Below are 72089 nucleotides of genomic sequence, written 5' to 3'. Positions count from 1 at the left end.
CACATTGTTCCTAGATGGGGAATGGAGATATAGGAGTGGATCACAATTAAAACATTCACCTGTACAATATTTTGTCAAAGTAATGTTAAAACTAACGCAGACTCACCATCAGTTGAGCCACTTCCCTTGTCAATTTCTTACCTTGGCATGCAGGGATATCTGAACAACCCAAGCGTTCTTGTGTTCGGTCCTACTGCCTCTATTGTCTGTTAGTAGTGTACAGTACCCTGCTTAAACAACCCAGGTGCAAGCTGTCACCTTAATCCACGCAGCACTGACTCTAATTAGAAATCCACCATAACTACCCATACTTTCATTAACATTAATTAAATCGTTTTATGACTGAATTATTTATTTATCTTCGACTGTTTCATGAATAACGTCAGTACTGCAGTAATGCATATCCGAACGACAATTTGTCGAGTGTAATTTAAATGTGTACATTTATTGCTCATGTCAATAACAAATGTCACCGAACGTGTGTGTGTATTTCGATTTGTTTCGTGAGTTCGTAAGTGATTTCGCGAGTAAGCGATATTACAGCAATACAAAGGCTCGGGACACCAGGAATGGGCTTCACACATTGTACGCCTGTGGAGAATTGAACCTGGGTCTTCAACGTCACGAGCGGACGCTTTAACCATCAGACTACCCCTCCGCCCGTTCGGAAAGAAAAACATCAGCGCTGGCATCCAATCGTCTATGGGGATATAGGGGTAGTATATGTTCCAGCCACTATCTTATCTTTCCTGACTGATCACCCCGAGGGCATAAAAGTTTACCGACGATTTCGACATCAACCTCTATTGACGCTCCCTTAGTGTCATGGGACCATGTACGGTCCCCTGAAACTGTCTCTTTAAAGCCGAGTGCGCAAAGCCAAATTAAAGATTATGATCTTAAACATCGTTTAATATTATATGCACTGCTACGAATGGCAAAATATGGTGAGATTAGTGAGGCAGTTACCATGCTTCTCGAACCTTTTCTGTCATGACTGAACTTTAAGCGAATGGTGGCGATTTACTATTGTCATTGGTAGAATGCACGAAATACACCAACCACCTGCCTGTTCTGACTGACAAGGTCTAAGATTTAAACGCTGTGGGTTAAAATCACTACAGTAAGTGTTCGATCAATGAAACTTAGTATAGTGAGAGCTTTAAACTTTTACATCGGCAATATTCATTGCAGCCATGAGAACAAGTTATTATTTCATGTCTACAAAGGACCGTAAGGTAGATATCACAGTTGTAGGTATGAAATCAACTACATCAATACTAAAAGTTTCAAGATATGTATAGATTAAACTAGGCTATAGACCACTAGCAGCCAAAGCTGGGCCACCATACTGGGGATCATGGGGACTAAGGGTTTTTCTGTTTCCTGCAAGATTCCTAACAGGATTTCACTTTGTTTGCCAGTGGCTGTGTGCAATGCCAGTCAATATCAAAATATTTTTTAGGAAAAAAATACTAGTTGCCGTTATAAACATAAATTAAGTTGGCCCCATTTGCCACTGTCACGAGGTAATACGGTCTGATGTACCCCTTTTCGTAGCAGTGTCATCCCTCGCTTACCGGCCCTTGTGACACTGCTACAAAGAGGCTTACATCAGACCGTATTGCCCTCGAGAGAAGCATACAACTTATAAATACTGTTAATTTCAGGAAGGTTGTATATATCTGTGAAATTTGAACTCGTATCGAACTCGCAGAACTCCTGTCTGCAGTGGAGTTGTAACAAAAAAGAAGAAGATCAATTAAGGAAATTATAAAAAGAATGAAACTGATGGAACTTATTAAAATATTATATATAATAGGTGAGGGACACATTGGCACATCCTTTCAAGGTCACGACTTCTTCCTTTACTAAGTTCTTTCATCTTAGTGTATCTCAACATAAGATGCGGGCGGTGGGGTAGCCTAGTGGTTAAAGCGTCCTCTCGTCACACACACACACACACACACACACACACGACACTGAGTGCGGAATAATCTATGTATATCTTACCATAAATCCTAATCCCCCCCCAAACTCACATGACGTGACATAAATCCGTCCTGAGAAAATTAAGCTAACAGTTCTCTGTTCACAAAATGCCGATTCATTCATTGCTGACCTGGGATCTGAACACTTTGTGTTTTTATCGAGGTTGAAAAAAAGACAAATAGACAAATTACAGTCATGCAACTCCCCTTTATTGTGAACTCAATTACAACAGCTTAAACATACAAAACGGAAAGTTGTGTCATTGGTAAACAGAGGGTTGTTAATCCCTGTAAATTTTGGATGTTTACACACCTACCAAAGGTTTATGTAATCGCACTCCAATCACGTAAACATAGCTCATTGCTATCATTGTACATGTATCAAACAGCCTACTTGCATTGCCTTAGATTAAATAATTCACAGTTGGAGCTGAATTTGACAAGTTGCTGAAGACTACAGGACTATTATGTCATTCTCATTCGCACACGAATTCGAATCTTCATCTTGCTCCTCTAGTGAAAGGACAGTGGATTTGGCAAATGCTTTCTTGGTGAAGTGGGAGACAACGCCAACTGCCAGACAATCTCCAGCCACGTTCACCGAAGTCCGGATGCGATCCCTATAACAAAATGGTTCACGGTATTCCTGTGTTTGTGTCACCTTGCTGTTAAAAGCGAGGCCAGTGCCGTTGCTTCACCATGGCGTTATTCTGACAGACCAAGGATCGTGGATCCGGGTTAGAATATGTCTTCAGCAACCCATGTTTGCCTCAAAAGGCGACTATGCTTGTCGTAAGAGGCGACTAAAGGGATCGGGTGGTCAGGCTCGCCTACTTGGTTGACACATGTCACCGGTTCCCAATTGCGCAGATCGATGCTCATGCTGTTGATCACTGGATTGTCTGGTCCAGACTCGATTTGTTCAGACCGCCGCCATATAGCTGGAATATTGCTGAGTGCAGCGTAAAACTAAACTCACTCATCCAAGGATCGTGATCGGGTCTATCGTTCTGATTAAATAGCAGAGACGTATGCTGCCCAAAATCGCTGAACTACGTTGAACACTCATTATACACGAAACAGGTTACAACTGTTGTAGAAATAAATCAGAATATTATAATTCATGTAGTTTTTAAAAAAAATATACACATCGAGAAGATGTGGTCCTCCCTGACTCGTTGTCTGTGTTTAAAGATCGATGTATGTAATTGTTATACTAAACTGTAAGCCCTGTAGATTTTTATGATACATGACATGCAATTCTGAGATCATGTTAAATTCATAAATTGCTCTCTCGTAATATTGCTAAAAAATGCCAATATGACGCTAAATTAGACTAGATTTGTCGAAAATAGAATGGACATACGTTAACCAGTCAATGGTGACCAAGTACGAGATCCCCGTGTCTGGAAGTCCCACAGCGTTCAGAACAAGCAGCAGAGCGGTGATGCCTGTCCCTGGAACCCCAGCTGCTCCGATACTGCCCAGGATAGCTATCAGACTGAGAGCATACAATCTCTATATAAGCTCTCATTGCTATACGTCCCACCTTTATAAATCAGTATAGATTTACACATCCTTATTGAAACATGCTTTCAGGATATGATTTCATAAGAATAAATCACAAACATCTGAATTATGAACATGACTGCAGGAAGAGGTGTGTCCGCATTTTGTCCAAAAGGTACACATCCACAAAATGACACATCACGACTTCCCCCCTACGCGTTTCACCTTTATCTAATGACGTCACAATGTAACGTTCACAAACACTGACGCGTCATACAGCAACACCTCCAGCTACTGTTATAAGGGCCTGGTAAGCAAGAACGACAGAACGTTCAAACTTTGAATTCTGTTAAAATGAAAACGAATTATGGCAATGTTACAATGACAAGATGTAAACACGTGTCAAATTCGACTCACGTGTTATGTCTAAAGAATTCAGGGTATCAAACTGTAAACGGGGAAATTGTTGAACTTGTAGACATGTATCAAATCTTTGAAATGCATTTAGAAGTGGAAAGCATAAGAAAAGCAAGATATATGGATGCCAACTTCTTTATTGTGAATAAAAAAATGTTTCGGTGTGTATGTTTGCTCCTTCATCTGGTGATGAACGAGCAAGCCAACACACCGAAACGTCGTTATGAAGGAGCAACCATGCACACCGAAAAGTCGTGATGAAGGAGCAAGCATACACACCGAAAACGTCGTGATGAAGGAGCAAGCATACACACCGAAAAGTCGTGATGAAGGAGTAAGCATACACACCGAAACGTCGTGATGAAGGAGCAAGCATACACACCGAAACGTCGTGATGAAGGAGCAAGCATACACACCAAAACGTCGTGATGAAGGAACAAGCATACACACCGAAACATCGTGATGAAGGAGCAAGCATACACACCGAAACGTCGCAATGAAGGAGCAAGCATAAAATCAAAAAATCAAAAAGGAAATAACTATTCCATTTAGACTGCATTCTAAGCTGGACCACTCCGCAAAATATCATTTATGCTATATTAAGGGTGTCATGAGAAATACACTGGACAAAAACAGAGCATTTAAAGGCAAGACAGCCTGTCGATAAACACCAGATAAAGGATCCCAGAACAAGGCGCATCTGTTACAGTGTTCACATCGATATACGCACACCAGAAATAGAAATATAATTTCAAATATTGTTCCTGTTTTCAAAAAGAACACATCTGATGCAATGCAGCGTAAAGTTGAAGAAGACTTTTTTATTATTATTTTTGTCCATCTTTGAATAGGTAAACATATAATTGAACTTTGTATTTACTATTGTAAAAATTACTATTGCCAGTTGCGAACATTACATAGTGACGTCGTTATAGAGTGACACAATATAACCTCTTAACGTGTAATCTCTCCCCCAAGATACAGGTTAAATTCGGGTCTTGTCATTATTTTGTGGATTTCTTTATATATGTACTCCTGTGCCCTGCTGCACTTCGCCTCTTTACATGTTTATCATGTTCCACGGTATTTAAATATAGATTGCTTCTTCATATCTTTCAACTTTACAAAATACATCAAATCATAAAACGCCTGTCATCAATTGACAATGTGTGGAGATACGATATGCCCTTGGGCTATATAATTGCTATGCAGCGTCTCTCATATGGTCTCATTATGGTTCTAAATGTCAGCCACCCGTGAAGGTCCGGGTTAGAATGTACCTTCAATAACCCATGCTTGTCGTAAGAGGCGACTAACGGGATCGGGTGGTCAGGCTCGCTGGCTTGGTTGACACATGTCATCGGTTCAAAATTGCTCAGATCGATGTTCATGCTGTTGATCACTGGATTGTCTGGTCCAGACTGATTATTTACAGACCGCCGCCATATAGATGGAATATTGCTGAGTGCGGCGTAACACTAAACTCACTCTAAATGCCGATGGTATGGTGATATGGCTATGGTATAACTGTGAAAAGATTAGGTGGTGGCTAATATAGGGATATTGTTGTGATGTGGCCATAATGTGGTGCTGATATGGCTGAGATTTGGCAATGATGTGGTTAAGACATGCCTATGGCTATAACATGGCTGTGAAAGGGTATTGATATGGCAACGATTCCTGTGTGACCAGGCTGTGACAAGGGTATGTAATGGCTTCGTTATGGCTATGATATTGTTTTGATTAATGCATAATATGGCTGTGATATGGTTATGGTATTGCGCTGATTTGGCCTTGATATGCCTATATTACTGAAAGCAAAATAGAGAACATTATCTATTATCATCATGAAATGGTACAAATGTTTTTGGATGAGAGTTTTGGATGGCATTTTAAGTGAGATGCAATGCAATGCAATAAGTGCACTACGGTAACATAGGAATTATATACATCAAGTCTGATAAAAAAGATTGGACATATTACCTTATTATGATTATATTCGTCACCGAAAGGCTGACTCCACTGTACTGAGCGATAAACACAGGCGCACAAACATAATATATTGCCCCAGCATCCATGTTGACTGTAGCCCCTATAGGAAGGACAAACTTGCTGATGCTGTGGGACACTTTCAACTTCTTCTCCATACACCGTATTGTCACTGGCAGGGCGGCGGAGCTTGAAAACAAAATGAGTTTTTTTATATTTGACATTTTCCTGCTTTTTCAAAACCAATTATTTCAATGCCATCTTTTCCTATATATTTACCATTTATTGAGTAATATCATGACCTATATTTGGACGTCAAGCATACTTTATAGGCACCATACAAACGCCACACAAACATCCTACTTAACACACAGACACCATCAACATACTGCATACACACACTTAACAGACACCATACCAACATACTGCGTACACACACTTAACAGGCACCTTACCAACATACAGCATTCAAACACGTAACAGACAACATACCAACATACAGCATTCAAACACTATACAGACACCATACCAACATACGGCGTACAAACACTTAACAGACATATTAACATACAGCATACAAACGCCATACACAAATCATAGACACCATAAAACACCACACAAACATACACACGCTACAATATACCAAAACTATACCCACACTATGCATACATAGCCAGGCTATACAGGCATCACACAGACATCACACGGACTTCACACGGACTTCACACAGACATCACACACATACATCACACGGACATCACACGGACTTCACAAAGACATCACAAGGACATGACATGGACTTCACACAGACATCATACACAGACATCACAAGGATACATCACACGGACATCACAAGGACATCACACGGACATCACACAGACATCACACGGACTTCACACGGACATCGCACAGACATCATACACATACATAACGCGGACATCACACGGACATCACACATACATCACACGGACATCACACGGACATCACACGGACATCACACAGACATCACACGGACATCATACAGACATCACAAGGACATCACACAGACATCACACATACATCACACAGACACCACACGGACATCATACAGACATCACACGGACATCACACAGACATCACACGGACATCACACAGACATCACACGGACATCACACGGACATCACACAGACATCACACGGACATCACACAGACACCCTACCTGCATTATAATATAGCCATGACACACAGTATGTAGACAGAAAACTAAATACACACCATACAAACACCATACAGACCACATACATTCATGCTGCAAACACAATACAGATATCACACTATCACTATATCAAAACCACATAAAAACTATACACACACTAAACACAAGTGAACATATCACAGACACAACGATGGCGCCCAATGCCATGATTTACTGACAGTTGAAAATAAACATTGAATTTAAGGCACCCATCTATACATTTCATTTATATACCTATGTTACATTTGATAAGCCCAATCAAAAGTGGAACGTGCGCGATCCTGCATTTACTGCTGAATGTGGTGATATTCTAATTAATTATACTACCTCGACGATGTTGCAAAGGCTGTTATGAGAGCTTGTCCAGCCGCCCCGAGAACACGAAACGGATTAGTCCTGGTTAGAACCAAATACAGTAAAGGCGTAGCAAGTAAGGAATGGACGACCAGCCCTGTTATTTCAGTGACGATGTAGAGGACCAACACTTCACCTGTCTCACTCAGGCTGACTGAAGACAGCAACTCACCTGTAATCATGGACATTATGCCGAGCGGGGAGAACCTGTGAAACACAACGAAGACCGAGAGAATAGCACATGGTGTTGACAGCAGAAGGTATAACATAGCATGATTTTATATATTGTGCAAATATAATGTAAGAAAGATAGCTTCACTTCATTTGTTCGTTCTTGGTGTTATAAAACATGTGAACCTTCATTTCACTCTACAGAGTCTCAAAAACGTTATTCCTTGTGGCAATAGTTCGGATTCTTGGTTAGAGTTCATGGTAAAGGTATGTTTTGACACTCAAACTACTTTGAGTCATTGTCCTCATGAAATAGAAAGTTTGTGCTCGTGTTATTTGTCTATTCACATGGTTAAACTGAAATTTAGACCACGGTCAAACCTACTTCATCCAGACGTGTAAGTTATTGATCATTTAACTCACCACATAGCTAGTTGAATCATATTCAGAGTGATGGTGTTGATGGCATTGAAGAACCGTAGTACCACGGATCCATGTCTTCCCATTCTGCTGAGAAATACCCCAAAGACCACAGAGTATGTCAGTATACCTGTAACATGAATACAACCACATGAAAGCTCTATAGCACCCTATCTCATCACAAATATAGAGACAAAACCGTTCTTTAATGATACGGCATCTTTGGTCAGACAAGTAATTATGAATCCCAAGCAAACAGAACACAGGTGTTTCGCGAGTCACCTTATCAAAAGCAAGTGAATATACGATTCAAGCCAATTGGTGAACTGCATCAGAAGTTCTATTGTCTCTGATGCGAAATCTGGATATGTCCTCGAGGTGTCAAGCATGGGCCTATATGTTTTAAGAGGCGGTGGGGTAGCCTAGTTGTTAAGGCGTTCGCTCATCACGTCATGGACACAATGTGTGAAGCCCATTTCTGATGTCCAAAGCCATGATATTGCTGGAATATACCTAAAAGCGGCGTACAGCTAAAATCACTCACTTTACGTTTTAACATGTTAGAAGCAGTCACTATGAACAAAACCATTTAGAGCAAAATTTTGTGTGACACTCACGAAGTATTTGACTCTTGTGATTGTTTCAATACGATTTTAAAGAGGCACAGTGGTGTGCTAAAAATGACCGAGGCCGCACATGAAATAATAATATTAAGTGCACTTATAATGCGCCAAGCCCCAATCGTCAGGTGAATGCTCATAGCGCTAAACAGTCCATTGGTATTTACAAAGTTTGCAATTGGGGGGCAAGATTAGGATGTGTTGTAAAATTGGTTAAACAGGTACGTCTTTAAAGACCTCTTGAAAGTGCAGACATTTTCAATTTTGTTTTCAAGTCAACAGGCAGTTCATTCCACAATAATTGCTGTATTGAAGGAAAAGGATCTTTTCCCCAACCGTCTAAACTCAGGTTTTGGCACATAGAGGACACACAGATCTGTAGATCGACGTTGCCATTATGGTTCATAGTGTTTTGTGAGTTCTGACAGATAGGCAGGTGAAGAATGGTGATAGCATTAATAAGCTAAGGACAGTATCTTGTACTCAATTCTGGCAGGAACAGGAAGCCAGTGAAGCTGAGTTATGTTGAATGATCTCTTGCACCTCATCACAATCCTGAATGCTGTGTTTTAACACGTTGCAACCTCTGGAGTTGCCCGTTGGATATGCTGGCCAAGAGACTGTTGCAGTCTTCCAGTCATGATAACACCAAAGAGCACATAAGAGTATGGGCCGTAGCTGGTAGTGACCTCAAGTCTATATTTGTGTAAATTCAAACTGCACTGTTCATCACGTTAAGGTGCCTACCGACAGTGATTGAGAAAGAACTTACCAACAATATTGATGCCTCCCATAACAACTGTCTTCTTCAGCACCAGCGGGCCTCTTCTTGTCATGTTTAATGCAGCATTTTCTCCATTTACACTTGCATTGGTCAATTCTAATCTTGTATCAAAATCGGTTGTTATGGTTCTGGTGTGCTGAATGGCGGCACCAATAATGTTGTCAGGGAAGACGTTTCTGTAATGGTAATAATGATGTCATTTGGCAATTTTAAGTGTTCCTGATCGTAAAACAGTGTTGTAACTGTAATAAATTGTTGTTGATAAGATTCAGTAGAAGTTGTGTTTTAACAATATTTAGTTGTCAGGTATGTAGTGCTACCTTGCGGAAGTACTGCATTTTAAACTATTTTGAAGTCAAGAGTAATCAGGAACATTCTGGACTGCATAGACTAACTAATTCAGAATTGCATTGCTTGTATCCAACATTCTGAAAAGTCATTAAGACAGCATAATGGGTCATCTTCCCTAACAATAAGAACAACATTAAGCGTGAAGGTGATTAGTGTCAACCCTGGCCTACTTTGGAGCCCTGGCCACTGTTGCTTCTTGGTGCACGTTATCATGAATTGTATTTTGTACCAATGAATTTTGTTCAGTCATTATACTTGCTTTGCAGTAGTTTGTAGATATGCAAACAATTTATACTACAAAAACTATTTTCGTCGTTCACTGGTTTCACACTAAATTCTACATTATTGCGTTTCAGTTTGGAAACGAATAGGTAACAATATCTAGGTTCCTTTGTTAAGCATGTACATGTTTGTATGTAGCAATCTGGAATTCTAGCAATAAATAATTGTAAAAACCATTCAGCCTGATTTGACCAACTTCTCCAACAAAAATATAACCAAAAGAAAATAATATATTCTTGGTGTTGGAAGGTCATGTTGTAATTCGGATTAACTCCGTATTGTATTTGTTTTGAGAGTTTTGCACATCTAGTGAAAGTATCGACATGAATACCAATGCAATCACATTACAATAACAAGAAATCTATCTTAAGCAGACGGGGCATCTTAATTAAAGTCATTTCACTGAATATCGTTAGGCCACATGTGGTTTTTACCTTAATAAATTAACGAAATCTTAAACCACTAAACTTCTTTATCGACAATAATATTATCAGTTAAGGGGCCAATATGATATGTTCAAATCTTGTTTACTACTGGATTAACAGATAGTAATGTCGTTGCATGTTTAAAACATCGATTTGCAGCTTATTCTTTTCAGTTTAAACAGCCGAATCATAGGTCATTTTAACAGCTCGTGAATAAATAAATAAACAATTTATTAGCAAATACGATATCGTCTTTTCTTGGTTGCAATTATTGGTATCTCAAGGAGAGGGCACATTGATTCTAATCAGGAAGCAAAGGCCGCAAGTATGGAGATCTTTCAGTTAATGACAATCTTTTGCACATGTTTATGGTGTTGTTAATTAATGATTTATGTTTTGAAATAATTTCAACTTGTTTGAAACTATAATTGTGATAATAGAGATATGAATCTGCTAGATATTTAATTACATTTACCCAATTTCTCGTCCCGATACTCTAACGTTTATCTCACTTTCTCACCCTAAACAAATCAATAATCAAACCATTTAAAAAGTCTTTATGAATGTCGTTATGAATGGAGTGAAATTTCACATCATACCTGATGGCATCCAAAACCATGTCCGTGCCAGATGTCCTTACTTCTTGTGCTTGAGTAATGTCTCTGGTTTTGGTTGGAGAGTTACTGCCTGGTTTGATGGCGTGTACCAACGCCAGTGATATCAGCAGCGCAATAACAGTAGTAGCTATATAGTACAACATAGCCAGCAAACCAATCCTTCCAGCAACAGCTCCCTTCATGCTCCCCAGGCCTAAGAGATGAACATACAATTATGAGAGAAAGTTAGACATAATGTTGGACTTTTGAAGTCTTTGTCTTTCAAAGAATAGCGCCACAAAGAAGGGATTTTGAGCTTTTGACCTTTCCATCTTTCGCATAAAGATGGGAATGATTTATTGACAACCGAGTCAACTTATCCTTGTCCCGCAGTTTTATGCAGACGGAGTGAGCGGGTTTTATTACAATTTATTAAAATTCTCAACTGAGACGTGAATGGATTCATACAGAAGTACAAATCTCCTCTGGAATGGACAACATTTACACTCAGCTTTACCCAGAGACAGATGGGTTGCTAACACATACTGAGGGAAACAAGTATTTATGGCATTGTGCAAGCGTTATTTACTGAAAAAAAAGTGTTTTTATGGTCAGCTAATAGGTAAACAATCAATCTGTTTTGTTCGCATTGAGACCCATATGTGTGACTATCATTGACCCAATACACACAATTACCCATATTGTGCTTCTTGCATGAACATGTCCGTGCAAATTGTGAATCACGACATTGAAGTCAGTATGTTTAAAAGAAGCATTATTTAATGTAATACTTGTATTTCAATTGAACTTTGAATGAAGTATAGTGGAATCCTCTTTTCCTTTATCACATGAAGCGGTTTGATAAATGAATACACTCTGGAAGCAGTTGGAGATCTCAAAACAAGCAGTATAGGTTGTGGCTAAAAATCTAATACAATTTTGCTTGTCCGTGTATATTACCTGTAATCATACTGGCCACTACCAGAGGTAACATCAGCAGCCTCAGCATCCGCAGGAACAACTCCCCTGGAAATTTCACAAGACGGATGGTTTCTTCCGTCGGGGTGAACTGTCGACATATTACCCCAACTACCACACCCACGACTACGGCGAGGACTGTGACGATCAGGAGAATGTTACTTCGCAGGAGCGTTAAGACCTTCATCTACATGAAAAACAAACGGAAAAACATATTTTCCCTCAATTGGTAACATTAACCTCTTTCTCGTTTGGAAAATATGTGTTGTGTTGTTTCTCTCCATTATCACATATCAGCCATTAAGAAGTACATGCAAGGTTATATATATAGTTTTCATTTAGATATTAAATGTTTTAGCATTAAGTACTTTTAGATTTGAAAACAGGATTATGATCAAACAAGGATACCTATTGTCACATTTGTGCTTACATGAACTTAAACTGGAGCTGAAGATGAATAAGACCGACCAACACCATTAGTCTCTCGATCATATTATCCCGCAAGCTTTATTTGGATGAAATGACTCTTCATTGGGTAAAGAATGTATATAAATCGCAATAATGGATGCCAATACAGTAAATATGTACATTAAATATATATGCATCTTCACCACATGGGTATGGAAGGATTGAGAGACTGTTGGCTTGGTAATCATTTAGAAACACCTCTAATATATATCGTGATAATTGATATTAAACATACGGATTATTTCATGCATACAAGATAACTTGTTCCTGACGATATGTTTAAGCTGATAAGATACAGTAGTGGCAGCAATAATGACGTGGTATATAAAATGTACAAGATACATTGATACCGACAGAATATTTTGTATGTGTTATTTAATGTTGTAAAAATACACTGGTGCCAAAGAAGAAGTAATTAATACGGTTATTTCAATGCTGACAAGACACCCTGTTACCGAAGTAGCATTTCGTATGCATTACAGAACGCTGATACTTGAACGTTAAATCATGTACGACAGTCTCTAGCCCGAGTTATGAATATGTAGACAGTAGTAAATAGTCAGTTAAGTCTATACTTTAAGAATGTATGCCCAATGTTACCCTTTGTTTGTTCCATGTAGTTGTTTATTGTTAAGCAGAAGTTGTTACGAGATAATTTCTACATCACCCTGTTATCAAATCAAAAAGCCATCCCTTGTGGATTCTTTGTTGGACTGTAGCCTACGAATGGTTTCCGGGTCAACTTAAGGGACAGGTCAACCTTAGTTTATTGCTATAACGTCGATTTACGCCGATAGCGTGGAGCGTGGCTATAATATCACTGGTTTGTCTAGTCCTACTTCGATTATTTACAAGCCGCAATAATGTAGCTCGAATATTGCCGAGCCTGGCGTTAAGCCACAAAAATAAATGTATAACAAGTGTAGATATTTTTCACTTGAATAGAATTTCAAAAGAAATTGTAGTTTGCACACTAAGACAGAAGCACCATCTAAACACAACGTCCACGCAATTACAAAGAAACTCTCTTCGGTTTTAATGTCACGATTGCTGTTTAGTGTACAGTACACTGTTTCAACAAGCCAGGAGCGCCCCGAGGATTCGGCAAACAAGCTGTTACTTCCAGCTTATTCAAGACAGAAACCATTTACAACTATGAAAGCGCCATATCTATCCCTAATTTAATTAATATTCATCACATCCTTTCATAACTGGTTTCTTCTCCATTTTCGTGATTGACGTCATGCAGCAATTTGTCCTGTATATATTAACAAGAGTCATCAGAAGATGACATATCCCCCGGACCCACATATTTGAAAGAACAAATCATCTGACAGTTACTTAAAGTCCAGCTTGACTTTTTTTAACACTAAGTCCAAATCGTTTTCATGGAAATCATGAGAAATACAAATGCCAAAAATCAGTAAATATAAAAAGGCACCATTTCAATATTTGCCTAATATATCTGCCAAGTTCTTCTTGAAAGATACTGAACGCTTTTCTAGTTGTGCACCGGAAATGAAGCCCACCCCTCCCTTTTGGGACTAACCGAATCGTTTCCATGGAAACTGGGAAAAATAAAAATGCGAAAAATCTGTAAATAGCAAAAGGTACCACTTAAGGATCTGTTTGATATATCTACCAAGTTCTGTTGAAAAATATTGAATGCTTTTTGAGTTATGCTCCGGAAATGAAGCCCACCCCTCCCTTTTGGGACTAACCGAATCGTTTCCATGAAAAGCGAAAAAAAATAAAAGTGCCAAAAATCTGTAAATAGCAAAAGGCACCACCTTAGGTTCTGTATGATATATCTACTAATTTGTGTTGAAAAATATTGAACGGTTTTTGAGTTATGCTCTGGAAACAAAATGATTACGGACAGACGAGGCGTCGAGTACATGCCGGGGCAAAAAAACTGTTCATTTCGGCACCTAACCTGAGGGTGTATTTCGTTTTATATTGAAAATACTATATACGTGTCAGTACATTATGGAACAGGAGATTGCAAAAATGCAGGAATCAGGAAAAATGGTTGAAAGAGCTTTCAATAAACATCCTACTCAAAATAACTTGCAACAGTTGAGTACATCAAGAGCAAAGGTTCGTAGAACAATAGACCAAAATAGACGTAGCAGCTGGAGGCGTTTTGTTTACAACCACTCGCCACACTCCACTTACCAAGGTGTGGAATGTGATAAGGAGAATTAAAGGTAAAGGGTTCACTGACAGTGTCCAAAACTTTAAATCTGACCCAGACACGTTAACATCCAAAAGGCCTATAAGTTGTCAAAACAATTATGATCCTAAATTTCAAATGTATCAAAATAAACAGGGAAAAAAGATTCAAATCGGAAGATTACAATGAATCAAAGATAATTTTACGTACAAGTTTAATGCATGTCACTATTTCTCTCCTCCAGGCGATAGGGCTACTCGTGGATCAGTACTAATACAAACACCAAAGGTAAACTACTGGGGGATTTCATCTCAAATAATGAACTATGCATTTACATTGACGGTTCAAAGACATATTCACATTCTGGCACAAGGACATATTCAGCTCTTGAGTTGTCTATCACTGACTCCAACCTATTAAGTGAATTGGAATGTTCAGTCTTATGTGGAAGTGACCATTTCCCAACAATACTAAAATCCGTGAGCCCATCTGATGTTCCTCCATCGTCAAGAAAAAAGGTCAACTGATATACTGAGTCTAACAAAACCTTGTAGAAGGTCGCGTCAGCTAACCTTTTGGACTGACCAATCAGAACACAGCTTACCAAATCGCGAAAGTTAACATTTGCACATACCGTTTGAACCTTTACCTAAAAACCTCGAACGATTCCGAATGCTATTTTCCGCACGCTCGCTTCCGAGTGATACACGCAATGAGTAAACAGTCGCATTAGCGTTTTTGTCAATATTCAAGGATGTCATCTTGCGAAAATATAAGCAAATAGTAACCATGTCATTAGAAATCCATAAGCGTATATAGTGCAGGTCAAATATATGTTTTCGTTTGTTGATAGATCAGTGTCAGCGACCAGGGAAGAGAAAATTCAAAAACCGTTTTGTAAGTCCCGCCGAACCCTAGCAAGTAGTCGTTGTCTGATTGGTTAAATCCGTTCGGCAGTTTCGCGTTTGATTGGACGGTCATAGGTCGCTCAAAGGTTAGCTGACGCGACCTTCTACAAGGTTTTGTTAGACTCAGTATAGCAGTGTAACGAACAATACTGAGCCTGAGTTTACTTAGATTGCAGAAACTTGTAAGTGGAAAGTTCACTAATAATGACTCACTTATGACCACCTACTGTAGCTTGTGTTCCTTCTGTCAAGGTCAAGTTTAAAATTCAATGCTTTGACTGGCATAATCTGAATAGCTTCATTGTAAGAACATTTAGCTTTAAACATGTGTAGCATACATAGGCTATATGAGCAAATAATTATCCATTTATGTGTGTGTGTGTGTGTGTGTGTGTGTGTGTGTGTGTGTATGTGCGTGCAAGACAAATATGTGCTTGCACAAGTTTACGGCGGGCAAAGCCTAAATACTTCAAACTAACAAACGCTCTGTGTGAGAGTGTGGTGAAGTATAGTAGGTAGGTAGGTAGGTGGGTGGGTGTGTGGGTAGGGAGGTAGGTAGGTAGGTAAAGGCCTTTGTCACTCTTACATTAATGTGGAATTCATGTGGGGCATTATACAGCCAGACACCAGGTTATTTTTATGTGGTCTGATCTATTGATACAGTACATGACAGGCATATGCCCAAGGAGATGGAATTGTATGATTTCTTGTGAACAAGGAAATAAACACAACTGCTAGAAAACTACTCCGGCATTATCTAAGCGTGTGTTTCTGAATCAATAGCAATAGTGATGATACTGGTGCTAAAAGAGAGCGTATCCTGTCCCATCAGTGTCACATATCAAAAACACATGCAAGGGCTAGTCATTTTTAACTTGCCAAAACATAGGGACGTATAGAACAAGTCTATAAAAGGACTTCATTGGACACAATCCTTTTTCGTCACAATCCAAATTTTTAAATGTCCTCGGCATGGCCACCATAACACTTTTTGACGCTCTTTTCGTGTTAAAAGTAACTTGCTCAAATGTACGTACATCTGGAAACACCAAATGCTTGACCTGCAGGAATATTTCTATACATAATAAAAGGGAAGGTTGACGACTGGAAAGATGATGTCATCCCTATTGCCACACAGTCTCGTGGAGAGGTTTTTGTCGTTCTGAATCTTCATACATAGATCTAATTTCTAACGTTAATGATGTTGCGGTCAAATGCTTTAGCTATATTTAGATTGAAATCATGTGATCTAGGGTAAGTCACATGACTGTAAAAAAGGGGAGATAACTTGATAACAATGTTGTACAGTTTCAGTGTGGAGTTCAGTGTTGCAATACGGTTTTTCAACCTGCAACAGCAGAAGTAGCAGAAAACAGTATACACAGATAACACAGAATAAAAGTTTGCTGTATTGGAACCGTGGGAGTTGTTAATCGATACAGACATTTGCAGCCGTGAGAAATGAACATGTTTTGTTGTTTGTAAATGAATCATCCAACCAAGGCCCTGAATCTCTCAATCATACCGAATTTAAGTATTCCTTGATCGTAAAATACTTTATATTCATATAAAGTTTATATTTGCATTGCGTCTAAATCCAAAATTTGCTCAAAGGCGCAGGTCATAGGCTCGTCTGAACAAGAGGGTGTTCAGCTCACTTTGAAATACTTTGTGTATCTCACAATTATTAGACCGCCTCCATGGTGTACTGGTTAGAGCGTCCGCCCGGAGTGCGGAAGGTCGCGGGTTCGATCCCCGACCGCGTCATACCAAAAGACGTTAAAATATGGTACTTGTTGGTCCCTGCCTGGCGCTCGGCATTAATGGGTACAACAAGGACTGGTCCGCACGGAGTCAGTATAATGTGTCTGAGTGGGGTATCCACGCTTCACTGCGGCATGGTATCTCAGTGGGCTAGCACTATAAAACCAGCTTAAGTCTGGGCTAGTACAAGCAGCCGCACATACACATACACACGCATGCACGTCGTCATATGAGCGAAATATTCTTAAGCACGACGATAAACCCAATTCCACCACCACCACCACAATTATTGATTTGCCAGATGTTTGGTGGGAGTTCATTTCTGTCATGTTTGTAACGTAGACAAGACCCTTTGATGAATAATAATTGGTATGTAGGGTTATTTAACGTAGTCATGATGCATTGATGCAAAGAGTTTTACGCTGACAACATACATTGATACTGTGATGGTAATTAGTATATCATTTCATGTTGACAGGACAAATTGATTCCGGTTCCATGATTTCGTATGCACCACAGAACGTAATAAATGAACACCGTATCATTACGTTAGCCACTAGAGCGCATAAAAAAACGTGTTTTATTTCATAAAGTCATGTTATCCCGACACAAAGTGAGTTATAAGTAAGTGTAATTTAGCAGTCTGTTCAGCAGAATAATGAGCAGTCGATATATAGTTCTGGCTATATGGTTAGTTTGTTCCATGTAGTTAAGATGTAGATGCTATGGGTTGATCTCTAAATTACCTGGTTATCATTTTAAAAAGTGATTACTTGTGGATTCTTCGTTGGAAAGTGTTCTCAGTAGTTTACGACTGGTCTACGAGGCGACCTTGAGAACAGGCAACCACGACTTAGTTGATTGCGAATACGACGACTGGCGTCTTTTACTTTTCTTCATTCAAGGCTACAGTGTAGCATGATGAGGTTTACAAGGGATATGAACAACCGTATAAATGGTTAAACACATAGATATCGATATCATATACATGAATAATACAATGAAAGAGAATTTGGATAGCACATTGCGGCAAAATATTGAGTGAGTGAGTGAGTGAGTGAGTTATGATTTAACGTCACGTCGGCAATATTTCAGCCATATCGTGACGAGAACACTTGACATTGAAATAGAATATAGAGAGAGATTATGAAATCTGCCGACAAAGGACAGTAAAGCAACTAGAATATCACAAATATATATGTAAAACTAGTAATTGAATCTAAAACATTTTAACTATGGGGACAACACAATATAAAAATGGGCTATAGATCGCCAACAACTGAAGGAAGATCACCATACTAGGAGCCATGGGGACTTACATTACTTTTGCTATCTGCATGGACCCTAGTTGGATTTACACCATCCCTTCAGCCGTTGCCGATTATAAGAAATGTTAGCCAAAATTAAAATAACAAGAATACTACGTTTAAAAATCCTGGTAAGTTAAATTGACTTTCAAAGTTTTGGGACTTACGTACCCTCTCAGGGGACAATAATTTTACGATACTTCAACCCCCCTTGAGGGTACAGCCACTAACAATCTAAGTTACTAATAAAACTACCAATCATTAAAACACATCTATCTACAGAACATATTTATCAAAATTCATTACTTAAATCAATTTCTTTTAAAAAGCAAGAATTAAATGAAGATGAACAGTATTAAAAAGATCCTTAACGGTTTTAACATTGAAATATTTATCCCTTATGATGGAGAATTCAACACAGTCAAGCAGGAGATGCTTGACTGTGACTCTCTCATCACAAGGGATACAAAACGGAGGATCTTCACCTTTTAACAAGTATTTGTGAGTGTACCTTGCATGGCCAATGCGACATCGTCGCATGATGACCTCTTCAAATCTGGACTGACAACCCAAGTAAGTATAACCGATAGTTGGTTTTATTTCATGTAATTTATTTATACCTACCTGGGTGTCCCACTTCTTCTGCATCAGATCGCGGATGTAAGTTCTAATGCTAGCTTTGTAATCAGAGTATGGAATAAGAAGTGGTGTCACAGATTTGTTGAATGCTGCCTTAGCAGCAAGATCTGCCAGTGTATTCCCAGAAATGCCAACGTGGCTGGGTAACCAACAAAAGAGGATGTCGCATTGGCCAGTAGCAAGCTCATTATACAATTCAATAATTTCTAATAAAAGTGGATGTTTACAAGAAATATTTTTAGTAGCCTGAAGGCAAGAAAGAGAGTCAGAAAAGATGATATATTGGTTATGTTTAGGGTGTCTTTGAATATATTTAAGAGCTGTTAATATGGCGTTTGCATCGGCTGTAAAAACAGAGCTGTTATCCGGTATTCTAGAAGATATTGTTCTGGATCCAATGACAGTGGCACAAGCAACTGCGCCACCATCCTTGGACCCATCTGTAAATAAGGATTTGTATGTATTATATTTACTTTTTAATTGATTATATTCTTGTTTATATTGTAATTCATTAGTTTCTCCGTTTTTAAATGCTGTTAATGTTAGGTCAACTTCAGGCCTAACCAACTGCCAAGGAGGAGAAGAAAGAAGACGGGAAGGAGCTATATTTACCAGCTCAATGCCAGCAGCAGAAATGAATGGTTTAATTCTTAAACCAAGAGGTGGAACAAGAGAAAGCTTTTTGTTGTACAAATCCTCATAAAGAGTAGTAAAGACACAGTTAAATGCAGGGTTAGACTCGTTAGAATAAAGTTTTGTTATATACTGCAAGGACAAGTTTATACGGCGTTGTGTAAGAGATGGTTCATCTGCCTCAACATAGAGACTATCAACTGGAGAAGTTCTAAATGATCCAAGACAAAGTCTTAGACCTTGGTGGAGAACAGAATCAAGTAGTTTAAGGTTGCTTTTGCAGGCTCCGCCATATACGATCGAGCCATAATCAAGTTTAGATCGTACCAATGATCGGTATAAGTGAAGGAGGGTAGTTTGATCCCTTCCCCACTTTGAATTGGAGACAACCTTTAACAAATCGAGTGCCTTCAGGCATTTAGCTTTTAAGGGATTTAATATGTGGCAGGAATGTTAAATGGGAATCGAAAATTATGCCCAAGAATTTGGCCTCCTTTACAACTTTGATGGGAGTGCCATTTAAAGATAGTTCTGGGTCCTTATGAGGCTTATATTTACGGCAGAAATGTATACAATTAGTTTTTAATTTAGAAAATTTAAAGCCGTTTTCAAGACACCATTTATTTATTTTATTTAAACACAACTGCAGTTGCCGTTCAATATTATGCATATTTTTACCGCGACAAGAAATATTAAAATCATCCACAAAAGGGATCCATCAATTGAATCGTTCAAAACCTTTGATAAACTGTTAATCTTATTGCTAAATAATGTGACAGACAAAATACTTCCTTGTGGAACACCCTGATCCTGATTATAACGGTCAGACAGGGTAGAACCCACTCGGACTTGAAATTGCCTGTCTTTTAAAAATTGTCATATAAAAAGAGGCAAACGGCCTCTCAAACCAAAATCATGTAAATCCTTCAAAATGCCATGCTTCCAGGTCGTATCATAAGCTTTCTCAAGATCAAAGAAAATTGATACAGCATGTTGTTTATTTACTATAGCATTTTTAACAAAGGATTCTAAACGTACCAAATGATCAATGGTACTACGATTTTTCCTGAAACCACATTGAATATTTGTTATAAGGTTATTGGTTTCAAGATACCAAGTTAATCTATTATTCACCATACGTTCCATGGTTTTACAAACACAGCTAGTTAGAGATCGGCCTGTAATTCGACGGATCTGTATGATCCTTGCCAGGTTTTGGTATTGGGACTACAATGGCATTACGCCATGAAGGAGGAAATTCTCCAGACGTCCATATTTGGTCAAATGTATCTAAAAGTGTCATCAGACATGGTTCAGGTAAGTGTTTCAGTAGCTGGTAATGTATATTGTCATCACCCGCTGCAGTGTCATGAGCTTGCTCAAGAGCAGTATGTAGCTCATGTAATGAAAACATGCCTGACTATAGATTACCAAAACAATATTATTTTATGCTATTATCTTTAGACAGGGTAGGACGAATTCATGGGCAACTAGAATTAAAAATATTCTTTTTCAATTTGGTTTTGGATTTGTTTGGATAAGTCAGGAAATTGGTGATCACAAAATATTTATGGAATCATTTAAACAGAGACTACATGATAATTTATTTCAATCTTGGCATTCATCTTTGGACAGTAACTGTAAATGTCTTTACTATAAGCAATTCAAATCTTTGTTAAATGTTGAGTGCTACTTGATAAATAATGATATCCCTCAATATTTGGAAACTATATATGCCCGATTTCTGTTCTGTAATTTTAAACTAGCAGTTGAAACGGGCAGATACACTGATGTTGCATATAATGAAAGGCATTGCCTGTTCTGTAAATTAAATGGTATTTTCGTTGTTGAAGATGAATGGCATGTGTTTTATATCTGCGATGCATATTCTCATATCAGAAATAAGTACATATCAAAATATTTTAGTAAATGTCCATCAATTATTAATTTTATATCAATATTACAGAGTAAAAATGTTAATATTATCAAGGATGTATGTCTATTTTTATACTTTGTTGACAAGAAACACAAATCTAAATGAAATATATATGTGCTCTACATATCATCAATTTATGTACATGTATTTTGGGCCGGAGGCCTGTTACTGAAATAAAATTCTGTTCTGTTCTGTTCTGTTCTGTAATGAAAACACTTCATTATAATCTTCACCGTTGCATTGTCTTTTCCTGTTGCTTCTGATATCTCTGAAACTCAGGGACATAATTTGCCGATGATGAATTTTTGGCAAGAGTTTCGCCAATTTTATCTGCAATTTTAGATTTGTCAGTTATTAAATTATCGCCATCTTTAAGATGGTGAACAGCAGATTTTGAACCTTTGCCTTTAATTCTTTGAACCATGTTCCATACTCTGGACATTGGCGTACGTGAATTAATTTTGGAGACATAATTTCTCTCAGATTGTCGTTTGTTTTGTTTAAAGGTACGACGCGCCTTTGCATTGAGTATTTTAAATTTATTTAAGTTATGGACAGTTGGATGATGGCGGAAATAACGCTCTGCCTTTTTCCTCGCTTTTCTGGCTTGTCTACAATCTGTATTAAACCATGGTTTTCGTACATGTGGAGACGTAGAGGACTTTGGTATACACTCATCAGCTATTTCATTTAAAACGTCAGCAAAAGTTTGAATGGGATCAGTTATATCACTGAAACATTCAGGTCGCAGTTTCGATTTACATATAGTTTGATATAAAGACCAGTTAGCCTTCGAAAAGTTCCATCTTGTATACGATGGAGAATCAGATGGACTTCATTCTGAAAGGATAGTTGGGAAGTGGTCACTTCTACAAAGGTCATTATGAACAGACCAATCAAATTCATTCAGGAGGTTAGAATCTGCAAGAGACAAATCTAGAGAAGAATAAGTGCCAGTTGCAGGATGCAGATAGGTGCTTGAATCATCATTAAATATGCACAGGTCATTATTGGAAATGAAATCTTCAATTATTTTGCCTTTAGTATTAGTGTTAGCACTGCCCCAGAGTGGGTTGTGACCGTTTAGGTCACCCATAATAACACATGGCTTTGGGAGTTGATCATAGAGTGATTGAAGATCAGTCAGCTGAAGGTTTGATGAAGGCGGAATATACAGAGAGCATAACGTAAATGCTACACCCAGAGTAAGTCGCACTGCAACAGCTTGGAGATTAGTGTTAAGAGTAACAGGGCTGTCAATAACATTCTGTCGTATAAGGATAGTAGAACCTCCAGTGGCTCTATCACCTGGAGGGGAAAAATAAGTATAGGCTTCAAACTGACGTAAGTTAACATTATCTGTCTGTTTCAGATACGTCTCTTGCAGACAGAACGCTGATGGTGTTAAATCCAGGATTAATAGCTGTATTTCATTAAAATTTGTCCGGAGTCCTCTACAGTTCCACTGCACGATATTGGTAGATAGACCTATCTTTTAGGCGGATTAATTGGGGATCTACCCCGCACCGTTTTCGAGGGCGACAAGCTATGTGCCCTAGAATGGACGTTTCGGACACGTCCATGTCCTCAAGTGATCCGTATTTGTTAAATAACTTGATTTTATCATCTGACCCCTTGGGGGCTCTGCCACTTTGTTTCTTTGAATCTGGCTTTGGTTTGCCTTTGTGTTTAATGATTGGTTGAACGTTTTGCGTTGATTGAGATCTTTGAGTTGACTGAGAAGTGTCACGGCCATAAGATGGTTCTGATTGGATTTGGGGCGTACCAGGAAGTGGTTCTGCAGTTTGTGTAGATAATGCAGGTGAGAATATCAGAGGAGATTCAGATTTAACCCAGGTCAAGGTTGTCTGACAGCATGCAGATGATTTTGTTATTCTAGTTGTCGCTTCTGACGGTGTTCTGGTGATAGAAGCATAGTTCTCTTTATGCTCTGAGCTTTGAACTAGTTTTTTTGCATCTGCAAAACTAATGTTTTGGGTGAATTTGATTTTATTTATCTCCATTTGACGTTTCCAAACAGGACAGCTTTTAGAGTAAGAGGAATGATCCCCTGAACAGTTTGTACATTTTTTGACAGTACTGTCACAATCTTCTGTTGTATGTGTCTTCTCACCACAGTGAGCACATACAACAGACAATGTGCAAGTATTTACGCCATGACCGAACTTTTGACATTTGAAGCACCTTAGAGGGTTCGGAATGTACGTGTCAACATTGATGTTACAATATCCTGCCTTTAGAGATTTTGGAGCATTTGAAGAAAATGAAAAACAGGTAGGTATTTCTTTTTATAACAGTATCGTTTTTCCTGGTTGTGAAACGTTTGACATAGAGTACGCCTTGATCTTTCATCTCAGAGACGATGTCAAGTTCCGACATATCTGCAAACAATCGATCACGGTCTCTGATGATTCCCTTGCTCGTCTTTAATGTTTTATGAGCTGTGACGGTGACCGGAACGCTGACAAACGATTCTGTACTCATAAGGTTGATTGACTGTTGCTTTTTTCCGCACTCAACTAGCAGCGCACCCGAACGTAAGCGTTTAATGTTCTTGACATCCCCAGCAATACCTTGAATACCCTTAGATTTCAACTTTAACGGCGTCTTGTCAAGAGTCTCAATCACAAGGAAACGTGGCCAATATTCAATCGATAGGGACGGTCTGTGGTCAGTATCAACAGGATCAGTGTCGAGTGGACGTTTTGTTTTTTAATGGGGGTTTCGTAGATTTAAATTTCATCATCCGCCCCCACCACCATTGGCCCATGGACAATGCTAAACACAAGTGGGTCTCCAACTTGTAGCCATCGCCTTCTTTTGCCACCAGATTGGCCCATGAGCCATCGCCTTCTGGCACCAGCATCTAGGCAAATTTCTACTTTTCAAACGTTTCAAAAAGCAGTGTAGAAATAATAAACTTACAAGAACAATAAGTTTAACAATGTGTATACAAAACCAAGCCAAAAAGTGTTAGAGCAATGAAAATAGAGTGCTCAGGGCTCGGCATGACCAGCCGATTGGTTCAACTGGGCCCATTCAACCACCCGTCTAGGTGAAGTCAGGGCTGAAGTGGTGTGTTGGGCAAAGGAACACTGTTCCTGGAACCAGTGCCCTCAACCACCAGAATCCCTTCCTCCACCGACACAGGGGCGCAACCCACGGCAAACGGGTTGGTGGACCAAATATCCCCCCGGGTCCACAACGAGGGGTCGAAGAGCGCTTAGCGTTACCCAGCACCCACCACGAGGAGGTGGCTCTTCACGGGTGCCGGCAAAATATTGACAATGTTATTGAAGTGGATACATTTTTTGTCGACAGCAGGGAGCGTGGCTCATTGGATTGTCTGGTCCAAACTCGATTATTCATTAGCAGCAATCATATAGCTGGAGTAAGTTAAAATTGAAAGTCATTTCGGCCATAACGTGGCTGTGAAAGTTGTATGTTGATAAAACAAATGAAATACCTGTCGACATTTAGACTTAAAAATAGCATGCTGCCATAAAACGATAATTTTGTACTCATCAATACAATATAAACGTGGAATATAGATCACCAAGTGAAGGTAGATTACCATACTATACAACGTTGGAACTTACAGTTCTTTTGCTACCTGCATGGACCCTAACTGGATTTACACTATCGCTTCAGATGTTAGCGAGTCTGACAAATTTAGACATGAATTAAAGGAACACGTATTATACAGTTAAATCCATGGTACGAATAGATATACTTTGAATGACGTGGTCTGACGTACGCTCTCAGGGTAACTATCAATTTACATTAATTCAATTCCTTTTGAGGATATAGCCACAAACAATCTCAGTTATCAAATGTATTCGACCAATCATAAAAAATATATATCATATACAAAACATATTGATCACGATTTATTAATCATCTCAATTCCTTGAAACTTTGAAATAAACAAGTGCTCAAAAGAAACTATACACCGCAAAACATTACATAAATATTACAAATATATAAATGAAGTGATAAAATCATACTGAGCCATGTCGCACACTTACAGTCTCATCCTTTCCGGGAACAAACGACGAATTACCTAAACGTCGCAAACAATCCTAAACGACTCTTTCCGATGTAACACGAAATTCACGAGCATTTCAGAAGGTATAAAGCATCCTACGCGGCACGTGAGCAAACACAGTAGGGAAAAAAGAACACAAAAATATGCCACGTTTGAGGAAAATCGAAAGAGAGAGAGAGAACTGCCAGATGGCCCAACAAGGACCTAACCACACCGTCATTTCCATAACCTTCGACTGCACCCGAGCAACAGTCATCAACGACTGATGCAACGACTTAGACAAACAAGCAATAGGTCAGACAGGCTTAGGAGTGGACGACCACTTGTGACAGACAGACAGACAGATTTTTATTCAAGTCTCACCTTGATACATATCAATATTGAATATATACATTAATAAAATATGCAGGTAAAATATATCGAGCCACCCACCATGGGGTTATGAGAGACTACAGTGCCGATAAAAAAACATAGGCAAAAAGACGTATATAAATAAGTTTAAAAGTTATGGTTAAATGATTAAAACATTAAACCACATTTTTACAATATGTGAAAAATCCTCAGGTGTATAAGAGTGTTGAACGCTTATATAAAATAGCATGGCAGGTTTTGGCAGCAGTGTAAAACGACCGGATGTGAGAGTATAAGACCTACTTTATCAGTATCACAGAGATGGGTAAAATCTACAAACTTGGCATTGCAGAGGTCTAAAAGCTCCTTTCTCTCATGATGGCATTGGGGACACTTAATGTAAGCATGGATCTCATCATCTATTTGATCATCGCAGAATGGGCAAGTTCTCTCGTCCAAAGGATAGCTGATTGATAGATGAGATTAGATCGTTGACGTGCAAATTAAATAGAAGGGGAGATAGAAGACATCCCTGTTTAAGTCCACCTTTAACATCGAACCACGGTGCCATTCTCCCATTCAACCTCACAGAACACTGAACATCCCTGTAGAGTGATACGAGGGCATTGCACATCCTCCCTTTAATTCCCACATCCATCAGTTTAGTCCACATCTTCTGCCGGTCTATGCAGTCATAGGCTTTACGGAAGTATATAAAAACTGTGTAAGTTGATATCCTCTGTGATTTGCGCGTTTCTATTATGGAAGTTAGTGATGCTATATGGTCTGTTGTGGAGCGACCTTTTCTGAAACCATTCTGGCTGTCCTCAAGAATACTGTTCTCTTCCACGTGCTTTGTTAGTCTGTTTTTTAACACATAACAGTACAGTTTATATGCAGCTCTGGTAATAAGTGAGTCCCGTATATGCCAATGGATCCCTGAGATCATCAGTAGAGTTTGTAGGTATGGGGTTGATTACACCTCTTGTCCAACATTGGGGGATGCAACCAGCTCGAAAACAGACTGAAAATAGTCAGTGACAACGCCCGGTGATGATCGCAACATCCGGACAATTCATCTGAGAAATCGTTTTGTAACGGCGACGGCGACCACGTCGACGTCAGCGACGGCACTTGGACACCGTATCAGTCGACATACAGTATACCGGCGACTAAGAGAACATGGTATTCGAACACGTCGACCTACCGCGAAGTGCATCTGACTCTTCAAAACCGACGTCGTCGATTGACATGGGCCAGGCGAGCTCGACGTTGGCAGATGCGTGATTGGCAACGTGTGATGTTAACAAAGGAGAGTAGGTTTTGCCTGTACAGTTATGACGGCCGGACTCGTGATCACAGACGAGTAGGTGAACGATTAGCGCCGAATTGCCTTCAGCAAGTCCGTCCGTTTGGAGCCGGTAGCGTGATAGCCAGTTGAATGCTCGAATATACAGGGATGAGGTTTGCTACCAGTTGTGTTTCCATTTATCCAGCAACAACCACGTGGCATTGTCTACCAACACAATAACGCAATGTCTCATACAGCAAGACTGACAAACGACTTAGCGCATAACGCAAACATCTTTGTTTTGCCGTGGCAAGCATGTTGTCCTGACATGAATCTGATAAAATACTTCAATCAATCAATCTTTATTTCAGTACTTAAAAAAGGCCACAAGCCTGTAGTACATTTAGAGTTTACATGAATAGATAGAATACTTATGGGACTAACTGGATCGACAAATCAGAAGAATACCAGCGCCACCTGTCACCGCTCAACAACTTGAACAGTGCCTCCTACAGGAATGACAACGTATCACGCCTAACGTCATCCGTCGTCACACGTCATCAATGCGGCGACGTGTTGCAAGACAATGGTGGTCAGACTCACTTTTGATGCAACATTTGATGACATTTTACAGAAAAAAAACGCATTGTTGATTTGTGTACGAAAGGCTATCAAAAGGTTTTGAGCCTAAAACATTTCGAGGCAGAACATCGATGAAATCGCCATTTATCTCGCATCGACTTGGTCGATGACTTGGTCCATCTTGTCTGCCAGGCATTCATGCCTTGTCTATAGAAGTCCTTTTCTTGGTCCTGTAGACACATCTCCACAGCTGTAGTGATTTCATGAATTTCCTACCACGGAGGTGCTTCTTCAGAATAGGAAACGGGTTAGTCACTTGGTGCCAGGTCTGGAGAATAGGGTGAGTGAGGTAGGATTTCAAATCCACATTTTTCGAGAGCGGCCAGTGCAACGCGACTGGCATGGACTGGAGTGTTGTCCTTATGAAGCAGAACACCACGCCTGAGTTTGCTTTGCCACGGTGCTATTCTTTGATGGACTGTCTCACTTTCTTCAGTGGGGTACCATAATATTCCCCATTCCTCATGTAAGGTAATCTATGTGGATGAAAAAATGGTGGCTTTAACCTTAATGCTCGATATGGACGACTTGAACTTCTAAGTGGGAGGAGACTGGCCGTGCTTCGACTCCATGTATTCCTGTTTGCTCTCAGGGTCATACTGATGAATCTACGTTTCAACACAAGTAACTAACTTAAAATGAAATTAAATCATCTGGGTTTTGTTTATATCTTGTTTTCATGACATTACTTATGGTGGCCCATTACTTATGTTTCGCTGGTGAGCATTCTTGGGACCTATGACATGTGGAGCTGTTCATGCAGGATACTCTTACAACTGATCCATATGAGATAACACTTGTCTGCTCTAACTCATGGATGGAGATTCGACGGTTGCTCATTACAAGGGTGTGCACCTGGTCAATGTTTTACGGGCTGGTGCTGGTTGTGGGCCGACCAGGACTGGGGTCATCTTTAAGAACCTCTCTACCTCACCCATCGCTTGATGGTGGTAGGCAATGGGCAATACTGCTGTCAATCGCTCTTTAATGTGCTTCGCCGGGTGGTCATCGAAGACCAAATAGTTCCGTGTTGCTTATCATAAAACATTCAAGAGAAGTCTTGAAAGTCTATGAAGAAAATCCAGTGCACTATTCTTTAGATATCTTGCAAACAATCTTAACATACTGAAATCTTTATGACTGCTCTGTACTCAAGCTTATCCATTTCTGCCGCTTCAATAGGGGTACGTGTAATTAGATGTCATCTGACCGGAAACTAGAGACATGTGCTTGTCAATATTACGTTTATGTGAATGATTCAATATGATACAGTTATGTTTATCATGTACATGTCAGAAACATTTTAGGCTCAAAACCTTTTGACAGCCCCTCATAAAAGTTCAGACTATGATACCACGTGCCTTTAATTTCAGTGTCACCCAAGCGTTACTTTCGACTTTTTATGAAATGACACTGTGTACATTTGCTGTATAATTGAATAATCTGTAGAAATTAACAGATGTTTATTTATATACGTTTTTGTTTTCAAGTTTGGTCAAACACACTGCGTACTTTCTTTTGAGCACTAGTTTAGTTATGTCTTGTGATGGAAAAATCCTACAACTTGAGTACTGCCGAGCGCGGCAACATGTTAAGCAACAAATACAAATGTACATGTTCAACATACAGTTCAAATACAATTAACTAATGATGGAGACAGAGAGAGTGAGTTTAGTTTAACGTCGCTTTTAGCAATATTGCAGCAATATCACGGCGGGGGGACACCAGAAGTGGGCTTAACACATTGTTCCTAGGTGGGGAATGGAGATACAGGTGTGAATCACAATGCAAACTATTCACCTGTACAATATTTTGTCAAAGTAATGTGAAAACTAACGCAGACTCACCATCAGTTGAACCACTTCCCTTGTCAATTTGTATCTGATCTGTCCAAGCGTGCTTGTTTTCGGCCCTACTGCCTCTATTGTCTGTTAGTAGGGTGCAGTACGCTGCTTAAATAACCAGGACACTGACGCAGCACTTATTCCACGCAACACTGACTCAGAACTATAAATCCACCATAATTACCCATACCTTCATTAAGATTATTTACATCGTTTTATGACTGAATTATTTATTTATCTTTGACTGTTTCATGAATAATGTCAGTACTGCAGTAATGCATATCCGAACGACAATTTGTCGAGTGTAATTTAAATGTGTGCATTTATTGCGTGTGTGTGTGTATTTCGATTTGTTTCGTGAGTTCGTAAGTGATTTCGCGAGTAAGCGATATTACAGCAATACCAAGGCTCGGGACACCAGAAATGGGCTTCACACATTGTACGCCTGTGGAGAAGTGAACTTGGGTCTTCAACGTCACGAGCGGACGCTTTAACCATCAGACTACCCCTCCGCCCGTTCGGAAAGAAAAACACCAGCGCTGGCATCCAATGTTCCATGGGGATATAGGGGTAGTATATGTTCCAGCCACTATCTTTTCTTGACTGACTGATCACCCCGAGGGCATAAAAGTTTAACGACGATTTCGACATAAACCTCTACTCACACTCCCTTAGTGTCATGGGACCATGTACGGTCCCCTGAAAATGTCTCTTTAAAGCAGAGTGCGCAAAGTCAAATTAAAGATTATGATCTTAAACATCGTTTAATATTATATGCACTGCTACGAATGGCAAAATATGGTGAGATTAGTGAGGCAGTTACCATGCTTCTCGAACCTTTTCTGTCATAACTGAACTTTAAGCGAATGGTGGCGATTTACTATTCTCATTGGTAGAATGCACGAAATACACCGATATATACCACAAATACAACGATTCACTCCCAGCCACCTGCCTGTTCTGACTGACAAGGTCTAAGATTTAAACGCTGTGGGTTAAAATCACTACAGTAAGTGTTCGATCAATGAAACTTGGTATAGTGAGAGCTTTAAACTTTTACATCGGCAATATTCATTGCAGCCATGAGAACAAGTTATTATTTCATGCCTACAAAGGACCGTAAGGTACATATCACGGTTGTAGGTATGAAATCAACTACATCAATATTAAAAGTTTCAAGATATGTATAGATTAAACTAGGCTATAGACCACTAGCAGCCAAAGCTGGGCCACCATACTGGGGATCATGGGGACTAAGGGTTCTTCTGTTTCCTGCAAGATTCCTAACAGGATTTCACTTTGTTTGCCAGTGGCTGTGTGCAATGCCAGCCAATATCAAAATATTATTTAGGAAATAAATACTAGTTTCTGTTATATACATAAATTAAGTTGGCCCCTTTCTCCACTGTCAGGGGTAATACGGTCTGATGTACGCCTTTTCGTAGCAGTGTCATCCCTCGCTTACCGGCCCTTGTGACACTGCTACAAAGAGGCTTACATCAGACCGTATTACCCTCGAGAGAAGCATACAACTTATAAATACTGTTAATTTCAGGAAGGTTGTTTATATCTGTGAAATTTGAACTCGTATCGAACTCGCAAAACTCCTGTCTGCAGTGGAGTTGTAACAAAATAGAGAGATCAATTAAGGAAATTATAAAAAGAATGAAACTAATGGAACTTATTAAAATATTATATATAATAGGTGAGGGACACATTGGCACATCCTTTCAAGGTCACGACTTCTTCCTTTCCTAAGTTCTTTCATCTTAGTGTATCTCTATATAAGATGCGGGCGGTGGTGTAGCCTAGTGGTTAAAGCGTCCGCTCGTCACACACACACACACACACACGACACTGAGTGCGGAATAATCTATGTATATCTTACCATAAATCCCAATGCCCCCCCAAACACACATGACGTGACATAAATCCGTCCTGAGAAAATTAAGCTAACAGTACTCTGTTCACAAAATGCCGATTCATTCATTGCTGACCTGGGATCTGAACACTTTGTGTTTTCATCGAGGTTGAAAAAAAGACAAATAGACAAATTACAGTCATGCAACTCCCCTTTATTGTGAACTCAATTACAACAGCTTAAACATACAAAACGGAAAGTTGTGTCATTGGTAAACAGAGGGTTGTTAATCACTGACAATCTCCACATGTAAGATATATATATATATATATATATATGGAAAACTATATAATATTTGATATATTTTGATATCACCTTCGTAGAAGATAAATATAGCAGATTCTCTTAGTACAATCAACCAAGTCACTGAACCTTTCAGTTGCCTATTACGGTCAACATAGATGGCTGGGGATCTTGTCGAAACGTGAATTCCCAGAGGACCAAGTTTTACAAAATTTTTTACTAATTTGGCACTAATTGTCCATTATGTAAGTAAGGTGAAAACAACAGTTAATATGTGACTAACATGAAACACTTGTGTACGAAAGAACTTCATTTCTCACTTCGGAAAGGCCTAAAGTACCCAATGTTTGTGCTGGCTACTAAATTTTTTTGATGTTTACACACCTACCAAAGGTTTATGTCATCGCACTCCAATCACGTAAACATAGCTCATTGCTATCATTGTACATGTATGAAACAGCCTACTTGCATTGCCTTAGATTAAATAATTCACAGTTGGAGCTGAATTTGACAAGTTGCTGAAGACTACAGGACTATTACGTCATTCTCATTCGCACACGAATTCGAATCTTCATCTTGCTCCTCTAGTGAAAGAACATTGGATTTGGCAAATGCTTCCTTGGTGAAGTGGGAGACAACGCCAACTGCCAGACAATCTCCAGCCACGTTCACCGAAGTCCGGATGCGATCCCTATAACAAAATGGTTCACGTTATTACTGTGTTTGTGTCACCTTGCTGTTAAAAGAGAGACCAATGCCGTTGCTTCACCATGGCGTTATTCTGACAGACCGAGGATCGTGGACCCGTGAAGATCCGGGGTAGAATATGTCTTCAGCAATCCATGTTTGCCTCAAAAGGCGACTATGCTTGTCGTGAGAGGCGACTAATGGGATCGGGTGGTCAGGCTCGCTTTCTTGGTTGACACATGTCATCGGTTCCCAATTGCGCAGATCGATGCTCCAGCTGTTGATCACTGGATTGTCTGGTCCAGACTCGATTATTTACAGACCGCCGCCATATAGCTGGAATATTGCTGAGTGTAGCGTAAAACTATACTCACTCATCCAAGGATCGTGATCGGCTCTATCGTTGTGATTAAATAGCAGAGACGTATGCTGCCCAAGATCGCTGAACTACGCTGAACACTCATTATACGAAACAGGTTACAACTGTTGTAGAAATAAATCAGAATATTATAATTCATGTAGTTTTTTATAAAAAATATACACATCGAGAAGATGTGGTCCTCCCTGACTCGTTGTCTGTGTTTAAAGATCGATGTATGTAATTGTTATAGTAAACTGTAAGCCCTGTAGATTTTTATGATACATGACATGTAATTCTGAGATCATGTTAAATTCATAAATTGCTCTCTCGTAATATTGCTGAAAAATATGACGCTAAATTAGACTAAATTTGTCGACAATAGAATGGACATACGTTAACCAGTCAATGGTGAGCAAGTACGAGATCCCCGTGTCTGGAAGTCCCACAGCGTTCAGAACAAGCAGCAGAGCGGTGATGCCTGTACCGGGAACCCCAGCTGCTCCGATACTGCCCAGGATAGCTGTCAAACTGAGAGCATACAATCTCTATATGTGCCCAACATGCTTTGTGACTAGTCCTACCTTCATAATTCAGTTTAGATTTACACACCCTTATTGAAACATACTGGATATGAATTCATAAGAATAAATCACAAACATCTGAATTATGAACGTGACTGCAGGAAGAGGCGTGCGCTCCTTTTGTCTTAAAGGTACATATCCACAAAATAACAACACATCACGAATCCCACCACCACCATCCCCAACCCCCCACGCGTTCCAACTGTATCTAATGACGTCACATTGTAACGTTCACAAACACTGTCGCGTCATACAGCAACAGCTCCAGCTACTGTTAAAAGTTCCGGATAAGGAAGAAATCGATAAAATGTTCCAACTTTAAATTCTGTTAAAATAAATCGAATTATGGCAATATTACAAAGATAAGAATAAATTGAGGTAAACACGTGTCAAATTTGACTCATGAATTATGTCTACAGAATTCAGGGCATCACATTGTCACGTTGTAAACCGGGAAATTGTAAATATATACTTCTTTGACTGGCATTCTAGAAGTTGAGGCAATGAAGAGTGAGGACATTTTCATCGGATATAGAAGAGTTACTTCTTTATTCTGTATAGCCGACGTTTCGACATAAATTCTAATGTCGTTGTTAAGCGAGTGGTGACGTGACATCTTGCTTGACAACGACATTAGAAATAGAATCTGTCGAAATGTCGCCTATACAGAATAAAGAGTTGTATATCCATAAAAAAAATTTGTCTTCATTCTTCTGTAAATACATAGTTGAAAATTCCTGTAAAAAATAGGTGATAATTATTTTATGTACACTCTAACCTGGACTGCTCCACAATTTTTTTATAATAAGCCAAGGGTGTCATGAGAAATACATTGGACAAAAACAGAGTGCTTAAAGGCCGGAATGAATGTCCATAAACAACAAATAAAGGACCTCAGAACAAGGTGCCTTCATTTAAGCGCTCACATCGATACACGTAAATGCGCATCGAGAATTGAAACAAAATTTTAGATATTTTTACCGTTTTCAAAAAGGATACATCTGATACAATGTCGCATAAAAAGGAAGACAATTTTTCAGACTGTTTCATTGATGTTTTTCCATCTTTGAATAGGTAAACATATAATTGAACTTTGTATTTACCATTATGAATATCACTATTGCCATTTGTGAACATTATACTGTGACATCATTATAGAGTGTCAAAATCTACTAGTAATCTCTTACATGTAAACTCTCCCTTAAGATACAGGTGAGATAAGCGTTGTGTTATTATTTTGTGGAGTTCATTTTATATATACTGCTGTGCACTACTGAACTTCGCCTGTTTATTTTCTATCATATTCCACGGTATTTCATCTTAAAAATTGATTGCTTCTTCATATCTTTCAAGTTTACAAAATACATCAAATCATAAAACGCCTGTCTGCAGTAATAGGTCATCAAATGACAATGTGTGGAGATATGATGTGACTTATAGCTATGAAATTTTATGCAGAGTCTCTGATATGGTCTGGTTATGGTTCTAACTGAACTGTGACATGACTGTAATATGGCCGTGGTATAACTCGAGGGGTTAGTGCCAGAACACCTTAAGTAAATAATTCTGTCAAATTTAGGTAAGGGTATTAATGCACTCACATACTGATGTGTTACTCATAAAAAAAAGCCCATAGCAATCAGGGGCTTAATTAGGTGGTTATGCATTAGAGTTCAAACAACTTATCAATTATCTCTCCTTTTGGTATAGACCAGGTTATGCTATGTTAATATACACCGTTCAGTCCTGCTCAACTGCTGTAGCCACGCTTGATATTCTCATGCCATAAACCCTTAACTGGCAGCAGTCGCCTCTGGCAGACTGTGTGGTGTCCATCAAGAATTTCCCTTACCGGTTAAAACAACTGATATGCTGAAGGAATGTTCTGGCTCTTTAGACTTACAGCTGATAAGGACCTCTCTCCGGGATCAGATGGTCTTAATTACTGTTATTCTGTTGTGGCCATATATAAGCGTGCCTCTCCCAGCTGTTTACAGGGTTTGTTTCACACTAGCCAAGGTTAGTTTATTTTGAACCTTGGGAGAGGAGCTATTTACTAAAGTGTGCGTTTATATTAGGAACATTTACAGTACGGATATCCCACTAAGACATTACAGGTAAGTCATATCTGTAAATAGAAAATAAGTACTTGTTAAATATAACACACATGAGTGTGGTAATATACTTGTATTTCACTTACGAGATTTGCTGTCTGTATAAAAGTTATTTCCCAGCACTAATTAAAATTGAAACTAAATTGCTTTGATTATTGAGTGTTAGTGTTATCAAATTCAGTGTGTGATATTAGCCAGTCCCTTAGTTTAGTACTCTGGTTTTAGGTCTATGTAAGATGTCTGAATTATGGTCCGACGCAGATGAAGATGAATTATTACAATCTGACTTTGCCATAGCAAAAAGTTGGTCACTTGCCACTAATATGTCAGTCAATTCTGACTATATTCAACATGAACCAAACCCATGTGGGGTGTGACTGGATACCCCATCACAATCTGATAAACTATCGGATATGCCAATACAGTATGACGCAAATGATGAAGAGGATGAGTCAGTGGATATACCAGCACCAGATCATACCACTGAGGATAATCAAACCCAGTTTGTATCAATACAGCTGATGGATACTACGCCCAGATGTTTACCACAGCAGTGTGCAATACCAGTACAGAGTGATGCGCCTGCAGACATACCAGTACAGAGTGATGCGCCTGCAGACATACCAGTACAGAGTGATGCGCCTGCAGACATACCAGTACAGAGTGATGCGCCTGCAGACATACCAGTACAGAGTGATGCGCCTGCAAACATACTTGCACAGAGTAATGATACTACAGACACAATAGTAAAGAGTGATGCACATATAGACATACAAGTGCAGTCTGATGCGCCTATAGACAAACAAGTGCAGTCTGATGGGCCTATAGACATACCAGAACAGAATGATGCACCTATAGACATACAAGTACAGGGTGATGCACCTATAGACATACCAGCACAGAATGATGCACCTATAGACATACAAGTACAGTCTGATTCGCCTATAGACGTACCAGAACAGACTGATGCGCTTATAGACATACAAGTACAGGGTGATGCACCTATAGACATACAAGTGCAGTCTGAGGCGCCTATAGACATACCAGAACAGACTGATGCGCCTATAGACATACAAGTACAGTCTGATGCGCGTATAGACGTACCAGAACAGAGTGATGCGCATATAGACATACAAGTACATGGTGATGCACCTATAGATATACCAGAACAGAGTGATGCGCCTATATATATATATATATATATATATATATATATATACCAGAACAGAGTGATGCGCCTACAGACGGTGGTCGTGTGAACTGGTTGTCAATGTGCTGGATGCGCTACATTAAAGGCAACCCAGAAAACATCTTCTTCAAGTCTGAGCACAGCAATGAGCCATTCGGAGAACTAAAAGTGTCTACAGGCAGCCACCGGGGAAGTCCTCAGAGTATCTGTGGACCTCTGACCCGAAGGTACTCGGGAAAACGAGCAATTTCCTCAGCCAAGAAAAAAGATCTCATGTCACTCTGTCGGTCGGGTATTATACCCAGAGAGTATCACAACTATTACAAAGAACTCCTGGCAGATGCTGACAAAGTAGAATGCCTCCCCCTTCCTGACGCCTTGGAGCAGGATACAGACACCGATACACACTAAAGCTACGACACTGAAACAACAGTCGTTGCTTTGTGCTATTACATGGTGTATGTTATAATATGATTGTGGACATGGGTGAGGATAGTGTAATAATCATAGTGTCATAGTCTGGTTTTATATATTTCTTAGTCACTTTCATTCAAATGGCATGCCATGTTTCCAAGAACATGTTATGTTGTATTATTTCCTGACTCCTCATTTACTGTAAAGTGTTCTGCTATATATTTCCTCATTTTGCAAATTTAACTTGCACACATATTTCACACAAATCACTTTTTTCCACCAGACCACAAAGTTATGTAAACCTTTTCCTATAAGTTATTTAACAGTATAAAGAGTATGAAATAGTGTTAAGAGGTGGATATCAATATTAATTCTCAATTCAAAAAATGACATTTACATTTTGAGACGTCATCAAATCATTAACGAAAGGAAATACTACTCATTATTATATCTAACATGTCACATATCTAACATGACATATCTATGTCATCAAATACCTAATGTGATTATTCAGTGTTCTATCTAATCTGTGTGATGTAATCTTGATTCACTTATAACAGACTTAATTTTTAGTATCAAAAGTCTTTAGCCTTCATCTATGTCATAGTCTAGTGTCATAGTTCTATTAAGTTTTATCATCCAAAACTGTGTTCCACAGGAGACATTGCTTGTGTGAGATCAGACGATATCTCCTAGGACATATCGTTTTGAGTGTAAATTTTGCACAATGCCCTGACAATGATATGACGTCATGAACTTGATGACGTCACATGAAGTACATTTTTCATTGAAAGCTAAGGAAGAGTGATTTTTGATGATAAATAGAATCTCACCCTCGTGTCTTCTGATATCAAATATATCAACACTCGTTTATCAAAGTAAAATATCGGCAAGCCTCGGACATTTGTTACTTTATCAACTCGTGGTGATATATTTGATATCAAAAGACACTCGGGTAAGATACTCTATATACCAAGCGGCTTAAATTATTACTCAGATCGTTACATTTATCCCTAATTTGACTTAATATGCAATGGGCTTATCTGTGGTTGCGTATTATGTGTATGTGTGTGACTGTGCTTGATTTTCTTCTATTCATTAATTTGAAACTATACTTTTTATGAATTTCTGTTTACATGTAATATAATATTGAAATAGTTAAAAATACTGAAACACTTACAATGTCTTATAGTAATTGGTTTTATTCTTCAATAAAGAAGTACACGGTAATGATGCATTGTGGAACTATGTTGAAAGTATTGAGACGCTGTTGTCATCTAACAGAAAAGTCTAAAAGATAGTCTTGAAGGTAGTTTAAGCAATTACTGATGTCTTCAGTGATAACAACATGTGAAGATAAAATCTCACAAGCACAATTTAAGGCGAGCTATAAGTAAAATGCATTCAATAACAGAAAGGCAGTTACTGCTGGTTAATGGTTCCAGCCACCAGCTGAGAGTGTGGGATACTGCCGAGAGCAGCTTTACCGCAGGATATGGCTACAGGGCTTAGAGGAAACAGTGGTTGGCTGGCTGTGATGATATGGGTGATCTTGAGATCAGGTGTCATTGCTTTTAGTTGGCTTCCGCATTGATACAATTGTTGGGGCAAAGATAATGCTCCCCGAGTTAGTGGAAACTGCGACACAAGGAAATCGTATCCGCAAACTATGCCACAATCCCCTGTTTAAAGATAACCGGATTCTTGACTCGGGGACAGACATATTCTCAACATATTCTTAACTGCCATACACTGTGTTTCTAATTTAACTGGTTCTCGCTCTCATGTTTACAGAGCCCAGAGTGTTTTACATTTACGCCAGAACAAGCTAAAGTTTATTTTCGTCATACCTATTTAATTAGGCTGATTATATTTATGGTTGTATAGTAACATGAATGCACCAGCATACTCTGTCACCTAGTCACAAAACAGTAAACAAGAATTGATTATTGGTTTTTTTTATAACTGTCCAAACATTTGAGTGCTGTTTCTCGAAATGTGCCTGTGTGGTTATAAGTTGTTCTGGCTCTAACCCCTCGAACTGTGAAAAGATTAGGTGGTGGCTAATATAGGGATACTGTTGTGATGTGGCCATGTATGATGTGGTTATGGCATGCCTATGGCTAAAACATGGCTGTGAAAAGGTATGGATACGGCAATGATTCCTGTGTGATCAGGCTGTGACAAGGGTATGTAATGGCTTCGTAATGGCTATGATATTGATTTTGATTAATCCATAATATGGCTGTGATATGGTTATGGTATTGCGCTGATTTAGCCTTGATATGCCTATATGACTGAAAGCAAAATAGAGTAGGACATTATCAATTAACATGAAATGGTACATTTGTTTTTGGATGAGAGTATTGGATGGCATTTTAAGTGAGATGCAGTGCAATAAGCGCACTATGGCAACATACGAGATAAATACATCAAGTCTGATAAGAGATTGAACATGTACCTTATTATGATTATATTCGTCACCGAAAGGCTGACTCCACTGTACTGAGCGATAAACACAGGCGCACAAACATAATATATTGCCCCAGCATCCATGTTGACTGTAGCCCCTATAGGGAGGACAAACTTGCTGATGCTGTGGGGCACTTTCAACTTCTTCTCCATACACCGTATTGTCACTGGAAGGGTGGCGGAGCTTGAAAACAAAATGAGTTGTTTTTTATTTGACATTTTCCTGCTTTTTCAAAACCAATTATTTCAATGCCATCTTTTCCTATATATTTACAATTTATTGAGTAATATCATGACATATATTTGGACGTCAAGCATACTTTATAGACACCATACAAACGTCACACAAACATCCTACTAACACAATAAACATTAACAAACAGACACCATACCAACATACTGCATACACACACTAAACAGGCACCTTACCAACATACAGCATTCAAACACTTAATAGGCTACATACCAACATACAGCATTCAAACACTATACAGACACCATACCAACATACGGCGTACAAACACTTAACAGACAACATACACATATAATATATGCCATATAAATATACAGCATACAAACACCATACACATACCATAGAAACAATAAAACACCACACAAACATACACACGCTACAATATACAAAAACTATACCGACACCATGCATACATAGCCAGGCTATGCAGGCATCACACAGACATCATACAGACATCACACGGACTTCACACAGACATCATACAGACACCACAAGGACACCACACAGATCACGCAGACATCACACGGACACCATACACACCACACAGACATCCTACAGACATCACACACACATCATACAGACACCACACTGACATCACACAGACACCCTACATGCATTATATTATAGCCATGACACACATTATGTAGACAGGACACTATATACACACCATACAAACACCATACATACCACATACATTCATACTGCAAACATAATACAGATATCACACTATCACTATATCAAAACCACATAAAAAACTATACACACTAAACACAAGTGAACATATCACAGACACAACGTTGGCGCCCAATGACATGATTTACTGACAGTTGAAAATAAACATTGACTTTTATCTACATTTCATTTATATACCTATGTTACATTTGATAAGCCCAATCAAAAGTGGAACGTGCGCGATCCTGCATTTACTGCTGAATGTGGTGATATTCTGAAACATTATACTACCTCGACGATGTTGCAAAGGCTGTTATGAGAGCTTGTCCAGCCGCCCCGAGAACACGAAACGGATTAGTCCTGGTTAGAACCAAATACAGTAAAGGCGTAGCAAGTAAGGAATGGACGACCAGCCCTGTTAATTCAGTGACGATGTAGAGGACCAACACTTCACCTGTCTCACTCAGGCTGACTGAAGACAACAACTCACCTGTAATCATGGACATTGTGCCAAGCGGGGAGAACCTGTGAAACACAACGAAGACACCACCTGAGAACAGCACGCAGTGTGTATTGACATCAGACTGTCTGAGAACATGCTATAAGCCAGTTTCACTTCACTTGACTGAACGTGTTGTTATAAATACGTCTGAAACGAAGTTTCACTCTGAAGTCCAGGATTTGTGTCAAAGTCACCTGTTTCACAAGTGTAACGAACATGCCAACAATACAATCACATCCCCTGGTAGTAACAGGTCCCCCGAACCTCTAGCAGTATGTTATTGTCCCCTTGAGAATGTATGTAAGACAATGTCAGTGTCAAAAAATGACTTTATGGAAGACAATTCTTGTTTAGGACAGACAGAAGTGTATTCGTAATATTGGCCTCATGGCCTATAATACAGTCACAAACTTTGGCAGTTTCTTGAAACAGTGGTCATAATTTGTATTGGCATCTTACTTTACAAACATAATCTAAAAATAGTGCTGTGCTTGTTTATTGTACATATCGACGTTTGGATGTAGATTTTTACACCGTTATCAAGCTAAAAGTGACTACAACCAAGTAATGAGAAGTATATATGCATAGTATGTTGTGACACACATCAGATAAATATAGTATATTGTGACAAACAGCATGTACTTGAATAACAAATGGCACATAATTGGATGAGGCCAGTTGGGGAAAAACAAGTGTGAAAGCCATGTAGGTGAAACCTCCCGTCCCGTTGAGACTCGCATAAAAGAACATAAAACCTCCACAGTCAAGGCAGACAGCAAATCAGCCCCCCCCACCAGACAACCAACCAAAATTCCCAACCCATCAAATCAAGTTTGGCAACTTATACAGTTACAGAATCATTGGCTTCTTAAAAACTCAGTCTATTGTCATGGCACTGTTGAAGATATTATGTATGTATGCAAATATATTCGCTGGCACCTTGTTCCAATCAGATAGAAACATATTGGTTCTGTTGACGTATTTAGAGTTATACTGAAGTTTGGACCTTGATCAATGTCATTAATCAAGACTGACGTGTGAGTATTCCTCAATTGTTGACCATTTGACCCACCACATAGCAAGTTGTACCATATGGATGGTGACAGTGTTGATGGCATTGAAGAACCGCAGTGCCACGGATCCATGTTTTCCCATTCGGCCGAGAAATACTCCAAAGACCGCAGAGTATGTCAATATACCTGAAAATACAACTGTATGAAAACCATTTCCGTAATCAAGAGAATTTTCTACTAAAACAAAGTTTATGAATCACTTCCAGTAATGATACCATGCTTCTGGTACACTGTCACAAGCAAAGCCAGGTCAAGCAAATTAGCGAAATTCATCTTACAATGTTTTATCCCTGATATTAAAAAATATAGAAATGTCGTTCGCGTGTCTACCATAAGCTATTTTACTCTTTTATAGTTTTATTGATGTCTTACTTGCTGTAACCATGATCACACAGCTTTTGAGCAAAACTCAATGACAGTCATGACTTATTTGACACATAATGATTGTTTCAGCTCAGAACAGAACATCATTTTTAAATTGAGTAGCTTCAAGCAGACTTTTTCCGTCGATTTCTACAGCGTTGTCAGCCCAAAATGCTTTGTCATGCTTACTTCTTGTACTTTGGTGACTCTGAACTTGGTTTAAAAAGCATTCCAACAGTGGCTGAGAAAGCAGTGTTTGTTTTCTAAATATTACATTCGGTATTAGCGAGGTTTCACTATATTACTAATTAAATACGTTTTAAAGGTGAGGTGAGGTGAAATTGGGTTTAACGTCGTGCTTGAGAACATTTCGCTCATATGACGACGTGCATGCGTGTGTATATGTATGTGCGGCTGCTTGTACTAGCCCAGACTTAAGCTGGTTTTATAGTGCTAGCCCACTGAGATACCATGCCGCAGTGAAGCATGAATACCCAACTCAGAAACATTATACTGACTCCGAGCCGACCAGTCCTTGCTGTACCCATTAATGCCGAGCGCCAGGCAGGGACCAACAAGTACCATATTTGAACGTCTTTTGGTATGACGCAGTCAGGGATCGAACCCGCAACCTTCCGCTCTCCGGAAATACATTTTAAAGATTTTAGATGAAGACACTGTGATCAAAATGTTTAAGCGTAATATCTGTGTGACTCTCACGACGTATTCGACACTGTTGATTGTGTCCACATAAATTTGAAGGGGTACAGCTATGTGCTAAGATGCCATGAAACTTTGAAATATACTTTCTTCGATTTCTTTTCAGCTCAAAAGTTCTTTCACGTATACTTTGAATATTCTTGTGACCTCAATTCTGCATTTTGTAATTTATAATTGTACTGTTCGTCACTTTAAAATACTTACCGACAGCGATTGAGGAAAGAACTTACCAACAACATTAACACCCCCAATAACAACTGTCTTCTTCATCAGCAACGGGTCGTTGCTTGTGATGTTCAATGCAGCATTTTGTTCTTTTATGCTTGCATTGGTTAATTCTACTGTTTCATCTCCATCAGTCGTTATGGTTCTGGTGTGCTGAATGGCGGCACCAACAATGTTGTCAGGGAACACGTTTCTGTAATCGTAACATATATTTTATAATATGTTTGTGTAATTCATTGTCAAACAATGTTTTAAGTGTTGTGCATTGATTTTAGCAGTGATTCAGTAGAGGTTCGAATTCATTCATACCATTGTGTCTTAAAATATTTAGTCATCAGGAATGTAGAACTATCTGGTGTCAGTAGTGGTGTAGGGGGTATTATATTTTCATGACTCTGAAGTCAAGAGCAGTCTGGACAGCAGAGACAAACTAATGGAGCATTGTTTGGAATATTCTGGAAGGCTTTTGCTGACGTATGGCATTTCAATCCAACGTTCTATGGAACATTCGGGAAGGTGTTTAAGACTACATAAGGGGGCAAGCCCCTATTATCTCCTATTAAATTAAATCTACATTCATAAGACTTCTGTGCTAAAGGCAGTCGATTGTACAATTTTGACTGTGTCGTGAGTATGTAACAGTTTAACATTCAGCAGCATTACGCGTCTGTAACGAATCGCGTCTGGACGAGACAATCAACTGATTGACATCATGGCATACGATGGCAGAGCATATGTTTAGGAATCACTATCAAACAGTGATGATAACAGGTGTTATGAAAGTGAAATTCGGGAACCTGTGGGACGAGTAAAAAACGGATTGTAAATTGTTATAATTTCATTGCTGAGATCTTGTGATGTACTCGATACACTGACAGTGCCATAATCAGTTCCATTAGGCTACACCGCCGTTCCAAAACATGGGTATACAGAATGTCAAGTCACAAGAATAAAAATTCGAAATTTCACAGTTAAATATTGTGTATGGCCGCCCCGCGCATTCACCACTGCCAAACACCGTCTCCTCATCGACTGCCTGATGCTTGTGAACACGTGGTTCAGCGCCAAGTTCCTGCAAATTCTGAGGTTGGTTCCTAAGACCACGAAGCCTTCTCCCAAGTGCATCCCAAACGTGCTCTATTGGATTAAGGTCAGGGGACCTCGATGGCCAGTCCATGACGTTGATTTCAGCGTTTTGAATTTCGTGTCAACATCGCGGTATGCGGCCGAGCATTATCATGCTGACACTGTAGACCTGGGCCATGAGCCGCCATGAAAGGAACGAGTTCAGGGGTTAGCACCTGGTCGCGGTAAGCAGCAGCTGTTAGGTTTCCACGGATGACCAGAAGTCGGGAAAGAAAGCACCCCACACCATGCAACTTCCGCCCCCGAATCTGTCGACTTACTGTACACAACATTGGGCATACCGTTCACGACGTCGTCTCCAGACTCTATGCCTGCCGTCCGCGAATCTGAGGGTAAACCTGGATTCATCGCTAAAAACGACTCGATTCCAGTCTCTCTGGGTCCATCGGAGGTGACGTTGGGCCCACAGCAGACGTTGACGTTGATGAAACGGCGTCAATATTGGCCCACGATATGGACGTCGAGTATGGAGATTGGCAGCCCGCAACCGATTTCGAATGGTCTGTGAGGACAGTCGACCTCTAAACATCTCAGCCCTGGTTCGTGTAGCCGGCAGAAATCTGTCACGTAGGTGACGTAGGACGATTTGACGGTCTTCTGCTCGTGACGTCACACGTGGACGACCCGACCTTGGGCGATCAGAAGTGGAGCCAGTTTGTTGTAGACGACCTCGCAAGTCATACACAGTACGACGGCTGCATCCCATTGCTCTTGCGATGTTAATAACTGATCTTCCAGATTGCAACATGCCATCGGCACGTTCACGTTGCACATTTGACAATCGTGGCATTTAAAGTACTGTTAGAACTGTGGTTTAAAAGTGTTTTTTTTCAATTCTTGAGGCCAATGCAAACACGTGCATATGAAGAAAACTTCGATGCGAAGATCACGTGATCGATTGCACGTGCAAAACCTGATTTGACACTAACGGCATTTGCACGACGAATGGATGGGTTTGAGTGGGTTTTGCTCACGTTTTTCTAGAGTCGAAAGATAGGGATCCCATTTCAGATACATAGATGTATCATCAGAGAAAAAAAAATCATTATTTTAAAAAAAATTACATTTTGTGAAGTTTCTTTTTTGACTCTCCGCCGATCGGATAGGTTCAAAGAGCAAAGACGATGACAAAACTGCAAACATTGCCGCTTTTAAAAAAAAATCCGTTCATGCTGTTGATCCCTTGATTGTCTGCTCCAGACTCGATTATACACAGACCGTCGCCATGTAGCTGGACTATTGCTGAGTGAGGCGTAAAACTAAACTTTCTCACTCAAAAATAATCTAATCCTTTTTCACACTCATGAAAAAACGTTGTTTTTTTAACAATATATCCATAAGCAAAAATACCAGGGTCATGCTTTATGAAAATCCGCAACATACCTGATGGCATCCAAAACCATGTCCGTGCCAGATGTCTATACGTCTTTTACTTGGGAAGTGTCTACTGTGATGGTTCGAGAGTAGTTACTGCCTGGTTTGATGGCATGTACCAACGCCAATGCTATCAGCAGCGCAATAACAGTAGTAGCTATATAATACAACATAGCCAGCAAGCCAATCCTTCCAGCAACAGCTCCCTTCATGTTCCCCAAGCCTAACAAATGAATATAAAATTGTTTCTGTTCCTTCCTATTATCCTTCAACCAACTGTTATTAGAATTAAATGAGAAGCTTTCAAGCTCACATTCTTAAAGTAAGACGCATAATATTGAGGCTTTGATAATATTTGTCTTTAAAGAGCTCTTTTCACATAGAGATGGATATATGGATTATCAAGTTACACACGGACCATATTATACTGTAGTTTTATGCAGACAGGGAATACACGACTAGTTTGTGTTATGATGGTCATCTGAAAATTTCTATATAGGAGCCAGAATGGACAACACTCAGGACTACTCAGACAGGGATGGGGTTTGCAACCTGTCGGAAAGAAGTATTGTAATTGTGGCATTGCTTAGGCTCTAGTTAAAATGTGGTTTTATCAATATCTGATAGCTAAACAATCATTTTGTGCTGTTCACATTCAAAACGATGAGTCTGAATACCATGTGCAAAACTCCTACATTGTGCACGTTGCATGGGGATATTGCATACTTATTACCTGCCCGTTACTGCATGAACTGTATCACCCTCCATGCAATCCAGAAGCAGTTTAGGCTCTTACAATTTATACTTATTATCCACATTCATAGTATTTTTCAAAATTTGTATTCCATATGTCATTTTTGCCAGGTTCGAATGCACAATCTTGGCTAACAATGTTTTGCTTCCCTCCCGAGTCAATGATTGTGCAGTCCCCATGGTCCCTACCTAGTATTGTGATCTACCTTTAGTTACTGGCGATCTATAGCCCATTTAATATCGTCTTGTTGATTAGTAATGTTTTCTTTTGACTGATCTCAACTAGTCTTATAGTGTATCTGTGATACTTTAGTTAATATATTGTCCATCGATGACAAGCTTCTTATTCATACTAAATATAGTTTAATTTTCAATTTTTCGTCTCTTTACGGCTGAAATATTGCCCTTGTGACGTAAAATTTTAACTCACTCACTCACTGGTTGTCCATGTATATTACCTGTAATCATACTTGCCACTATCAGAGGTAACATCAGCAGCCTGAGCATCCGCAGGAACAACTCCCCTGGAAATTTCACAAGACGGATGGTTTCTTCCGTCGGGGTGAACTGTCGACATATTACCCCAACTACCACACCCACGACTACGGCGAGGACTGTGACGATCAGGAGAATGTTACCACGTAGGAACGATAAGACCTTCATCTACATAGAGAAAATAGAGAATAAGTATTTCAGTTACTTTTGACGCAATAATATGTACTAATAATCCATTTTAGATGTTGTATAGAGGGTTTTAAACATTGCACCACAATGACAAATGGAATTGTCGTGAGGTCTTGTCGCACACATCAGTTATGAGTACGAAAAACCCTAACCGCCCAACCTTTGTACGATTAATCATGAGTCATTTTTACCACAAGCTTTTACCACATGATGTTGATTGTCTGGTCTTGAAAAAGTGACGAAAAATTGAATATTAATACAAATGTTTTTGTGTTTTTATGTCGTCCAAGTCATCCATGCCAAATCTGATATAATTACCATTCACAATAATAAAAAGTAGTGATATAAATCCCTAAAAACATGCTATTCATAACATAATACACTGCATTCATTACATACTTGCATCTGACAACTTGCATCTCCAGTACGAAAAACGCCAACCAACGTAATCTCAGCAAATAATAGTGTGAAGAACACATGCATGTCTGCCTTGTTTTGATACACTACTTGCATTGTTCAAGCTAGTATCACATTAATCACTGAGCATGTTTCAAAGGTAATTTACCCCTGAAGATCCGGGTTAGAATTGATTATATTAGTCTTCAGTAACTCATGCTTGTCGTAAAAGGCGACTTACGGGATGGGGTGGTCAGGCTCTCTGACTTAGTTGACACATGGCATGGAATCCCAATTGCGTAGAACGATGCTCATGATGTTGATCACTGGATTGTCTGGTCCAAACTGGATTATTTACAGACCACGCCATATAGCTGGATTACTTTTTTAAATATTTCTTTTTATATTTCTGTTGCCTTTTTTCAGTAGCGCATACTCAGTACAATTCATAATAACTAAAATGGCAACTTGACCAGTACTTATAAAACGTGTCGATATTTGAATTTATGGAGGCTGCATAGTTAGGTAGTCTATAATAGTCAGTTAGCTCCTTTTGGATTTCTTTGAATCCTGGCACCATCTTTTTTGATCTTCGGGTGAAAATATAATGTTTTGTTATTGATGTGATGATGTTAAGTGGGGTATTATTTCTTTCGGTACAGCCAATATAACTTGTACATCAAGGTTATAACTTGTACATCAATCGAAACAACTCGTCAATATTCAGCCGTCGAAAAGAGTTGTGTTAAATCTATTTAATATCGGCATCAAATGACAGAAAATATTAGCAAGATGTGATAATGTCTTAACAGAACCCCTTTCCATATTCATAAGAAATCTCTGCTAAAAGCAGAGTCTATTGTACAATTGTGACTATATCATGAACAGTATTACAGCTGTACGATGTAGTTTGTAAACAGATCGAGTCTGGACCAGACAGTCCAGTGATTGTTACCATGCGATACGATGACAGAGCATGTGTTAATGAATCATTATTAAATAGTGATGAAACCAGGTGTTGGCGTAAAGGTGAGCGTATCCTGCCCCACCGGTGGCACCCGTCATAAACATATGCTAAGTCTAGTCATTTGTTTACCTGAAATAATTCTGGAACGTATGGTAAAAGTGAAAATAGGGAATTGCATCCGACATAATTTGTGTCACTGATGCAACAAGTTTGGAAATTCCCTCCACATGTCTACCATAAAACCTCTTGAAGGCTTTACTGAGGCCTTGAATGTTGTAACCTTGATAAAACAACTTCTGGGCAAGAGTGGCAAGACGCAATTTGAAATCCTGATAAGAAAGCACGCTCGATTGTACCTCAAAACTTGTGAAATATAAACACCAAAGGCTGGAGCTGTTGAAATATTGCTTGACATGAAAGAGATTTTGACTATTGGAAAGTTGAAATCACAGCTTTGTGGAGAGTGTTTTTGTCACTCTGAATCTTTATGCATAGATCTAAATATGAAACAGTTAAGGCGGTCACACTTGTCCGGCGGGTAAATCAGTGGAAGGCAATTGTTATCTGATTTCAAATATTAAAATATTCTATTTAACACAAGATACCGTTATAATACAGTTAAAATACAGGTTGTAGCTTGTTACCAACTGAAGGTAGATCACCATACTAGGGATCATGGGGACTTACAGTACCTTTGCTACCTTGGCCCTAGCTGGATTTACACCACACGCTACCTTGCGCTGAGATATAGCCATTACTTAAAACAACGACCATAATACAACGATAATACACGTAAATTTACTTTGAAAGTTTTGGGGCATATCCTTTCAGGAGGACAATAAGTTTACAATACTTTAACTCCCTTTAAGGATACAGCCACTAACCATCTCGGTTGTTAATTTAAACCACCGATTATATAATATCATGTATCTATTTACAAAACATATCAATCAAAATTTGTGTCATAATTCAATTCCTTTGAAAAATCCAAGATTTAAAAGACGAACTTACGTTAAAACGATCTTTCATGGATGCTGTTATTAAAGACTGTTTTGAGATAGTTATTGATAGACCATTCAGTTTGACAATATCCGTTTGGAATCACTGTAATTTGTATGTTTGATTTAATATTGATAAAACATACTGATGCCAAGAAGTTATGTTTTCGGACGGTTCTTTTATAGCCTTGATACCGACGTAGAAGTTCGTATGCATCACTGAACGTTTATATGTGAAGGCCGTATCACGAACTTACAAAATGTGCTTAATTTCACAACACAAAACGACTTCTGTATGCATTATTTAACAGCTCAGTTCAGCAGTCAATATATAAACAAAATATGATGATATATTTGTAGTTAAGCCGTAGCTGACAGGGATGATTACTAAATTACCCTATTATCATTTAAAAAGGTCACCCCTTGTGTTTATTTATTTATTTGGCTTCACTGTAACCTTCGTTTAGCCCACTGGGTGACTCAAGGGACATGTCAACCACGATTTAGTCGATAACCTGTCTCTTTACGCCGATAACCTGAAGCATGGGTCATATCACTGGATTGTCTGGTCCAAATTCGATTATCTAATGGCGTTAAGCAGCAAACACAAATGTACACATTCAACAAACCGTTAAAATACAATAAACATTATGTAAATATGACAGGAGTGGATCACAATGAATACATTCGCTTGTACAACATCACGGATTTTGGTAGAGCAATGTGAACACTAACTGAACTGAACTTTATTTACACTCCCGATGCGTTCTGCGACATTAGATATACATGATTACATCATTATTATGTACAACCTATATATACTGAGGGAAACAAATAAGGGAACACCACTTCATGGCTGTGATCCTATATTTATTCTCTGATTTCCTCCCGCAGCGCTATTCAAAGCTAGTTATGAAAACTGGAAAATAATAAAGGAACACTTGAATTGTACTGTGTTCCTTTATTTGTTTCTGTCAGTATATGTTACATACATGTATGAATCACAAAATGGTAATAGATACATATCGTTGCAAGAAGTATGTCTGTACATGCATTTAAACAGTTAAAGGAACAATGTTACACGCAGACCCATCACTTACCTCATTTGCCTTTCTTGTCGTGCAAGAAGTTAACCAAGCGTTAACAAAGAGATTCTTATGTCTGGTCATGATGCCACTATTGCATACAGTATTAGCTTAAACAACCCAGGTGCAAGCTGTCACCTTAATCCAGTCAATCAAAACTAAAAATGTCCTATTTCCATCCCGACTTTAATTAACATTCATCCTTTTATGACTGATTTCATTATCTTCAATAGTATTCATGGATTACGTCATGCAGTAATGCATATCCTAGCATGTATCTAATATTATTTAAAACTGTGCATTTATTGTTCATGTCAATAACAAATGCCACTGATACAGGGGTAGCATATGTTCCAACCACTATCTATTCTTAACTGATTGATGACCAAGGGGGCATCAAAGTTTAACGTCGATTACGACATCAACCACTATCCATAGACCCTTAGTGCCATGGAATCTATGGTCCCCTGAAAATGTTTCTTTTCAACGCAGTGCCCAGAATCAAAATTAATGATTATAGTTTTAAGCACCGTCCAATATTATGTGTACTGCTACGGATGGCAAAATATGGTGAGATAAGTGAGGTGGTTTCCATTCTTCTCGATCCTTTCTGCCACAACTGAACTTGCAGTAAATGAAGGCGATTTACGATTATGTTATATACATATTGCCAGACTGGTCAGAAACACATAGTTTTCCCGACTATGACAATATCCGAACAGTACACCATTACAGTACATATAATCCCGACGCATTGATATTTGTCAGATAATATCAACTAGAGGTTTTGCTTTTGCTTCAATAGGATTGTTTTTGAGGGCAGTTTTTTTGTGGCTTTCAAATTAATAGTAACAAAACCCTTTCTATATACATGTGCGCGAGAAATCTTGGCTGAAACCCAGATTCTAAGGTATAAATCTGACTATATAATATCTGACTATATAACGACAGCCAGTCTCTAGTAAGTAGTTAACAGAAGCATAGCCATATGTGTAGGTATCAAATGCTCTTCAGTGCAAGCACCAAAACAGAGTGTTTCATCAAACTGGAACACAATACAAATTAGAACATTTCTACCAGATAGTAATCAAATTTTCGGTAATTGTGAAAATACCATGATCATGAGAAGACACAATACCATAGGTGTTTATGAAATCATAGAAGCTTGATGTAAACCGCCTTTAAAAATATGTACTGGGGGTAAAGGCCATAAAAATGATATTGAACTACTCCCCAATGATATAAGTAAAAGGTGGGGTTCAAAATAAATATCCTTTGAAGTAGGCTCATGTTGTCATTAACGGGACCGGGTGGTTAGGCTCACTGACTTGGTTGACACAGGTCATCGTATTCCAAATGCGCAGATCGATGTTCATGCTGCTGATCACTGTATTGTCTGGTCCAGATTCGATTATTTACAGACCGCCGCCACATAGCTGAAAAATTGCGACATCAACCAACCAACCAATCAATCAATCAGTGACACATACATTGTCGATATGGTAACGGTTTCCGAAACCTTTCAAACCCCCGGAACAGTATTCTCAAAAAATGTCCGAAACATATCATTTCGTTTTCTGTTCTTGTCTACAGGGTCCAGTTATGTCCCGCATATTACCTGTCTAAAACATTAACCAAAACCATATATACAAGCAATGAATATCTCTATATCACATTTTCACAGAAGGCATCCGAGACAAGTGCACGTAGATTACAAAATAACTCAAAGGCTACGCACTTTGGTTTGCAATCTAAAAAGAATCAAGTCCATTTCTTTCAAACAATTTGATATTTTATCTCTTTCGCTCGGATTGTCAGGCTCATACGATAGGGATCAATATAAGCTTCAAGGATATAACGATCGTATCGTTCCATTATTATCCATAGCAAACCCCCTCCCGCTATTTTACCCGAATAAACTCGAAATATAAGCAACCAGTAAAGCTGCCTCATCTGTTACACGTATAGATTTGTGTGCCTTCTTAAAGATTCACGGTGACACTTCACGGTTCACGCTTACAAATCACGGAATGACAAAGGGATGACTTCAACCATGTCAACTTCCCTTCCATGTCGATATACATGTGATTGTTTTTGGTTGTTAACTACGCACTCAGCAATATTTCAGCTGTATTCCAACGGTGTGTAAATAATCGAGTCTGGACCAGGCAATCCACAGCAAGAGCATCGATCTACGCAATCGGGATGACATGAGTCAACCAAGTCAGCTAGCCTGACACCCGATTCTGTTAGTCGCCTCCTACGACAAGCATTGGTAGCTGAAAACGAATTATAACCCGGATCTTCACGGGTCTTATGTTGATATATATTTTAGCAATTTCGCAATTAGTTTCGTGTCTACATTTGATAACTTTATGTACAGTCGATCAAGCTGATTCTATGAAGATTTCCAAGAGCGAAAGTGGTCTTTCCACTCGAAGACAGGTAGTCAGAAGGTAATAATACATGATATTTATGCATATGTATGTTTATGAAAAGTAAATTTTACCTTCTCTACGACGTGTTGTGGCCTTGATGAATGGATAGACCTGATGACTCAGCCTGACGAAGTGATTTGAAACAGGTGTATCGGTGAAGTGAAGTGGATATTGAAACCATATTGTATTTTAGTTCCCCAGACTGTAATGTGACGCGTGCGACTAGTAATGGAAACTCATTTCATTTCAAATTAGGTTTTCGGGGTTAACTGACTTGAAAACAAGGCTAAGTTTCGAAAAAAAGATCCTAAGACCATGCTCGCTGATGGAGACAGTATGTGAACACTAAAACTATACTTTGTACACTCCCGGAAGAATGTCACATGACTTTGACAGCATTTTCCAAATCGGGCTATCCTCTCTTGGTAGAATTTCAAGACCTCAGCTTGCTTGAGTGCGTACTTGTGTTTGTATATGTATTTTTTTTAAATGTATTGAGTGAGTGAGTGATTATGAGTGAGTTTAGTTTTACGCCGTACTCAGCAATATTCCAGCTATATGGCGGCGGTGTGTAAATAATTGAGCCTGGACCAGACAATCCAGGGATCAACAGCATGAGCATCGATCTGCGCAATTGGGATACGATGACATGTGTCAACCAAGTCAGCGAGCCTGACCACCTGATCTCGTTAGTCGCCTCTTACGACAAGCATGGGTTACAGAAGACACAATTCTTTAATAGATACAACCAATAAATAGATACAAGAACCAATATATATATATATATATATATATATATATATATATATATATATATATATATATATATGTATTTGCTATATATATATCGATTATTTACAGACCACCGCCATATAGCTGGAATATTGCTGAGTGCTCACTCACTCATGCTCTGGACAATTTGTCAAATGTGAAAAGAAATGTCAGCTGAAGTATACTCAGAAAGCGCTTCAGCTGTGCATCCCCCTTTGCTCATCTGTTTCCGAAAAGGAACGAAATGAGCAACAACAATGCAATCACATACCTTGCTATTTTCTCCTTCGTCTACAGGGCTGTTTGAAGTTTCCATTCACAAAAGACTCCTAAAGTTCGGCATGTCTCGTTTCTGCAGACAATATCCATTCAGATTTTGTTCCATTTGTGATCATGTTCCGTTTCCATCCTCACTTCAATTATAAACTGGTGTTTCCTGCATAAGGTATGTATTACATAATGCATTTGGTCTTGTATATAGATCTATGTCCATTTAGTATTCATGCTGGCTAATGTCCATCAAAGCATGTATACATTTATGTTTGTATCATTAAAAATGTTGCCAGTGGTAGTATTTAATGTTCCATTGGGGTATACCCGGTATCGGCGAATAAACAGTGCCTTGCAATTCGTGAAATGGTTAAGGGTTAGCTTCCACTAACATTTTTAGTGTCGATGTGCCTTAGATGTTATTAGGCGAAGATCAATAATTGAGAGGCGCTCATTTTGCTGTAACAATGTGTGTGGTGTTGACCACTAAACGCTATATATTGGATTGAAACGATTGAATTCATGGTAAACATGCATCGAGGAGGTGAAGTGATGTGAGGTGAGGTGAGGTGTGGTGAGGTGAGGTGAAATTGGATTTTACGTCGTGCTTGAGAATATTTCGCTTATATGACGACATGCATGCATGTGTATGTGTACGTGTATGTGCGGCTGCTTGCACTAGCCCAGACTGAAGCTGTTTTTTATAAAGTGCCAGCCCACTGAGATACCATGCCGCAGTGAAGCATGAATACCCCGCTCAGACACATTATACTGACTCCGAGCCAACCTGTCCTTGTTGTACCCATTAATGCCGAGCGCAAGGCGGGGAGCAACAAGTACCATATTTTAACGTCTTTTGGTATGACGCGGTCGGGGATCGAACCCGCGACCTTCCGCTCTCCGGGCGGACGCTCTAACCACTACACCACGGAGGCGGTCTCATGCATCGAGGAACACACAACAGACGAATCACTATAAAATAGTAAGCTCACCTAATTTTTTATTCATGCATAGTTTTAAGGTTAGATTAGTTAAATAATAGAGTTGCCAGTGTCACTACCATGGACATTGTCACTGTATACAGAGCCTACTATACATCGGTTGGCTACTTAGGAATAATTGTATTGTTGTGGAGTCAACTTGGTTTCAGCAAGTATGTACCTCATAGACGATACTCCTCCGGTGTTTGTCTCGTTCCATGGACTGATGGGTATTGGTATCTTTGACGTTGTGCTTCAACACTCTCAAGGTTGTCATGGATAAGAAGTTGGAAGATGCCTGTATCAACCTAAATTTGTATTGATAAAGCCGATCTGGAGTGACACCCTTAGCCAGGGAAATCTACCAATACCCCTTCATAAGGTCAAACTTGCTGACTTACTTATTCTTTCTGTGAGAAAAGAGTCAGCTATAGAAACAGCACCAACCCGTTTTATGTCTGAACACCGCCATCTGTAAACACAACTGGCTTTAGTGGGAGAGGTACGAGGTGAGGGGAGGTGAGGTTAAATGGGCTTTAACGTCGTACTTATAAGAATATTTCGCTCATATGACCACGTGCATGCGTGTGTATGAGTGGCTGCTTGTAGACTTAAGCTGGTTTTATAGTGCCAGCTCACTGAGATACCATGCCACAGTTAAACATGAATACCCCTCTCAGGCACATTATACTGACTCTGAACCGACCAGTCCTTGTTGTACCTACTGATGCCATGCGCCAGGCGGGGACCCACTTTAGTGGAAGAACACAAGGTTACACATGCATTGAACTTATTTGTTCAAGTCTGCGGCCGTGTTGGACTTTCTCATAGGGTTTTTTTCACAGGCATAGTGTCAGCTGCATCAACATCATGTCATCATCTAAATCTGTACAGCCAGATACATCCAGTACCAAGCACATGACGATGTACAAGGGATTGGCCAAAACGCTTAAAGGGTGAGTGAGTGAGTTTAGTCTTACTCAGCAATATTCCAGATATATGGCGGCGGCCTGTAAATAATGGAATCTGGACCAGACAATCCAGTGATCAAAAGCATGAACATCGATCTGCGCAATTGGGAACCGATGACATGTGTCTGAGCCTGACCCCCCGATCCCGTTAGTCGCCTCTTACGACAAGCATGGGTTACTGAAGATCATAATTCTAACCCGGACCTTCATAGGGTCCTTAAAGAACAGAACAGTACTTTCAATCGTCAGAATACACTTTCAGCTTGTCATGTTTTGTGATTTTTCAAATCACTCCTTGCAACTCGAAATGATGAAACGCATTTCTTACCTACTTTTAAGCCAGTGCCCCTTCAAGTATTTCATAGGTCCATGGTAAGTACGTCCACTCTCGAAGTGAGTTCTTCTGGGCAAACAACAACAATTTAATGCCTTTATCCTAATTCTTCCCTTTCCCCCAAAGATTTTTATTTGTTTGTTGTTTAACGTGGCACTCAGCAAATAATAAATAATCGAGTCTGGACCAGACAATCCAGTGATCAATATCGTGATCATCAATCTACACAATTGGGATACGATGACATGTGTAACCAAGTCAGCGAGCCTTACCACCCGATCCCGTTAGTCGCCTCTTTCAACCATGGGCTGCTAAAGACCAATTCTAACCAGGATCTTCATATATGTTTTCACAGAAGTAAGTCCTCCTCATATTCCTAAGAGTCTAAGGAAACCTCTCTTAAGTTCGTTAAGATGATATGAACTACAGCTATGTCTCAGGGATGCATAGCCTGTTGGAATTCATAGGACATGAAATTAGCTCCTGTTGTGACAAAATAGTTCTAAGCAAATCATATACCTTTACAAAAGTCTTCATGATAACCTTAACCTTTTAAACAAAAGTAGAGCCATATCTTTTCTTAGCAGATCAAAACTGTTGCCCAGAAGCTTCAGGAAGCAGTTCATGTGCCTTGAAAAATGCAGTCTTGGAAGTCTGATATTCCATCAGTAGATTCTCTTGATCCATGTATGAACGGCAGGGAAATGTTTGCCTGCTCATCCGTCACTGTCTATCATCCTTCAAGGCATTCCTTCCGGCAGAGTATATATATGATGATCACATCATCGAGGCCTTCTAATGACCCACGTGTTTCCGGCAAGGGAGACAACACCTGATAACTCTTTTAAGCCTGACCTATTCACTAAGGCCATCTATATGTTACTCACACCTGAGGAAAAATGCTCTCTAATGGACCATGTGTTACCACCAGTTTAGGAGGATTGTTCCTGCTAAAATGAAACAAATACTTTTGTTGATCTCGTAATTCTGTACAAGACTTGCTGTAACCAAAACTCATCACTTCTTTGGCAGGTTACAAAGCGGGATAACTACTAGCAAGCGGTATGTCAAGTTTGAAGGTATGTTACCAGCTTGTCATTTTTGCAAATTGTTCGAAGCGCAGAATGATCTGCATAAAGTATGAGCTACTTTTTGATGCACCTTGGGATTGACATACTTAGAGTATCAACAGCACTTCTGCCATATTCAGAAATATTATTTGGTCCCCAGGGTATAGTGTGGTTCATCACTTTAGCGAGAGAGGAATAATACAATTAGAAATATTATAATAATAATAGTTCATTTATAAAGCGCACATTTCCATGCACAATGCATGCTCAAAGCGCTGATGTCAGGATGAAAAGCCTTTTTGGAAAAGGTGGGTCTTTAGCGATGTTCGAAGGTTGAAAGTTCTGTCATTTCTCTCAAATGTTGAGGGAGATGATTCCATTCTGAGGCTGCAGCATAAGAGAAAGTTCTTTGACCAAATTTAACTGTTCTGACTTTAGGAATACACAGAAGATTATGTTTCTCGGAGCGGAGGGATCTTGTTGGTTTGTATGGAGAAAGGAGGTCGGGCAGATATTGAGGTGCACTTCCAGAGAGACATCTGAAGGCGAGAATGCAGAGTTTAAAAGTGATGCGCTGTGGAATGGGCAACCAGTGGAGGTCCTTCAACACAGGGGTGATGTGTGCTGAATTGGGTGAGAGAGTGACTATTCTTGCTGCTGTGTTCTGAACCCGTTCTAGTCTACCAATCTGGGATTTTGTTGCACCAGCAAAGAGGCTGTTGCAATATGCACATGCTTTGAGCGACAGTTGTTAGTTATCATGAATGTTAAATGCACAGATTTACATTCAAGACAACATTATATTTATACATATATCTATAATATCCTTTACGTAATACAAAAATAATGTGGAAGATAAAGAAAACAGTTATGAAATGGAGTAATGAATAATAACCGAGGTAGGGAACAGATTGGAACCGATAGCTTAGTTTTGAATAGCTATTGTCTGCAATAAGCAGGCGGTAAAAACGTGTTTGTTGATTCCCCTTGAAGTGGCATCAAAACATTACGAGTCTTGTTTGTAAATGCCTCGGGACTTCAAATATCCCTGTATGCCAAGGACACAAAAGCAAGGTATGTGACTTTCATCAGGTGATCACTGCGTTGTATTGTGCAACCTTGTGCGTGGGATGGTGGTGTGCATAGACGAATAATCAAATGTTTTGACAGAAATTCACATAGTTCTTTTCTGAGATTGCCAAGCTGAAAGCAATTTCTCAAATGCTTACGTTTTATTAATGCATGTAGTTCGGAGAATATAAAGGAAGTTCTTGTTTGATTGCATAAAAGGTAATATTTATTCTTTGCGACATTGAATTGGAGGTGTATGTCCGTGAACCTGCAATGGAGTCGTGAAGATCCGGGTTAGAATTGATCTTCAGTAACCCATGCGGCCTATGCGACTAACGGGATCGGGTGGTCAGGCACGCTGACTTGATTGACACATGTCATCGTGTCCGAATTGCGTAGACTGATGCTCATGCGGTTCATCACTGGATTGTCTGGTCCAGACTCTATTATTTACAGACCGCCGAAATGCTGCCTTAAACAACAAACAACAAGTTTTGTTGAAATTTGGACGTCAAGGAAATCGCCTTCTATATTTCGTGATGCTGTAATTGTCCCAACACTTAAACCTGGATCTGATCATACCGATTCAAATTGTCGACCAGTTCCATTAACACGCTTCAAACCCAAGGAACTCATGATAATCGGCTAGTTTGGTAGTTATTTGGACACTTAAAAACCAAATACCTAATAACAGATTACGATGTGATTTCCCTAAAACCATTTAGTAATTTAAGAATGATTTGTTAAAAATGCTACAGACCCGTGAAGATCCGGGTCAGAACTGATCTTCAGTAACCCATGCTTGCCTTAGAGGCGGCTAATGGGATCGGGTGGTCAGGATTGCTAGCTTCGTTGACACGTCATCGCATCCTAATTGCGTAGATTGATGCTTATGATGTTGCTCACTGAATTGTCTGGTCCAGATTCGATTATTTACATGCCGCCGTAATACAGCTGAAATATTGCTGAGTGCGGCGTTAAACAGCCAACCAACCAGCCATGATAAATCGTCCAACTTGGAAGGGGTCGACACAAAAAGGATAAACGACAACGTAGCGCTCCTTCATCATCAAATGAGTACGCTGTGGAACAATTACCATGACGAATATTAACAATCTGATACCAGAAGCTTAAAGAACAGATTTTGTCAAACAAGAACCGGAGGTAAACTGTTCAGTATTGCACCATTTGTGGGGCATGTCGTGTACTTGCAAATATTGCAAATATTCTTTCCCCAGGATAAAGACCAACATTAACTTTCAAATAGCGGTGCAATGTATGAAACCCATTTTTGACCTATTATAGATTGTTATTAAATTATTGTTTTCCGTTATTCACGTAGATGAAGGTCTTATCGTTCCTCCGTGGTAACATTCTTCTAATCATCACGGTCATCGCCGTAGTCGTGGGTGTGGTAGTTGGGGTAATGTGTCGACAGTTCACCCCGACGGAAGAAACCATCCGTCTTGTGAAATTTCCAGGGGAGTTGTTCCTGCGGATGCTCAGGCTGCTGATGTTACCTCTGGTAGTGGCCAGTATGATTACAGGTAGTATATACATGATATTCCCTGGTCGGATGTCTCGAAGTTCGGATAACTCGATATTTTTTCTTGGTCCCATGAGTATAGAGACAACGGTGCTCGACTGTATGTCTTCATACAGTGAATTTACTAACGGGAAAAAATAACTATGCTCCATATATATATACATAACGTAATCTTTCAATACATTATTCGTGTAAGTTTCAATGTAAAGTTGTGATTAATACTTTTCGAGGACATGAGTGAGTGAGTATGGATTTACGCTGTTTTTAGCAATATTCCAGCAATATTACGGCGCGGCACACCAGGAATGGGCTTCACACATTGTACGGTACCATGTGGGGAATCGAACCCAGGTCTTCGGCGTGACGAACCAACGCTTTAATCACTAGGCCACCCCACCGCCCCTTCAAGGACATGAGCATAAAGGATTGTGTGTGTTGGGCTCATGATATGCACACATGCGGTCTTTGATTAAGTTGTCGGTATCAGAATATAGGGCTGAGCTTGGTGTCATAACATCATAGGAATCCACAAAGACCATGCTCAGATAGGTGAAGAAGTTGCCTGCTACAAAGAGTCTTGTTTCCACATACTTTTAAAGAAACGACATATTATGTTTAAAATATAATCCATTAAATAGGACAGAAGATACAAAAGGTTTTGTTCATCTGTTAGGCCTGGGAAACATGAAGGGTGCTGGAAGGATTTGCTTGCTGGCTATGTTGTACTACATGGCCACTACTGTTATTGCGCTGCTGATAGCACTGGCGTTTGTATCCACCATCAAACCAGGCAGTAACTCTCGTATCATCACAAAAGACATTACCCAAGCAGAAGTAAGGACATCTGGCACGGACATGGTTTTGGATGTAATAAGGTATGTTGAAGAATTTCATTCCATTCATAAGGCCAGGCATTTTTTGTAGTTTTGGGTGATTGATTTTGTCAGAATTTTTTGGGGGGTAAGTAGAGAAAAGTTAGGATAAATGTTAACGTTGCAAAGTGTGCAGTGTTAGTTAATGTTGTCTTGTCAGGTTTGCTGTTGAACCTTATGTGTTCAGCGGAATGATATTCACATTTGAGAAACGTACATTTTGTACTCTCAAAACATAAAGTGAACAAAAATGTCCTAACAAACTGGAATTCAAACATTTTGTGTGTAAGGTATGGATGGACACAACATTCATACAGACACAACATTCATACAGACACAACAGAAATAATACTTGATAATCACAGTATACTTTAAAATGAAGTGCAGAACATGCTTTTGGTGTACAAAATCCGTAAACATCTTCGTGTATTCACTTTTATTTTGTATCACTGCTCCAAAGTTGGTATCGTGAAATAGATAGCATGTAAATTAGATATCATGTAGGAACGACCCAATTCATTAATTGTATCAATTTATGTTAAGCAGGTACTTCCTGTTAGCTTGTCTGGCAAATGGAAGATTGCATTACAAAAAGAAACTAATAAAGTAACATATTACACTTTCACTTAATTTGAACACAAACAACGCTCTATAATTACTACATTGTTCAATTATCAACAGTATTGTCATATAACAAAATAACATACTTACAAACATTGCAGAAACGTCTTCCCTGACAACATTATTGGAGCTGCCATTCAGCACACCAGAACCATAACGACCGGTGGAGATGAAACAGTAGAATTAACCAATACAAGTTTAAATGGAGATGATCCTGAATTAAACATCACAAGAAACAACCCGTTGGTGCTGAAGAAAACAGTTGTAATAGGCGGTGTTAATATTGTTGGTAAGTTCTTTATAATGTTTATCAGGGAACTAAACTTGACTTTGCATGTCACAGAGTGCCTCTTGAACAGATATTACCATTTGATAACGGTTTATTTAACACTTTTTTTAGCAGAGATTTTTTATCATGGGATCGATTTATGATTTTGGAAAGAGTTATGGAGCGTTCACATATTTGTATTCACGTTTCAGGTATATTGACATATTCTGCTGTCTTTGGTGTATTTCTCAGTAGAATGGGACCAAATGGATCTGTGGTACTACGGTTCTTCAATGCTATCAACACTATCACCCTGAATATGGTTCAACTAGCCATGTGGTGAGTTGAACACTTTAGAAAAAGGATTCTCACGATTTGGAAACAACTAGAGGTTGCGTTGATCTGTGGTTCAACATTATTGTGTAACAATACACATATGTATCATTGTTGCTGGCATATATTTTATACTTGTTACACACAAAATAATAATCCTCCATATATAGCAGGAACATGCAAGTATGTTGCGAAATAACTGGAGTTCAGGCGTCATTATAAGATTAGATTCAAACAAGTCAAATTAGGCTGGTTTGTCATATAGTCATATACCATGTTCTCAATATCGTACCTTCTGATGGCAATACACATCACGTTGTCAAACCCCGTATGGAACAGGTAATTAGTAGGTAATTACTTAGTATGTTTTTCGTAAAAAGTGACCCTTACGGACCGGATGGTCCATCATGTCCTAAACACCATATTACGTGTCCTGAACGTCATGCTCCATGTCTCCAACACCATATACCACGTCCTCTACGTCATATATCATGTCGGCAAAAGCGAACACCTTGCTTCAACGCAAAAGTAATGTAAGTCCCCATGGTCCCTGGTATGGTGATCTACCTTCAGTTTTTGGCGGTTTATAGCCCATTTTTATACTGTATTGTTTTCCCCCTATAATTAAAACGTTTTAGATTTAAGTACTAGTTTTACATACATATCTGTGATATTCTAGTTGTTTTACTGTCCTTCGTCGGCAGGTTTTTTATAATAAACAGATATTTCATTTCAATATCAAATGTTCTCGCCACGATATGGCTGAAATATTGCCGATGTGACGTTAAATATTAACTCACTCACTCACTCTCCTTGCTTCAACGCCATACACCTCGTCCTTCACACAACATGTGCTCTCAGTGCTATACATCACCTTCGCAACTCATGTTCCATGTCATCTATTTCACACACCATATTCGCAACACTTTACACCATGTTCACCTGGTTGTAATGTCTGCGTTGTGTTTCACAGGTTCTCCCCGCTCGGCATAATGTCCATGATTACAGGTGAGTTGTTGACTTCAGTCAGCCTGAGGGAGACAGGTGAAGTGTTGGCCCTCTACATCGTCACTGAATTAGCAGGGCTGGTCGTCCATTCCTTACTTGCTACGCCTTTACTGTATTTGGTTCTAACCAGGACTAATCCGTTTCGTGTTCTCGGGGCGGCTGGACAGGCTCTCATAACAGCCTTTGCAACATCGTCGAGGTAATTCAACCATACAGGATATGTCCATATTCAACAATATGCGTGGGTGCGTGCGTGCGAGTGTGGAATATGTGTAATGATATATTAAAACAAATTGTAAAACATATTGAATCAGATGTAAGCACAGGTCATGAAACAGTCGATTAAAGTGTTAAATGACAACTCATTCTGTTTCTAAGCTCCGCCACCCTGCCAGTGACAATGAGGTGTATGGAGAAGAAGTTGAAAATGTCCCACAGCATCACCAAGTTTGTCCTCCCTTTCGGGGCTACAGTCAATATGGATGGTGCGACAGTATATTATGTCTGTGCGCCTATATTTATCGCTCAGTACACTGGGATCAGCCTTTCGGTGACCAATATAATTATAATCAGGTACTAGTAGTCAGACTAGATTTATTTACTTCGTCTCTTGTCTGATACATGTTTCTTGCATGCCTATTGCACTGTACCTCAAATTGCCATCTATACCATACTAATTTCTTATGAAACTACATACTGCACTGCACATATTTGGGTTTTGTCATGTCAAGCTATATTATAGTAATACGATAGCCATATAATAGCGATACCAAAGCCATACCATAGCCACATCATGGTCATACCACAGCCATATCATGTTACAATTAGAATTATCACAGCAACACCATAGGCATACCATGTAGACCATATCCATATCGCACCAATGCTACATCCATACCTTAACCATACCTTAACTATAACACCGCCATACCATAGCCATACCATAACCACACCATAACCATACCTTAACTATAACACCGCCATACCATAGCCATACCATAGCCATACCATAACCATACCATGACCATACCATAACCATACCTTAACTATAACGTCGCCATACCATAGCCATACCACGACCATACCATAACCATACCTTAGCCATACCATGACCATACCAAAACCATACCATAACTATAACATCGCCATACCATAGTCATACCATGACCATACCATAACCATACCATAACTATAACATCGCCATACCATAGCCATACCATGACAATACCATTGCCATACCATGACCATACCATAACCATACCATAACTATAACATCGCCATACTACGCCATACCATGACAATACCATAACCATACCATCACCATACAATGACCATACAATAGTCATACCATAACTATAACATCGCCATATCATAATCATACCATCACCATACCATAACAATACCATAACTTTAACATCGCCATACCATAGTCATACCATGACCATACCATAACCTAACCATAACCATTCCACATCATGGCCATGTCACAGCAATACAATAGCCATACCACCTGAAGCCTGTATACTTGACAGAGTCATGTCACACATAATGTGCATCCATTGTGACAATAACAACATTTCCATGTTCATTTCACGCTTTACGTGTTCCTAATGTGTTAAATGTTTCTTCTTTATTTTGAAATCATTATCCTCTAAAAGCATATTAAATTTAAGGCATCCCAGTAATATAGAATAGCATTTGACACAAGGAAATTATGGCTCAGATTTGGTGGTTTCAGTTTCACGGCTATCCTGGGCAGTATCGGAGCAGCTGGGGTTCCAGGCACAAGCATCACTACTTTGCTGATGGTCCTGAACGCTACCGGACTACCAGACACGGGGATGTCTTTCCTGCTAACCATTAACTGGTTGACGTATGTCTATGCTTTGATTATGTCAGTTTAAACTTAGAGTCATTCGTTTAGTGTAAAGGAAGAAATAGCATTACATGAATTGGTCACTGAAAATTAATGACGACACCAGTTTTTCACAAAAAGGGTAAACATGTCTTGTCCTACCCATAGCACCCGCTATTCACAAATTTTGCCTAAAAATGCAAGTATTTTGCGCCTGATGCTGCAATGAGTACACACGCACACGCACACGCACACGCACACACACACATAAACTTTCAAACGGGTCATGGCCTTGGGTTGTATAATATCACGATAATGTGAGGTTTTGTATATACTTACTCCCTAACTAACGATTGTAGCTCAAAAAGCAGTTTGTGGTTTCAGGGAACGCATCCGGACTTCGGTGAACGTTGCTGGAGATTGTCTGGCAGTTGGCGTTGTCTCCCATTTCACCAAAGAAGTACTTGCGAAATCAAATGTCCAGTCACTAGAGGAGCAAGATGAAGATTCGGATGGGAGTATGATCGAGAATGAAACAGTATTCCTGTAGCCCAATGTCAAAATGTCCATTTCCATGTCCTATGGGTTGTGATAGCTCACTTCGTTTACAAAAAACGTAACGGTACTGGTGATGGTCAAATCACCCTAGGTATGTGCAGTAAAACATTCAGTCTTGAGCCTTTTTATATCAAATACAATATATATCAATATATAATTATCTATATTATGAGTTTGTGTAATTACTGAACTGTACTTTGCCTTAATTCTTAGGTACTTGTCATCTGAAGGTAAACAGTGAATCTTTGTAAATGTTAAAGGCACAATGTCACACCACACTTCTCTAAAAATACATTACTATCAGCCTTCGGGAAAGCTACCATATGTATATTTTATAAAAATTACTTATTCAGATTACAATGTTAAATTAAAATGTTCAAATTAATTAATGCAACGTTGCATTAAATCGACTCTCGTGCCATCTGCGGCCCCATATAGTTATGTCCCTTGGAGCGCTTTTTACGAATATCCTACGCACAACTTGTGATTGAATCCAGTTCGGCAAACACCGATAACACCGCATGCGACAGTTTTCTATGTACGGAGCAATTGTTTACATTCCAAATATTGCAAGTGTTATCTGTTTGGAAGCTGTTCGCCTTTAAGTTTTAATTATCAATTTTAGGCAAGGTGTAAGAGATAATAAATCTTTTAGTGCATCAATAGGCAGCTAAAGTGAGTACATATGCCCCCAATATATAAAATATAGGCACAATATTGTCGAAAATGTGTGACATTGTGCCTTTAAATAAAGTGGCACGCCTGACGAAAATGACAATACCCCACAAGGAGCTAACACTTGCTACAGTTGCATCATCTCTGTAGGTTATTTACTAAAGACTTCCAATAAACAATGGATGAAAGTTGATGAAGATGTTTGTCTGTGTTCAGATTAGTTCCAATATCAGGTCACACTTCCAAATCTTTGCAGCAAAAATATAACTTTTAGGTTTCTGAGCACAAAGGTCAACCCAACATCAAACAGATCCGGATAGTCAAACGTGACTGATGTATGCCACCGTGTCGGTGACCACGGGAGTCATATTTCAGCATCCTATCGGAGCTAAACATTGTTCTCTACTGCCGTGTTCTTTGAAGCAATGTCTGCGTATAATTCTTTTCAGCAACCATTTTTTATTCAGAAAAATAATTCAGTGAAGTCAGGGGTAGTCGACACCTTCTGGAGCCGGGGTCGTGATTAAAGCCTTCACTCGTCAAGTTGAAGTCCGGCTTCGATTGACCGCCAAATACAATGTCTGAAGCTCATTATAGTGACTTCCAGAGTGATCGTTATTGCTGAAGTATTACCAGAGGAGGCATGCAACCATACGCACTTACTCCGTCTTGAGGTCTGTGTCATCAACAGATAGCAACTGAAGCGATCGTAAAATGAAGAATGCGTGGACTTGTTTGATATTAACTGTTTACAAGGTTAACACATTTCATTGTTGCATCCCTTCGTGGTGTAAGGATTCGCTTCATTGGTTATGTTTCCATGACCTGCATCCCCTTGACGCAGATGGTTCTGTTCCGCTTGACGTATCCCACCTGGTACCCAACAGGTACCTATTTGTAAAGTGGTAAAATACATGATAAATGACCATAGTCTGCAGCAACGGTTGCTAAATTTAAATTGTCATCGATGTGATGCCATTAGACCAAGTAGACTTGTCAGTGCCATAAAAGTGTTCGTGGGTTCTCTACATTTCCTGAACAAACAACGTTATAGATAACTGTGAATTGCTTGTAATCATTACAGTAAACACGGCAAACAAAGACGACCTCCTAATATGCATGCTAAGCTGTAGTTAGCCGAACCTTTACATTAGATGCCCGCCGCCATATAGATGAAATATTGCTGAGTGCAGCTTTAAACAACAAAAAACAAAAAAAAACAACATTTAGAGGCTTACCACTCCACATGTGGGTTGTGTGTGGCATTACAATAATTGAACACGTTTAGGGGAAACCTTGTTAGCTTCACAGTGGGGCCACTTTTATTATGCTATTTCGGGATATGCCAAACATAAGCATCAAGAAAACAGAAAAGTAGAGAGAAAATATACCTCAGTTTAAACGTTTCATACCCTCGACTTTAAAAAATATACTGAACAAAAAGGGGTTTATGAACATTTTTAGGAATATTTTTTGTTGTGAAATTTGTGTACACCATTTCAGAAATTTATTCAAGTATTCTTGATCCTTTCCAATTTTGTTTGGTATATATGCAAATTTATGAGAAAATGTCACATAACCGAGAACTGATTGCAATCATCACCAGACTCGTGACCAACAAGGACGAGCTCATAACAAACATGCGGGGAACTATGTACGGTAACGCCAATCGACGTAGTTCGTTGCATTGCCATAAACACACAAATTTGGAAGAAACCTCGTTAGCTCCATATGAGTTGGGCCATTATTTGGTTTACGTATTAGCCAACGGTAAGCATAAGGAACATGTAATAAAACAATTATCAGCTGTAAATTACTGAAAACCACATCAAGAAATAAACTAATTAATAAAATATTATGAGCACGAATACATTAAACCCAGCCTGTATAAATAATGTTCAGGATCATGGCTTTCTTGAATCTCGACGTTGAATTATTACCTTTTTAAGTACTCATTTTCTTTGTTCCACCACCGTCTTTAGAATTCGGAAAAGAAAAAAATGTCAAACAAAAACGAACTACCTTGAAAACTAGAATACAATAATGTAAGTATTGTGATAAATAGGATGGAATCATTTTCAAAAACATCTTCCAAAAGACATTTCGAGAACAAATCGACGCTTTTCAAGTATCGAGCGCCGAGTGCAAATATAGGTGACTTTAATCGAACAAATTATTCCCAATTAAACTAAATAAAGAAAACGTTTGAAATTTCATTATCAAATTTTCACATGACTCAATACGCCCAGGAAACAGACACGTGTTCCGTCTTCCACTGTAATTAGTAAGTTGGCTTTTACACTTTTTGTAGCAATATTCCAGTAGTACCACGTCGGGAACACACGAAATGAGCTTCACACATTGTACCCATGTGGGGAATCGAACCCGGTGTCCCTCTTCCATTGTACACAATGTCAATGTCTGTATACATGTGCATAATCATGGCACACTCTGGTCAGTTAACATACAACCCGATACATTTACAGTGCATAGCTGCCTGATACCAACACACTCTACGGATCAAGAACGCGGCAATGATATTTCGCATAATGTACACATCACTACAATGGATACGTTTTAGTTTAAAAAATAACACACATAATTTTTTGGGGGGTATTTATTACTTATATGGATACAGTAATGTGACCACACTGCATGCATCACACAACAATCGGTAAGTGATAACAAACTGAAAATCGCTGACTAACAATGAACAAATAAAAGCCTAACGTGGAAACTTGATGTTACAGTATTGTTCATGTAAATGCGTGTGACCATGAAAAGATTCGTTTATGTACATGACTGGTGGAAGATTATGTTATCTCTTAATTGCTACACTGAACAAAGTAGTAAGATTGTCATGTCTAGATCTCTTTGGGGGATTTGTGTTGTAAAAAAAACCTTGATAAAATCCTCAGAAATAATTATGATCCTCAACGTTTTTCCTGAGATCATATGCAATAATTAACAGAGAAAGTTGCAGATAATATTGACCTGATCGTAATCATTACAGTAAACATGGCCAACAAAGACGACCGCAAAATATGCATGCTAAAAAGTAATTAGTGCAACCTTTACAAAAGATTTTACCACGCCACAGGGAGTCTACCATAATTGTACAAGATTACCGGAAACCTCGTTAACTCCATATGAGGGATCATTTCAACTAACCCAGGCCTTGTTATTCTATTATGCGGTTTCGTGATACGCAAAACATAAACATCATGAAAGCAGGAAAGTAGAGAGAAAACTATTAGGCCATGAGCCAGACAATTTTTCGGTACCACTCAGAGGGACCAAACACTTTTATGTTTTTAAAGTTGTTATGGTTCTCTACATGTATGAATAACACAACTTGATATTAATTAAATCTTTTTAATCATGTTAGCACTATTTTACCTCCTTTTTTTCATTTCAAACCTATTTGTTGAACTTTACTCACGATTAGAGCTTGGAATTGACATTTTTTGAAAGTTTTGGAGTTTTTTGGCGTAGGTTTAGCTCGTTCTGAGTTTGAGCTACCAAACTGACATGGCCATTATACATTTTTGATATGTAGAGACATAAAGGAATATAGAAAAACACTAAAACTTTTGGTCCCTCTGAGTGGTACCAATATGTCAATTTTCAGCTCATGACTCATGGCCTATATACCCCAGTTGAGACGTTTGAAACCTCCATTTCATAATAAGCTGTATCACAAACTGTTTTCAGTCACACACGAGGGTAATAACAACTGCATTGGAAAAAACACATCAAAGGAATGTTCAATTAATTCTTCAGGAAGAGGGCTATCATTAACATTGACATTGAATTGTAACATCTTTCAAATATCCACTGACCATGTTTAAACAAATCACAATTAAAATGGAGAGTGTTTCCTGATGTGTTTTTTCGACAACTGACTTCCAAACTTGGAGGGAAAAACATTGAAAGAAAACCAACTAAAGTGACAAGATCTAACTGTTAAAACTAACAAAGGGGAATTAAATAATGTAAGCATCATGACAGACAGGAAGCCGCTTTCATAAACATCTTCAGATTGAAAAATATATGAATTGTATGTATTATACACTTGTAAGTAAATGTTAAAATGAGAAATCCCTTGAAACTTCAATATTGACAAACTCTATAAATAACTTTTTTTATTTCGTGAGTGCGACGTCAATATTTTGCTTCCCATATTCTAAAACGCCACATTACAGACCCAATACACTCAGGAAACTAACACCTGTCCCGTCTTTCACTGTAGACTATGTTGTAAATCCAGCTTGCGCCATGCAGGTAGCAAAGAGAATGCACTTACTCACTCACTCACTCACTTATGCGTTCCTCACAAGACGGGTACTACGGGCAGCGCACGTGCAGGACACGGGTAGTGCGTACAGAGCACGTGCATTGCGCGTGCGAAGCAAGGTGTTGGCTGCCAGTCGCATCCCAGTCGACACCGGTTGTTCCATCATTTGTGGGCTGTTCCATCAATGTTGTTCTGCTCAGTACATGCACAAAATGAAAATAAGAATATATTTGTGTTTTACATTCATGGCGGTTCATAGGTCGGATAAAACACTCCCCCTCGGTCTTGGTTGGGATTGTAAAACCCTCGAGCAGCAGGGACGGAGCTTGTACAACCGAGGGCGAACTCGGTTTTACAAGTTCCTGCTGCTCGAGGGTTTTTCAATCTCGTCCAAGGCACAACAAATAGTTGTTCACTGTTTCGTCCTTGGGCACGCAAGAAACCAATGAACATGGATTCGAATTCCATTCTACCCCGGTTATATTTCTAGGTTTGTCATCAACATATCCTTGTTCGTCGGTTCAACAAAGTGGTTAATATTTGAGGGCTGAATCACATCCGGCTTTTTCACTACATCAACTTTACTCGCTTTGACATAATGGGATACTGTTCAAAGCAACGTTCAACCATACATATTCACTCCTGTTGGAGAGAGGAAGGTCGCGGGTTTGATCCCGAACGCGTCATACCAAAAGACGTTCAAATATGGTACTTGTTGGTCCCTGCCTGGCGCTCGGCATTAATGGGTACATCAAGGACGGATCGGCTCGGAGACAGTATAATGTGTCTGAGTGGGGTATTCATGCTTC

The 72089-nt window shown here is 39.2% G+C and overlaps 3 protein-coding genes across 3 annotated transcripts; 1 reads left to right on the top strand and 2 right to left on the bottom strand.

Annotated features, from left to right (window-relative positions):
* Positions 1 to 2445: 2445 nt before the first annotated feature.
* LOC124269081 (excitatory amino acid transporter 3-like) lies at positions 2446 to 12308 on the bottom strand. The gene is made up of 7 exons (XM_046704098.1): positions 12104 to 12308; positions 11147 to 11357; positions 9478 to 9665; positions 8089 to 8215; positions 5901 to 6095; positions 3358 to 3492; positions 2446 to 2611 (listed from the first exon to the last, which is right to left on the bottom strand). Exons 1-7 carry the CDS (start codon positions 12306 to 12308, stop codon positions 2446 to 2448), a joined length of 1227 nt encoding a protein of 408 aa, XP_046560054.1.
* Positions 12309 to 32838: 20530 nt separating this feature from the next.
* LOC124269071 (excitatory amino acid transporter 2-like) lies at positions 32839 to 47865 on the bottom strand. The gene is made up of 7 exons (XM_046704088.1): positions 47671 to 47865; positions 46469 to 46682; positions 43945 to 44132; positions 42631 to 42757; positions 41348 to 41581; positions 33755 to 33889; positions 32839 to 33004 (listed from the first exon to the last, which is right to left on the bottom strand). The coding sequence occupies exons 2-7, from the start codon at positions 46486 to 46488 to the stop codon at positions 32839 to 32841; spliced, it is 870 nt and encodes a 289-aa protein (XP_046560044.1). The 5' UTR covers positions 46489 to 46682; positions 47671 to 47865.
* Positions 47866 to 60673: 12808 nt separating this feature from the next.
* LOC124269059 (excitatory amino acid transporter 3-like) lies at positions 60674 to 66300 on the top strand. The gene is made up of 7 exons (XM_046704077.1): positions 60674 to 60794; positions 61467 to 61668; positions 62388 to 62575; positions 62767 to 62893; positions 63861 to 64094; positions 65634 to 65768; positions 66135 to 66300. Exons 1-7 carry the CDS (start codon positions 60674 to 60676, stop codon positions 66298 to 66300), a joined length of 1173 nt encoding a protein of 390 aa, XP_046560033.1.
* Positions 66301 to 72089: the final 5789 nt, after the last annotated feature.

Source organism: Haliotis rubra, unplaced genomic scaffold (genome assembly GCF_003918875.1).
Source record: "Haliotis rubra isolate DU_JTF1 unplaced genomic scaffold, ASM391887v1 Scf101, whole genome shotgun sequence".
NCBI classification, from domain to species: domain Eukaryota; kingdom Metazoa; phylum Mollusca; class Gastropoda; order Lepetellida; family Haliotidae; genus Haliotis; species Haliotis rubra.
Note: the sequence above shows the minus strand (reverse complement) of the source record. Positions and strands in the feature narration are given on the sequence as shown.

Bases quoted from the DNA above. Each gene is read 5' to 3' on its own strand.
- LOC124269071 (XM_046704088.1), bottom strand. From the start codon at position 46,488: ATGGTTTTGGATGCCATCAG. The intron at 44,133-46,468 runs GTATGTTGCGGA...TTACGATTACAG, and splicing joins ATGGTTTTGGATGCCATCAG to AAACGTGTTCCCTGACAACA. The intron at 42,758-43,944 runs GTAAGTTCTTTC...TTGTATTTTCAG, and splicing joins TGGGGGTGTTAATGTTGTTG to GTATATTGACATACTCTGCG.
- LOC124269081 (XM_046704098.1), bottom strand. From the start codon at position 12,308: ATGAAGGTCTTAACGCTCCTGCGAAGTAACATTCTCCTGATCGTCACA. The intron at 8,216-9,477 runs GTAAGTTCTTTC...TTCATGTTACAG, and splicing joins GGGAGGCATCAATATTGTTG to GTATACTGACATACTCTGTG. The intron at 3,493-5,900 runs GTAATATGTCCA...GTATGCTCTCAG, and splicing joins ACGAATATAATCATAATAAG to TCTGATAGCTATCCTGGGCA.
- LOC124269059 (XM_046704077.1), top strand. From the start codon at position 60,674: ATGTGTCGACAGTTCACCCCGACGGAAGAAACCATCCGTCTTGTGAAA. The intron at 60,795-61,466 runs GTAGTATATACA...TTCATCTGTTAG, and splicing joins AGTGGCCAGTATGATTACAG to GCCTGGGAAACATGAAGGGT. The intron at 62,576-62,766 runs GTAAGTTCTTTA...TTCACGTTTCAG, and splicing joins AGGCGGTGTTAATATTGTTG to GTATATTGACATATTCTGCT.